The 72,089-nt window shown below is 39.6% G+C and overlaps 1 protein-coding gene and 1 long non-coding RNA gene across 5 annotated transcripts; both read left to right on the top strand.

Moving 5' to 3' along the window:
- Positions 1 to 15,474: 15,474 nt before the first annotated feature.
- On the top strand, positions 15,475 to 29,410 carry LOC107783825 (uncharacterized). Of its 4 annotated transcripts, XR_012701747.1 has the most exons (6): positions 15,475 to 15,625; positions 16,285 to 16,367; positions 16,491 to 16,578; positions 17,593 to 17,667; positions 27,005 to 27,092; positions 29,197 to 29,410. It is a non-coding gene; the product is annotated as an uncharacterized LOC107783825 (long non-coding RNA). The 4 variants fall into 4 exon arrangements; XR_012701748.1 differs by lacking the exon at positions 27,005 to 27,092 and having other exon boundaries at positions 29,197 to 29,408; XR_012701746.1 differs by lacking the exon at positions 29,197 to 29,410 and having other exon boundaries at positions 27,005 to 28,667.
- A 3,833-nt stretch (positions 29,411 to 33,243) lies between these two features.
- Positions 33,244 to 67,959, top strand: LOC107807994 (large ribosomal subunit protein uL13c-like). Its single transcript, XM_075227425.1, has 5 exons — positions 33,244 to 33,270; positions 33,427 to 33,648; positions 58,053 to 58,223; positions 58,949 to 58,994; positions 64,917 to 67,959. Exons 1-5 carry the CDS (start codon positions 33,244 to 33,246, stop codon positions 64,985 to 64,987), a joined length of 537 nt encoding a protein of 178 aa, XP_075083526.1. The 3' UTR covers positions 64,988 to 67,959.
- The last annotated feature ends 4,130 nt before the right edge of the window (positions 67,960 to 72,089 follow it).

Genomic DNA, 72,089 nt, shown 5'->3' with positions numbered 1-72,089 from the left:
ATTCCTTATTTCCATTCAGTAAATAAAAATAATTAACTAAGATGAAATATGATAAGTGCGGAATATTATAAAAGTGTATTAATTACTACCACCTGGATCTAGAGTCATAATTCATGAGCATTCTAGAATTTTCTATAAGTAATAGTCTGAAAGAAATACAACTGTCTGAATGAAAGAAACAGTAGGACAAAGAGGATAGACAGGGACTTCAAGGTCTGTGAACGCCGATAGATCTACCTTGAGTCTCCGGACAGCGGTCCAATAGCAAAAATTCTCGATCAACCCGAGCCGGTACCAAAATCTGCACAGAAAGTGCAGAGTGTAGTATCAGTACAACCGACCTCATGTACTGGTAAGTGTTGAGCCTAACCTCGACGAAGTAGTGACAAGGCTAAGGCAAGGCACCTACAAATCAACCTGTACAATTTAACAGTGTATATACAAATAACAAAAATGAGGAACTAAACAGGAAATGTCGGGAGGGAAACATGCTGAGGGGAATACGAGATAAAGAAATACAACAGAATGATAACTGGAGCAGTCAACATACCATGAATCAACAGGAATAGTGAATACAGTAAAGGAAAAATGCACGGCATCACCCTTCGTACTTTTACTCTCAATCTCACCATAAAATCAATAGAAACGACACGACATCACCCTTCGTGCATTAACTCTCATATCATGGCACGGCATCACCCTTCGTGCATTAACACTCACAATATGGCACGGCATCACCCTTCGTACATTAACACTCACAATATGGCACGACATCATCCTTCGTGCATTAGCACTCTTTCTTACCTTAATGCAATGCATAAATAACAACATGAGATAGAATAACAAGTACAAACCTTACTTCAACATTTGGTTCCATAATATCAATCTCAACTTTGAAATAAAAACTCAATTATCACCAGAAAATCCGTAAACATGATAAGAACGATAAATTGAACAACACTAGTTTAATACGTAGCAATTAGGCATAGGAAAGAGACAATATAAGAAAAACAGAGAAACATGAAAAACAGGTAAATTGGCGGTGCATAAGTACTCGTCACCTAACATATACGCCGCTCACATGAATTTCACTTAGCAAGTAATCTAAGGTTCCTAATTCCCTCAAGTCAGGGTTAGACACAACACTTACCTTGCTCCGAAGGCCACTTAATTCTCAATCACAACTTTTTCTTTGGAATTCACCTCCAAACCAATCGTATCTATTCAAAAACGACTCAATAATATCAAATATTGCTAAAGGAATCAATTATATTGCATAAATTAAATTTCCCAAATTTTCCTCCAAAAAGTCGAAAAATCGACCCCGGGCCCGCTTGGTCAAAACCCGAGGTTCGGACCAAAATCCATTTACCCATTCACCCCCGAGGCCGAATATGTAATTAATTTTGGAATCCGACCTCAAATTGAGGTCTAAATTCCCAAATTTTCGAAATCCCTAGTTTCTACCTTAACCCCTAATTCTACCATGAAAATTCTAGATTTTAGGTTGATGATTCATAAAATGTAATGGTTAATTGAAAGAAAATGGTTTAGAAGCATTTACCAATACTTTGGGGAAGAAAATGACTCTTGAATATCGCCTCTACCCATTTGGTTCTTGAAAAATGTTGAAGAAATGGCTTAAACTCGTATTTGATTCTGTTTTATGCACTGGGCGACAGTGTTCATCGCGATCGCGTGAACACTGCCGCGTTCGCGAAGAGCAGCCTTCTAAGGACTTACATGATTGCGAGAGGCTTTACGCATTCGCGATGGCTTAGCCCGCCTTACCTTCACGTTCACGTGAAATGGCTCGCGTTCGCGTAGAGCTTCCCCAAGTCCCCTGCCCAGCATAGCTAGAGCTACGCGTTCGCGTTCGACCTGTCGCGTTTGCGTAGAGCGACTGCCCCCAATGCTCTGCGTTCGTGACTATGGTCTCGTATTCGTGTAGAGTAAATCCTCTCCCAACCCAGTTTCCCCTTCACGATCGCGAACCACGGTATTGCAGACATCAGATACAACAAAAATACCAGATTTTTCTAAGTTCAAAACATCCTGTGGCCTATCCGAAACTCACCCGAGACCTCGAGGCTCTAAACCAAATATGCACACAAGTCTAAAAATATCATAAGAACTTGCTCAGGTGATCAAATCGCCAAAATGACACCTAGAACTACGAATTTAGCACAAAATCAAATGAAATTCTCAAGAACACTTTAAAATTTCTATTTTCTCAACTGGACGTCCGAATCACGTCGAATCAACTCCGTTTCTCACCAAATTTCACAGACAAGTCTTAAATATTATAATGAACATGTACCGGACTCCGAAACCAAAATACTGACCCGGTACTAACAATGCCACACATCAATCAATTCTTAAAAATAAATAATTTCCAAACTTTTAATTTTCATCAAAAATTCATAACTCAAGCTAGGGACCTCCAAATTCGATTCCGGGCATACACCCAGGTCCCATAATTTGATACGGACCCACCGAGACCATCAAAATATGGATCTGGGCTCGTTTACCAAAAATGTTGACCGAAGTCAAATAAAATCAACTTTTAAGGCATAAATTCTTATTTTCATCACTTTTTAACACAAAAGCTTTCCGGAAACATGCACGGACTGTGCACATAAATAGAGGAGGGTAAAAATGAGATTTTTAAGGCTTAATAGTGTAAATTCGAGTTCTAAAACATAAGATGGCCTTTCGGGTCATCACAAATTGATATGTGTTGAGAGCGGCATATACGAAGGTGAGGGGTGTATATGTGTTTGCTATGGGTTAAGCATGCAGGTAAAACTGACTTTTATGCTTTAATTAGATTATGAAACTCTTTGACTATTCTTATTCATGTTGGTATCCGTGTTGAGCTTGTTGTGATATTGCGTAGTAAGGCTATTGAAATGTTTATTGGTAATGAGTGATGACTATTTCCCTTATGGCAAGTTATTTTCAATCACTCTTCTTGATATTATTTGTTCTTTTCACCTTTCTTGGTATTGGTTTACATGTTTATGCATGGTGGAAAGAGTGAATTGCACGAAGGGTATTTTCGTGCTCGTGAGGAAGAGTGTTATGCACGAGGGATATTTCCGTGCTTGTGAGGATGAGAGTAAAAACACGAAGGGTGATGATGTTCCATTTGATTGATATCTCTTATTCCTTACTTTTACCATATAGATTGAGAGTTTGACTATGTTGTTTCATAGTTGCATTGTCAAGTTACTTGGACTTGAATTGTGGTGAAAGGCTTGTTTGGTGTTGTTTACGTCATTATACTCCTTAGTTACTTCTTATTATTCCTCGTATTATTTATTTTGCTACTTCACTTGTTATCTCACGTGTTACCTAATTGCTATCTTAGTTGCTACTTTTTCTTGTTCTCTTAATTGCTATAATTCTCTTTATTTTCTCGTTACTTAAGTGCACATATTTATATGTAGGTATTTTGTCTTAGCCTTGTCACTTTCTCGTCGGAGTTAGGCTTGACACTTACGGAGTTGTAACGACCCGACCGGTCGTTTTGAGAATTTGAGCCCCGATCCCCTAATATCTACTTTCCCCATATTTGTTTCTGCTTTTGGGACTTGCCGGAGCGATTGGTTATGGAATTCAGAGAGTTTTGGGACACTTAGTCCCTAGTTGTGAGTTTAAGCCTTAGAGTTTGGACCGTAGTCGGAACAATGTGAAGACGGATCCGGAATGGAATTCCGTCGACTCCCTCCGTTGAGTGATTTTGGGGTTAGGAGCACGTACATAATGTGTTTTGGAGGTCTGTAGTAGATTTAGGCTTGAATTGGCAAAAGTTAGTTTTTCGGCGATTTCGGCCGAAAGTGAAAATTTTGATATCGAGCTCAGAATGGAATTCCGAAAGTGGCTGTAGGTTCATAATGTTATTTGTGACTTGTGTGTAAAAATTGAGGTCATTCAGACTAGATTTGAATGGGAATTTGACATCGGTTTTAGATGATTTTTGTTCGAGTGAACTCGTGAGTGAATGGGTGTTTATAAATTATAATTTTTACCCGATTCCGAGACGTGGGTCCGGGGTGACTTTTGGGCGTTTTTCCTAATTTCACGCTTTAACTTCGAATTAATTAGCTAAATTAGTTACTTGTAGTTATATTTACATTATGCAATTTATTTGAATAGATTCGGGCCATTTGGAGTCGGATACTCGTGGCAAGAACGTGTTATCGAGGTGATTTGAGCGGTTCGAGGTAAGTGACTTGCCAAACCTTGTGTTGGAGACTTTCCCCTTAGGATATTTTGATATTACTTGGTGTGTGAGCGCCGTGTACGTGAGCTGACGAGTACGTACACAGGCTGTTATTGCGAAAATCCCGTTTATCCTTTTTTAATCATAAATTGTTCCTCTTATTAAATTGCACTAATATGCTTAATTGTTTAGTTTAGACTAGAAAAGCATGCTTACGTGTTTTAACTGCCTATTTGACCTTCTGTGCGCCATGCTTAGTTAAATCCCTATTTTCCTTGTCTGTGTTCAGTATAAACTGTATAACTCGATGCCATACTTGCCATTTCATCTTGCGTTGTATATTTAAATTGGGACTACGGACGTATTCCGGGAGATCCCCCCTGTCTTGCATATTTACTTTGGGACTAGAGACGTATTCCTGGAGATCCCCCAACACTGCATATTTACTTTGGGACTACGGACGTATTCCGAAAAATTTTCCTGTCTTGCATATTTACTTTGGGACTACAGACGTATTCCGGGAGATCCCCCAACACTGCATATTTACTTTGGGACTATGGACATATTTCGGGAGATCCCCCTAGCACTGCATATTTATTTTAGGACTACAGACGTATTCCGGAAGATCCCCCTGTACTGCATATTCATTCGGAACTACGGGACGGTATCCCGGGAGATTCCCTATTGTGTTTACTTTGTTTTGAGCCGAGGGCTCCCTTAACTGTTAAATTTTCAAGAATTTCTTTAACTGTATTACCATAAATTTTGCTTATATCTTTTACTATTTAATTTATTATATTTGCTCCGGTAGGGCCTTGACCTGACCTCGTCACTACTCGACCGAGGTTAGGCTTGGCACTTACTGGGTACTATTATGGTGTACTCATGCCCTTTCCTGCACATGTTTTCGTGTGCAGATCCAGGTACGAGCTATCAGCCTTGGGGTTAGTGCGTGCTGCTGATTCTAGGAGACTTCAAGGTACTTCTGCTTGCGTCCGTAGATCTTCGGAGTCCCCTTCGACTCCCTCGTCTATAGACTTTCTTTATTATCTTCAGACTTTTGTATAGAGCTACATAGATTATAGCAGCTTGTGACTTAGTGATATTTTGGGTCTTGGAAAAATTATTTTGTATATGCCGAGTGGTACTACTCTTGGCTATTCATAATATGTTGTTTATCTTTAGGATGTTATATTTTCTTTAAATTTTTTGTAATGTTAGGCTTACCTAGTCGTAAAGACTAGGTGCCATCACGACACCGTACAGAGGGTTACGTTGGGTCGTGACAAGTTGGTATCAGAGTACTAGGTTCATAGGAGTCGCGAGTCACAAGTCGGTTTATTAGAATCTCGCGGATCGGTGCGGAGACGTCCGTACTTATCTTCGGGAGGCTCTGTAACTGTTAAGAACAATCATTTTTCTTTGATTTACTTGTCGTGCGAGTTATTGACACCAGAAATTCTAAGATTCTATTCTATTCTTTCTCACAGATGGTGAGGACCCGTACTGGGAGGACTGACGATCAGGCACCCGAGCCCCCTATCAGAGCCGCCAGAGGCCGGGGTCGGGGTAGAGGACGACCACATGGTGCAGCCCGAGCACCTGCGAGAGCTGCGTCAGAGGAGCCCCCAGCAGCTCCAGCTGGAGGGCCAGCACCAGAGATCCCTATTGCTACTCCAACCCTCCATGAGACTTTAGCTCAGTTCTTGATCATGTTCAGCACTCTCGCTCAGGCTGGACTATTTCCGATAGCTCCCGCTACATCTCAGGCCGGGGGAGGGGCACAGATTCCCGCAGCCCGCACTCCTGAGCAGAGGGTCCAGGTTGATCAGGCCCTAGAGTATATTCCTATGCCCCTAGTGGCTCCGGTTCAACATGAAATGAGGGTAGCTGCTTCTGAGGCAGAGCAGCTCAGACTTGAGAGGTACAAAAAGTACCACCCATCTACTTTCAGCGGACTAGCTTCAGATGATGCTCTGGATTTTCTTGAAGAGTGTCATCGTATTCTCCACACTATGGGCATTGTGGAGACGAGTGGGGTTTCTTTCACCGCTTTCCAGCTAAGGGGAGCGGCATATCAGTGGTGGCGTGCCTATGAGCTGAGTAGTCCGGACGAGGCAGCCTCACTCACTTGGACTCAGTTTTCAGAGATGTTCTTGCGTGAGTATGTTCCTCAGAGCCTCAGGGATGCTTGGCGTGCAGAGTTTGAGCAGTTGCGTTAGGGTGCTATGACTGTGTCGGAGTATGCAGCCATTTTTCAGTGGGTTAGCTCACCATGCACCGGCTCTGGTTGCTACAGTCAGAGAGAGGGTTCGTCGCTTCATTGAGGGACTCCACCCCAGTATTCGGACCAGTATGGCCATGGAGTTGGAGATGGACATCACTTATCAGCAGGCAGTGAGCATTGCTAGGAGGATGAAGGGAATGGTTGCCCGGGACAGAGAGGAGAGAGAGGCCAAGAGGTCTCGAGAGACTGGCCATTATTCAGGAGCTCGTGTACCAGCAACGCGCTATGGTAGGGGTTTTATGAGTTACCCTATTCATTCAGCTCTTCCAGCAGCCAGCGGTGTTCCAGCTCCTCCTAGACCTCAGGAGCCTTCTTATGCACTGCCAGTATCCAGTATGCCTCTTACTCGAGGTACTATTACTGGCCAGTCCAGCAGGCCAGGTCCGAGTCAGTCTCAGTCGCCGCATCCTCCGAGAGGTTGTTTTGAATACGGTGACACTCGTTACCTGGTTAAAGATTTCCCCAGAGCCAGGAGGGGTGCACCTCCACAGACTTATCAGCCTCCATCGGGTCCTCCGGCCATTCTTCCAGCACCAGCTGCCACCCCACCTCCTCAGCCAGCTCGAGTTGGAGGTCGGAGAGGTCGAGGTCGCCCTAGAGGGGGAGGCCAGGCCAGGTACTATGCCCTTCCAGCCCGTTCAGAGGCCGTTACTTCAGATTCAGTCATCACATGTATCGTCCCTGTTTATCATAGGGATGCATCAGTATATTTGACCCAGGCTCTACGTACTCATATGTGTCTTCTTATTTTGCTCCACATTTGGGGATATCTCGGGATTCTTTGAGTTCCCCTATTTATGTATCTACTCCTGTGGGAGATTCTCTCATTGTGGACCACATATATCGATCGTGTTTGATTACTCTTAGTGGTTTTGAGACCAGAGCCGATTTGTTATTACTCAGTATGGTAGATTTTGATGTTATCTTGGGCATGGACTGGTTGTATCCTCATTATGCTATTCTTGATTGTAACGCTAAGACCGTGACGCTGGCTATGCCAGGCTTGCCGAGATTAGAGTAGAGAGGTACCTTAGAGTATACTCCCCGCAGGGTCATTTCATTTCTTAAGGCTCAACGAATGATTGAGAAGGGGTGTGATGCGTATTTGGCCTATGTGAGAGATGTCAGTATTGATACCCCTACAGTTGAGTTAGTTCCAGTAGTGAGGGACTTTCCAGATGTGTTTCCAGCTTATCTTCCAGGCATGCCGCCCGACACAGATATTGATTTCGGCATTGATTTGTTGTCGGGCACTCATCCCATATCTATTCCTCCTTACCGTATGGATCCTCCTGAGTTGAAAGAGTTGAAGGAGCAGTTGTAGGAGTTGCCTGATAATGGTTTCATCAGGCCCAGTGTATCACCTTAGGGTGCTCCGGTCTTATTTATGAATAAGAAGGATGGTTCTATGCGTATGTGTATTGATTATCGGCAGTTGAACAAAGTTATAGTGAAGAACATGTATCCTTTGCCTCACATCGATGATTTATTTGATCAGCTACAAGGTGCCAGGGTGTTTTCCAAGATTGACTTGCGTTCTGGCTATCATCAACTAAAGATTCGGGAGCCGGACATTCCGAAGACTGCTTTCAGGACCAGATATGGTCACTATGAGTTTCTTGTCATGTCATTTAGGCTGACCAATGCCCCAGCAGCCTTTATGCATTTGATACACAGTGTGTTCCCACCTTATCTTGATTCCTTTATTATTGTGTTTATTGATGACATCCTGGTATATTCCTGGTCTCGGGAAGATCATGAGTAGCACCTGAAGACCGTGCTTCAGACTTTGAGGGAGAAGAAATTGTATGCAAAATTTTCTAAGTATGAATTCTGGTTTGATTCAGTGGCATTATTGGGCCACATTGTGTCTTGTGATGGGATCAAGGTAGATCCTAAGAAGGTGGAGGCAGTGCATAGTTGGCCCAGACCGTCATTAGCTATGGAGATCCGTAATTTTCTTGGTTTGGCGGGGTATTACCATTGCTTTGTGGTTTTTGTTTTATCCATTGCAACACCTATGACCAGGCTGACCCAAAAGGGTGCTCCGTTCAGGTGGACCGAGGAGTGTGAGGAGAGCTTTCAGAAGCTCAAGACAGCCTTGACCACAACCCCAATATTAGTATTGCTTACAGGTTCGGGGTCCTACACTGTCTATTGTGATGCCTCGAGGATTGGCCTTGGAGAGGTATTGATGCAAGATGGTAGGGTGATTGCCCACGCGTCTAGATAGTTAAAGGTGTATGAGAAGAATTATCCGGTCCATGATCTCGAGTTAGCAGCTATTGTTCACGCCCTAAAGATCTGGCGTCATTATTTATACGGTGTTCCTTGGGAGATCTACACTGATCACCGGAGTTTGCAGTACTTGTCCAGGCAGAAGGATCTTAATTTGCGTCAGCGAAGGTGGTTGGAGCTACTTAAAAACTATGATATCACTATATTGTACCACCCGGGAAAGGCTAATGTAGTGGCCGATGCCTTGAGTCACCGGGCAGAGAGTTTGGGGAGTTTGGCATATCTTCCGGCAGCTGAGAGGCCTATAGCCTTGGATGTTCAGGCCTTAGCCAGCCAGTTGGTGAGATTGGATATTTCAGAACCTAACCGGGTATTAGCTTGTGTGGTTGCTCGGTCTTCTCTTTATGACTGTATCAGGGAGCGCCAGTATGATGATCCTCATCTTCTAGTTCTTCAAGATAGGGTTTGGCGAGGTGATGCCAGAGATGTGACTATTGGTGATGACGGTGTGATGAGGATGCAGGGTCGAATCTGTGTGCCTAATGTAGATGGGCTTCAGGAATTGATTCTCGAGGAGGCCCACCGCTCGCGGTACTCCATTCATCCCGGTGCCGTGAAGATGTATCAGGATTTGAGACAGCACTACTGGTGGAGGAGGATGAAGAAGGATATAATTGGGTTTGTGGCCAAGTGTCTCAACTGTCAGCAGGTTAAATATGAGCATCAGAGACCGGGTGGATTACTTAAGAAGTTAGAGATCCCAGAGTGGAAGTGGGAGCGAATCACCATGGACTTTGTGGTTGGACTTCCTCAGACTTTGAGAAAGTTCGATGCTATTTTGGTGATCGTGGATCGGTTGACCAAGTCAGCTTATTTTATTCCAGTATTGACCACTTACTCTTCAGAGAGATTGGCTGAGATTTATATCAGAGAGATTGTCCGCCTTCATGGTATTCCATTATCCATCATTTCAGACAGAGGTACACAGTTCACATCATGATTTTGGAGAGCCGTACAGCAGGAGTTGGGTACTAGGGTGGAGTTGAGCATAACCTTTCACCCTCAGACGGACGGGCAGTCCGAGCATAACCAATACTTGCCACTTGCAGAGTCTGCCTACAACAATAGTTACCAGTTCAGCATTCAGATGGAACCATATGAGGCTTTGTATGGTAGGCAGTGCCAGTCCCCAGTGGGATGGTTTGAGCCGGGCGAGGCCCGATTGTTGGGTACAGATTTGGTCCAGGATGCCTTGGATAAGGTGAAGGTGATTCAGGGGAGACTTCGCACAGCCCAGTCCAGGCAGAAGAGTTATGCAGACCGTAAGGTTCGTGATTTGAAATTTATGGTTGGTGAGCGGGTCTTGCTTCGGGTATCGCCTATGAAGGGCGTCACGAGGTTCGGGAAGAAGGGCAAACTAAGCCTGAGGTTCATTGGTCCTTTTGAGATATTGCGACGCATTGGGGAGGTTGCCTATGAGCTTGCCTTGCCTCCCAGCCTAGCAGGAGTTCATCCGGTATTCCACGTTTCTATGCTCCGAAAGTATCACGGTGATCCGACTCATGTATTGGATTTCAGCTCAGTCCAGTTGGACAAAGATCTATCTTATGTTGAGGAGCCAGTAATATCTTCTTTCCTCATATTTTATTTTGCTTTTGGGACTTGCCGGAGTGATTGGTTATGGAATTCAGAGAGTTTTGGGACACTTTGTCCCTAGTTGTGAGTTTAAGCCTTAGAGTTTGGACCGTAGTTAGAACTGTGTGAAGACGGATTCGGAATGGAATTTCGTCGACTCCGTTAGCTCCGTTGAGTGATTTTGGGGTTAGGAGCACGTCCAGAATGTGTTTTGGAGGTCTGTAGTAGATTTAGGCTTGAATTGGCAAAAGTTAGTTTTTCGGCGATTTCGGCCGATAGTGAAAATTTTGATATCGAGCTCGGAATGGAATTCCGAAAGTGGTTGTAGGTTCGTAATATCATTTGTGACATATGTGTAAAAATTGAGGTCATTCGGACTAGATTTGAATGGCAATTTGACGTCGGTTTTAGATGATTTTTGTTCGAGTGAACTCGTGAGTGAATGAGTGTTTTTAAATTGTAATTTTTACCCGATTCCGAGGCGTGGGCCCGGGGTAACTTTTGGGCGTTTTTCCTAATTTCACGCTTTAGCTTCGAATTCATTAGCTAAATTAGTTACTTGTAGTTATATTTACATTATGCAATTTATTTGAATAGATTCGGGCCATTTGGAGTCGGATACTCGTGGCAAGAACGTGTTATCGAGGTGATTTGAGCGGTTCGAGGTAAGTGTCTTGCCTAACCTTGTGTTGGGGACTTTCTCCTTAGGATATTTCGATATTACTTGGTGTGTGAGAGCTGTGTACGTGAGGTAACGAGTACATACACGGACTGTTATTGCAAAAATCCCGTTTATCCTTTTTAATCATAAATTCTTCCTCTTATTAAATTGCACTAATATGCTTAATTGTTTAGTTTAGACTAGAAAAGCATGCTTACGTGTTTTAACTGCCTATTTGACATTCTGTGCGCCATGCTTAGTTAAATCCCTATTTTTCTTATCTGTGTTCAGTATAAACTGTATAACTCGATGCCATACTTGCCATTTCATCTTGCGTTGCATATTTAAATTGGGACTACGGACGTATTTCGGGAGATCCCCCTGTCTTGCATATTTATTTTGGGACTGCGGACATATTTCGGGAGATCCCCCAGCACTGCATATTTACTTTGGGACTACGAACGTATTCCGGGAGATCCCCCTGTCTTGCATATTTACTTTGGGACTACAGACGTATTCCTGGAGATCCCCCACCACTGCATATTTACTTTAGGACTACAGACGTATTCCGGGAGATCCCCCAGCAATGCATATTTACTTTGGGACTACGGACGTATTTCAGGAGATCCCCCAGCACTGCATATTTACTTTGGGACTACAGACGTATTCCAGAAGATCCCCCTGTACTGCATATTCATTCGGAACTATGGGACGGTATCCCGGGAGATTCCCCATTGTGTTTACTTTGTTCTGAGCCGAGAGCTCCCTAAACTATTAAATTTTCGAGAATTTCTTTAACTGCGTTATCGTAAATTTTGCTTATATCTTTTACTGTTTAATTTATTATATTTGCTCCGGTAGGGCCTTGACCTGACCTCGTTACTACTCGACCGAGGTTAGGCTTGGTACTTACTGGGTACCATTGTGGTGTACTCATGCCCTTTCCTGCACATGTTTTCGTGTGCAGATCTAGGTACGAGCTATCAGCCTTGGGGTTAGTGCGTGCTGCTGATTCTAGGAGACTTCAAGGTACTTTTGCTTGCGTCCGCAGATCTTCGGAGTCCCCTTCTACTCCCTCGCCTATAGACTTTCTTTATTATCTTCAGACTTTTGTATAGAGATACATAGATTATAACAGCTTGTGACTTAGTGATATTCCGGGTCTTGGGAAAATTATTTTATATATGTCGAGTGGTACTACTCTTGGCTATTCATAATAAGCTGTTTATCTTTAAGATGTTGTGTTTTCTTTATATTTTTTGTAATGTTAGGCTTACCTAGTCGTAAAGACTAGGTGCCATCACGATACCGCACTGAGGGTTACGTTGAGTCGTGACTGGAGTACATTGGGTCGGTTTTACTCATACTACACTTCTGCACTTCTTGTATATACTTTGGCATCAGACTTAGTGGTACTCAAAGGACAAACTAGCTTGCTTGATTGTGGAGACTCGAGGTAGTGTTGCATTCTCGTCCACAGGTCTTGATGTCATCCATCTTCTAAACTTTATACTGTTTATTCGTATCAAACAATGTATTTGTCATTTCAGACATTGTATTTAGTAGTTTTGTAGAAGCTCATGTACTCGGTGACACTAGTTCTGGGAAGATTTTAGATGGTTGTTAGATTTAGTATTGTTAAGTATTGGTTTGCCTCGCAAGCGATGTTGATTGCCATCACGACCCCTTGGTTGGAAATTTGGGACGTGACAAAAAAATATAAAATATCTGCACATGAGTGTCTTTTAATTTCATAATATTAGAAGTTGTGAATTAAGGCAAAAATATTAGCACTTTTATAATTTTGTCACATTTTATGTAATCAAGGATATTTAGAAATTTGAATTTTAAATGAATTATTTTAATGAGTTTTAGTAAGTTTGTATTATATTTAATTTATTATTTGTTTGGATCTTTGTTTTTCGTTGCTTTTTTTTTGTATAGTAGTATATATCAATTAGATTTTAAGTATGTTGTATTAGTTGGTTAATTTTATTTGTCAAAGTTTCTTTTTTTAAAATAATAAAAAGGAAATAAAAGAGAAAACTAGAAGCAAAGAAAGACGCTAAAAGACAATACTGGACACTATCTTCATAGGTTTTAATCGGCACCTTATGGGGTAATTTGGAGATTAGACTGAAAAATTTCAGAATCTCGCGGGCAAAATTCCCTCCCTTCCCTCACCCTCCCTGTCACGCCCCGAAACCGTGGAGCGCGACCGGCGCTCAACCGAGTGAACCCGACCGAGCAAGCCTGTTAGATTTCTTCTAGCCAAACTCATTCATGAATAAAGAGAATATATGTTTTCCTTAATTAAACAATAAAGTGGTCGTGTCTGCAATTATCAATTTCTTACTATAAGTTTCACCATTTTTAAAGTCTCAAATAGACAAGTAATACAACTACAACATAGCATAGTTTATCTTTCCCAGTACCAATATACAACCCACACTATGACTACGGAGCCTCTATAGATAAAGAAGAGTACAATGATAATGCCGGCAGCAAGGCCCCGGCTATACCTCAACCATAATACATAAAGAACAAAAGATACATGACCCCGGGATGAAGTGGGGCTCACCAAGTCAGCTGGGAAGAAGGTGTACTGCTATTACTGATCAATGTCTCCTGCTGTGGAACCACCTGCATCCATTTAAAGATGCAGCGCCCCCGGCAAAAGGGACGTTAGTACCGTCGAATAGTACTAGTATGAAAACTAAACACCAATTTAAGAATTTAGAAATACAAGATAATTATGATGAACCAATACGGCAATAGAATAATATAGATAATTGTCTCAACCATAGCAAGCTTATTAAAAGTTATCAACAATATTTATAGGATTTAAGATGAGATCCTTTATAACCATCTTCACACAAAGCGGCCCCGCCTTACCCCAATGTATGTAGGTGAAAATGCATCAATATATGCGGGTGTGGCCTTGCCGCCTCACCTCAATGTATCCGGGTGGATGTATAACCACAGTACCAAGAACATACACAAAGTGGCTATGCCGCCTCACCCCAATGTATGCGGGTAAAAATGCATCAACGATACCAATACCTATACAAAACGGCTATGCCGCCTCACCCCAATGTATGCGGGTGGTGGTGCCACAACAATACCAAAACCATACACGAAGTGGTCGTATCGCCTCACCCCAATGTAAGCGGGTGGAGGTGCAGTCCCACAATATCATAATCCATACACAAAGCGGTCATACCGCCTCACCCCAATGTATGCGGGAGGAGGTGTATCATAATCACAATCTCTACACAAATTGACATAATAACTTTCACATAAATCATGACTAGAAATTATAACATATGGATACGTAATCCATAGTTTGGGACACATCCTCAATTTATAATGCAATATGATAAGAGTAATTGAAATACGAATTGAACATATATCTTCATCACAAAACTTATCGGAATACTCGATTTATAATCAACATCTCGGAACTTACAAGGATAATGAGAATTACAACTCTTAAAAAAGAGTTTAGCCAACATACCTCAATTGAGCTTCCTTAAACTCTAACACGTTCCGGAATTCTTAGAAACTTCAATCTATTTTAGAAATATAACAAATTGAACCACAATTAGGAAGATGATTATGGTTCTAGCTCATTTGAGCATTTTATCAAACACTAGGTGTGCATTAAGGTTTCAAGGCCCTTTTTATGGAGGATTTCATCATCCTACAACCCAATATTTACCATTTTTATCTCAACAATCTTTCTACATCCTTTGATAACACATGTATGTAAGATAACCAATCCTCTTGCCCATAAATTATCTTGCTTATTATCCATTTCTGCACAAAATTTGAAATTGAGGGTTAGGATGTAGAATCTTACATCTAGGATGAAGACCTAGTGAGTTTCCCTTCTTAATCTTCCAAAACTTGGGCAAGAATTGAAGGACAAATATTGGAGAAAACCTTCTCACTCTAGGGCACCCTCTCTCACTCTAAAATGTCAGATAATAGCTCAAAAATGATCCAAAGATTGTATTTAACGAAATAGGGTCGGATTTTAAAAACCCAAAAATGAAGCTCCGGAACAAGGTATGCGATCGCATAACCGATGTGCGGACTATAATTGGTTACAAAATATCCAAAAGAACTGTCTGTGTATGCGGTCACTATGCGGTTCGCATAACTGTTATGCCGTCGAATAATGCACCGCATAACAGTTATGCGGTCGCATAGTCGACCACATAGTTGCTTCCAACTGACCCAATTAACTGCCTCACTCTGCGGCCATTATGCGGTCCGCAGAGTGGTTCTGCGGTCGCATAATGGACCGCAGAATTGCACTGTTCCACCAAAATATTTTCTTTACTTTCCGTTGCATTGTTCAACCCAAAACACATAAGCCTAATCCGACACCATGAAATATTATAAAATTTACCGGGCTTAACACTTAAGTACTTCAAAATTACACTCCCACCCTCCCCTTTTTTCAGGATACAATTCCCTCTCCCCAACTCACAAAATCTTTCAGGCCCAAATTTCCTCTCTTCATCACCTTCTCTACTGAGAGAAAGTTGGCGCAATCAGAACAACAAAGGTTCGTACTTCGTCATATTCTTTTTATTTTCAGTTGCTCTATATATCCTTTATTTACTATTCGTTAAAGAGTTCATACTCAAAATTATTTAAGATATGCTTGCGGATTTATGTATTATTACTAGTATTGTGTTATATTTTGGTTCAATTTTGTGTGGGTTCCTTCGCTTGAGGTCTAATTGTAATTTTACCCTTTTAAGAATTGTTGTGGGGGAATCCTGTGCGCGTTTAAATGGAGGCTCTCTAGTGAGAGACTGTATATTTGTATTAGGTGGTATTTGGGAGATCTTTGGTCTTTTACGGTTGATTGAAGTTTTCCCTATTTTGGCTATTGGATGGATTATATATTTAGAATTTTGAAGTACGGGGAACAACGCAATGCATTCTTTCTTTGTCCAACGACTTTGAGCACTACTAAGTTTTGGGTTTGATTTTTGAATTGTTTGTAAGTTGGTCGAGCTTGGGGATTGATGGTCTAATGGTCTAGGAATTGATTTTTTGTTTTCCTTCTTGTTATAATTAAGTAGAATTTTGATTCCCAGCCTCTTCATAATGTAGTACTCTAATTAATGTTTAATCAAGGCTGCTTTACGGGATACTAGTGTAATTTTCTGATATTAGTTAGCATTGTTTACTATTCACGAACTGCCATAATCACAGACCAACATGAGGAATTTGGTAGATGGTCTAGACTATCGGCTCTCGCCTTTGTTGACAAACTAATGTAAAATGAGAAGAATGAGGTACAATCTTCTAAGTTTGGTTTTCTGTTGTATATTTGCAACTATTGCATCCTTGTATATAAAAAATGATTAGAAGATGATTGCATACTCAGTACAATTACATTAACTTTTGCATATGCTCAGGTGATTGTTGTAGAAAATTACTCCAATGGATCAAAGGATAATCTAAAGCAACGGATTGATCATCCAAGATTTGAGCTAATTCGTGAAGGTAAAGCACTCCTTGTGTTTGCTTCTACAAATGTGTCTGGATTTCTTTTTATTCATGAGTACTTTTGATCAAATAAATAAAGCATCTAAATAATTCCAACATGTTTGTTTAACCGTGATTATCAGTGAAAATCTAGAGATTAAACTTTAGTTAGTAGTTCCGACTTTGAGTTAAGACTTATCTGAAGCATCTAGAAATGATTATAAAGAAAATTTCAATGATTAGTCAGAACTATCTTTGTTATACTCCTTCCTGTTTCCCTTTTCATGATGCATGTGTTATTTGGGTGCAAACAAGCATGGTGAATAAAATTTCTTTCGCTGGTGAATATGTGGGCAAAGGTTTCAGGATTGTTGTAAGTTATGCTTCTCAACTCATTTCTTGGCCAGGTGTTCGTTTTAGAGAAAGCTTATTTTTTGTATAACAAACTTCACGACTTATAGAAAGCGCGAATAATTGGAAGAACATTTGCAGCATTGAACACTACTTTAAGTGAAACAGAAAATGGTAGCCTCGGGAACAAGTAACACATTTGGCTCATTGACATCTTTCTACATACGTGGCTAAAGGTGGATGCAAACTTGATGTACTAGTCTAAACTCACAACACACATAAATATGTGGTGGTTTTCTATTAAATTGATTGCATTTGGATTTTTCTTATCCCTAAGACTACTGGTTACTGAAATATACAACAATTTTAAGAAATAAGAAAGGTCCCTGACACTCTTATGTGATCGTTGGTTCTGCTATCTATTTTGTCAACTCCAATTATATGAAGGGCATGTTCTAATTATTTAATTAGCATAATGATATTGCTTTCTTATAATTTTGAAGGATACTGAGATGGTTAACTGATGAAAAGAAAACTACTAAAAGAAACTAATCAAATAAGAATTCCAAATTCGATTGTTGAGATGTCACTAAGTTATCTCCTACATTTTCAATCCTTTCACTTCTTTTCCCTTGGTTACTGTATGTTATTAAGAGTAATTTATTTCGTATTCTCTTGCAGTGTTACTGATACAGATACTAATGGAATTCATGTCGGTGAAATTTGATTAAGTCCCTTAACAAATTAGACGTTGAAGTAAGTTGGTAGCATATAAATTCTATTTTTTCTGTTCAAGTTTGGAACTTTTTTGTTGCTTCTTTTGTTTGAAGTTAGCTCCAAAAGATTTTGACACTGGCTTGGTTTGTTTAACTAATTATTAGTGTAATGACCCGACCGTTCGTTTTGAGTATTACAACCTTACTTCCCCCTTTATTGCTCAAATTGTACTTTACAGTTGTTGTGTGAATTGCCGGGGTAAATGGTTCGGGTCCGTGAGGTTTTGGAATGAATTGGAACACTTAGTTCCAAGGTTTAAAGCTTAAGTTAAAATAGTGACCGGATGTCTACTTATATGTAAACGATCCCAGAATGGAGTTTTGATGATTTCAATAGCTCCGTATGGTGATTTTGGACTTAGGAGCGTATCCGGAAAATTATTTAGAGGTCCGTAGTGGAATTTGGCTTGAATTGCCGAAAGTTGAATTTTTGGGAAGTTTGACCGGGGGGTTGACTTTTTGATATCGGGGTCGGAATCCGATTCTGGAAATTGGAATAGGTACGTAATGTGAAATGTGACTTGTATGCAAAATTTGAGGTCAATCAGACGTGATTTGATGTGTTTCGGCGCAAGTTATAAAATTTGAAGTTTCAAGGTTCAATGATTTCGAATGGAGGTGTAATTCGTCGTTTTGACATTGTTAGGTGTTATTTGAGGCCTCGAGTAGGTCCGTGTTATGTTATGCGACTTATTTATACAATTGGTTGAGGTCCCGGGGGCCTCGGGTGAGTTTCGGACGTTTAACGGATCAAATTTGGACTTAAGGAAATGCTGGAACAGCTGCCCACTGGTGTGATCGCACCTGCGAAGCCGCATGTGCGTGAAATAAGCCGCAGAAGCGGCCAAGAGTGGGACTGGGTAGTGCTCGCAGGTGCGAGAAATTTGCCGCATCTGCGAGGCCGCATGTGCGAAGGTGTTGGCGCAGATGCGGACTGGGGTTGGCCTGGGGCGAACGCAGGTGCGAAGGGTTTGCGCATCTGTGAGCCCGCAAATGCGAGAAGGGTGCCGTAGATGCGGGGTTTTGAAAGTTTGGCATTGTCCGCAGGCGTGCAATTTGTTCCGCAAATGCGGATGCACAGGTGCGAGCCCAGGCACCGCAGGTGCGGAAATGCCTGGGCAGTATTTAAAACGAGGGTTCCAAGATTTTTTCTCATTTTGGATATTTTGGAGCTCAGTTTGGTCGATTTTGGAGAGGAAATTTTCCACACAAATTGGGGTAAGTGTTCTTAACTCCCTTGTGATTATATTCCATGAATTAATCTTCATTTTTGGTGTAAGATTATTGAATCTTCAAGAGAAATAGAAGAAAATTTCTATAATGTCACAAAATAAAATTTTCAAGTTTGAATACCGATTTGGAGTCGGATTTGAGTGAAATTAGTATGGTTGAACTTGTAATTGGATGTGTTATCATATTTTGTGAGTTTCGTCGGATTTCGAGATGTGGGCCCCACTGGTGATTTTTGGGGCGTAATTTCGGATTTTGTGGAAAATATTAGCATTTTGATATGGAATTAATTCCTATAAATTATGTGGATTAAATCAAATTAATTGTTTCTAAATTCGAGCCGTTTGGAAGTTGATACGCGCATAATGGAATTTCTGGAGTATTGCGTAGCTTGCTCGACTTTGGATTCGGCTTGTTCGAGGTAAGTAACTCTTCTAATCTTGGAGTTGAGGGAATGAACCCTGAATATATGTATTTTTGTAAATTTTTGGGAGGTGACGCACATGCTAGGTGACGGGCATGCGGGCGTGCACTATAGAAATTGCGATGTAATTATTTATGTGTAATTTTATAGTTAAATAATCTTGACATTTTCCATGCGGTTTTATGTGTTAAAGAAATTGAGCTGAAAAGCATATTAAAAATCATGTTGAGGCTATGTACCAGTATTATTGGGACCCACATAGGTCATATTGCTGTGAATTATTGTGTTAAATTAAAATTCGTACTCAGTCATATTCATTTCATTGCATATCATATCTCAGTCTCTGTTGTTATTTATTGATACATCATATCATTATTTTTGGGCTATTTTTCATGACATTATGAGCCCGAAAGACTGGAGAGATTGATGACTGAGTGAGGTCGAGGGCCTGATATTTGAGGATATTTATGGGATCAGGTTGCACACCGCAACATGTTGCATATTTATGGGATCGGGCTGCACGCCGCATCATGTTTGATATCGGCCGAGGGCCCGATTATGAGGATGAGTGTGGATCGGGGCTGCCCGCCTGCATCATACTTTATTATTATAGCACGTGAGTTGTCCGTGCAGCACGTGAGTTGTCCGTGCAGATTATAGCGCTTGGGTTGTAGGAGCCCCTCCGGAATCTGTACACACCCCCAGTGAGTGCAGGTACCTACTGAGTGCGAGTGCCGAGTGCTGAGTGACTAGAAGGCATGAGTGATTGTGAGGTATGCCCGAGTGGCAAGAGTGATTGCGAGGTATGCCCGAGTGGCACGAGTGACTGTGAGGTTTGCCCGAGGGGCTGTTTATGATTTTATCACTGAGTTGCATCGCATTGGCATGCACACATGACATACAGGCATATAGAGGTATTTCCTCATGCTGTACTGCATCACATCATTCATGATTTTTCACATATTTTGGCAGATGGCATAGTGATGCATTTGTTTTACACGGGTTATCCGGAAGGAAAATGAAATATCTTATTTATTATTGAAAAGATTTTGGGGATAAATTTATTGCTTTCAAACTACTCATATTTTTGGCAACTCCGGCAAACGATTTGGGTTTTCACTAATGTATTTGAAAGAAAGAACTATAATTTTTGAAATCATGATTTGGCTGAGCATTTTATCTCTGAGTTACTTCTGGTATTATTTGCTTTATGTTGTTGTGGACTATTGGTTGTGGACCCGACCTTGGTAGAAGCTCGTCACTACTTTCAACCTACGGCTAGGTTTGTTACTTACTCAGTACATGGGGTCGGTTGTACTGATGCTACACTTCTGCACATTGCGTGCAGATGTTGGCTGTTGTTGTTGCTGTGCTCGATGGTTGCGGGACTTGAAGATGTACATGCGTTCCTGTTGTAGCCGCCCCTTGTTCAGGGTAGCCTTAGAGTGAGTGTTATAGTTGTGGTATTTTTGAAAGTGCTTAAGAAGAATACAATTGCTTATGGGCCGTATGGCGTTGTGGTTCTATGATAAGGTTTGTAGGGTGAGTTGTGGTTAAAGATCGTGGTATTTTAGCAAGAAGTATCAATTTGAAGATAAATTCGGAAGGGACTCGGAGAAAATAGGACATCTGGGTAGTAGGTTGGATCAGTATGATAATGGATATGATCGGTTCTTTGGGTGCTTATGACGTGAGGGTTTTCTATAATTGCTTTGTGGCAATACACCTGGACTTGGCGAACTGCGTGGCTTGGTTGGGTTAGAGAAATTTAGTTTTAAGGGCTTGATTATGTGCAAATGAATTCCAAAGTATTCTTGATGGTTTCTATCGGTGTGGAGAACGTGTTGTGAATTGTGATTTCCTCCTGGAAAGAAGCAAGAGAAAGGTTTCTAACTAAAATAGTATGTAAATTATTGGTGACTCAAAGTTGATAATAAAATTCTTATGCTTTTCACATGATGGCAAGATAGATGTTATGTGTTGTACGAAAGCTAGATTTTTCATGTACAAGGTGGCAGTACAGTCTTGAAGAGAAGGTAACGAATGTTGGACAACTTGGACAGTTTCAAATAACTAGATGAATACTATTACTACTTGGTGTTATATGAAAAAGGGGCAGACTTCAGAAGGCGCATTGTATTTTGACTTACAGATGTATAAATTAGTATTGTGGTACTCACATTGTTGATAGACTGCTAATATTCAAATTTTATCAAGTGGCACGGAAGAACTTTTAAAGTATTTCTCGTGGGATGATCGTGTATGAGAGAGGTGTTAGGCATTCGGGCGGTGGAAATGGAATCAAATATGGTGATTCGCGTGTTCTATAGATTTGGAGATTGGGAGTTCCCAGGAGCAGATTGTTTCATGGCTGTGGACTGTAAAGTTGTGGCCGGAGCTAGCCAGATGATAGAATGTGTTATGATTCAGTTATTTTCGATTTTCGGAAGAAGTTTTATCTATTTGTGGGTAACCCGAGTTGATTTGGCGGTCCGTTAGTAGGCCTAATTAAGATGTGTATTCTACACCGAGCCGGAATGGTTGGCTCCATACTGCTATTGTTGAGGGATGTGTCATTCGGTTGATGTTGAGCTTATTCGTGTCCTGAGATGATCTGTGAGTTACTCCTTTATGCTACGAGGAGTTGTGATTCATTGGTTATGTGCACAGATGGTGCAGTTCTATTTGAGCTTTATAGCGGAATTTGAGTGTGATGAGTATTTGGGTATTACATGATCGATAGCGTAATGGTTATGTCCTTTCAGGTTTTGTGTGGTATTTTTGTCATTTGCCTCTCTGTCGTTATTTATTTGGAGCAGGGTGGCTCGGAGTATATAACATGAACCTCGTGTTAGAATCGGGTGATGGTTCTACTGTGTATGATTAATTTTCAGCGTTTCTTTGTGGAGGTACTTGTTAAGCTGGCGGGGGAGTTCTCTCATTTGGGTCATTTTTCCATGACAGGGTACATTTGAATTGTTGCGTATTAGTGCACGGATGGCACAAGTTGTGGCTCTGAGTTATATTGGTGAGGCATGTCTATGGAACAGTTGAGTTTAGTAATATAAGGTCATTGGACATAGAATGGGTACTATCAGGTTTGATTTCGGTATATTCGGGAGTATAATATTGAAAGTCGGCTCAGAAAGGGATTATGGTTCTGGTTGGGGCGAGAGGGCTCCATGACTTGTTGATCTGGTAAGTGGTCATGAAATTTCGCGTGTTTCTTTTATTATCAACAGTGTACGAAAGTTTTGGGATGAGGTTTGGTTCGATATGAGTTTAATACTAGTATGCAGTTGGTTTTGGAGTAGTCACTGCGATCAGGAATGGTGCTACGAGCATGTGAGTTGTGTAATATGTTGGTTGATTATATCCGTGGTTATAGTTATAGCTCGATACAACTTGTTTGGACTTATACGGTGTGTAAATGTAAGATTTGTGCCTTGAAAGAAATTTTAAAGGTTGAAAATTAAACTCCAAGGTTTATGGGCTAAGGTTAAATTAATAATTTTTAGTTGCATTGTGTAGTCAAGCCTTATCTGGGATAGGGTGACGCGGGTTCACCCCCGGGTACGTGTGTGGTAAGATGGAACGGTGATTTGATGGCTTGAAAATAACTCTTGGCACATTCGAGGACGAACATATGTTTAAGTGGGGGAGAATGTAATGACCCGACCAGTCGTTTTGAGTATTACAACCTTGCTTCCCCCTTTACTGCTCAAATTGTACTTTACAGTTGTTGTGTGAATTGCCGGGGTAAATGATTCGGGTCCGGTGAGGTTTTGGAATGAATTAGAACACTTAGTTCCAATGTTTAAAGCTTAAGTTAAAATAGTGACCGAATGTCGACTTATGTGTAAATGACCCCGTAATGGAGTTTTGATGATTCCAATAGCTCTGTATGGTGATTTTGAACTTAGGAGCATGTCCGAAAAATTATTTGGAGGTCCGTAGTGGAATTTGGCTTGAATTGCCGAAAGTTGAATTTTTAGGAAGTTTGACCCGGGGGGGGGGGTTGACTTTTTGATATCGGGGTCGGAATACGATTATGGAAATTGGAATAGGTTCGTAATGTGAAATGTGACTTGTGTGCAAAATTTGAGGTCAATCGGACGTGATTTGATGTGTTTCGGCGCAAGTTATAGAATTTGAAGTTTCAAGGTTCAATGATTTCGAATTGAGGTGTAATTCATCGTTTCGACTTTGTTAGGTGTGATTTGAGGACTCGAGTAGGTCCGTGTTATGTTATGGGACTTGTTGATACAATTGGTTGAGGTCCCGGGTGTCACGACCCAACTGGAGGGTCATGACTAGCACCCGGGCCATACTTGCCGAGCACCAACATACATTTTATCTAACCTTCCTTATTATCTTTAAGGGCCGACAAGATCAATATAAATAGTAGACATGGATCATGAACATCCAACAATGAAAGATAATGTCATGAACATACATAACATGGGACGACAAGACTGTCAAGAAACTATATATAAGGTACGAGCTACCATGCTGCCATGAAAGACTATACAACAAAAATCAGCCGACAAGGCATTCCAAACCATACATAAGTCGACACCTGTCTATGAGCCTCTAAAAGAACATAAGTGCTACAACATTGCCGGAACAGGGCTCCGACATACCCATAATGTCTATAACAAAAATGCATACCAAGACCACGGCAAGTCTGGAGAAGGGATCTCGCCAATAACCGCTGAACCGGATAACCTACTGTGATGGGGGAGCTGCGTCTACCCGTCTATCAGGACCTGCCGCACGACATGCAGCGTCCACAAATAAAAAGGACGTCAGTACGAATAAAGTACCGAGTATCTAAGGCAGGAAAGCATAGGTAAGAACAGTAATGTAAACAGGGATAGAGAATATACAACCTGTGACATCTGGGTACCTCTGAGGGCTACTGACATGAAATACATGATACATACATATATATTCATAAACTTTTAAAACATACATCTTTATGGGCATCACCATCATCATATCGTACCCGGCCGTAATAGGCTCGGTAAAACGTACCCGGCCATCATAGGGCTCGGTAGAATCGTACCCGGCCATGTGGAGCTCGGTAAAACCCAGCTGATCAGTGGTTGCACAATAGGTGCCGTACCCGGCCGACTATAGCGCGGCTCGGTAGAGTAAAATAGATACATATATATGATGCATGCTGGACTCATTGGAATCACATTTTTAACCTTTCGGAGTGACATAAGATCGGTATCCTTCGTACACATTATTAGGATTAACTCTTCATCAAGAATCTTATAAGAATCAGGAACTACCAACAACATTGATAATATAAGAATAAGAGAAGTAACATCAATATCAATCATTTCATAAGAAGGGCAGCAATGTAAGTACTGCTAGCTTCTAAGAGTAGAGTATCTTTGGGAGCTCGTTCATTACATTATGTACAATTGGAGTCGTGCAAAAAAATGAAGGGGATAGCCTCACATACCTTGTATATACTGCCCAACCTTAAGCTATGCAAATGTCACGACTCCTTAGTCTACAATAAGAGAAATGACACTATCATTATCGTTTAAGCGTCGTAACTATTATGTATCGACCGCAACCTATTTTACGATGAAACGGACAGCACCTTCCCTATTTATATGACTTCCCACAAGTCAATACAATCACCAAACAGCCCAAACAACATCATTAATAATCATATTGAGCCTCCAAAACAGTCCACCAACTAACAACATTACTACCAAGCCTTTCGATATATATATTTCACAAGTTCTAGCATCAACGACTTAGCCACAACTTGGATAATCTTAAATATATATAGAGTAAGAGGTTCCTTACCTTTAAACAGAAAGAACAACTCCAATTTGACCTTAATTTTCCACGAAATATCCCTTCAATTCTGCCACAAGAACAAGGAAGCGAAACTAGCAATTAATTCGGGTTTTTCGGCACTAGAATTACTTTAGAAGACTTGAAATCACCTAGGGTTGATATTAAAAACTTGAAGGTGTATTTACAGAACATAAAACACTTAAAACAACCTCCCACACGAGCTGGAACAACACAAAAAATCAGCAACAACAAGAAGAACAAGAAACTTACTAGCGCCACGGGATTTCCGACATTTGATTTGTGTTGTTTGCCCTTTGTTTGGGTCTTGGATCATGAGAGAACCTTGAGAGACTGTTTTTAGGGTTATAAGGTCTGAATATACTGAAAAATAATGACTTAAAATGGGGTTGAGGTATCTTATATATGTCCATATGTCTTAAACCGCCTTTGTGGGCCCCATAGAGAGCAGCTTGGCGCACTCTCGCGAAAACGCGAATATCTCTCTATTCCGAGATCGTATCGACGAACGGTTTAATGCGTTGGAAACTAGACTCATAGATCTTCAATTTGATAGGTAGATCACCCCATAATTCCAAGCACATTGGGAGAAAAATGCAGTAACATTTGACCTAAAGTTTAAGTAAAATTATAAACCTAAGTTGCGACAACTTTTATCGACTTTTGTTTCATAACTCGCTTGACTTCAAGACTTATGATACGGATATTATATGATTCAAATACATTAAAACAAGACCTCTTGGGACAGATAATCACCTCTAGTGTTACTCGAAAATACAGGTTACAACATCCTTGATTCGTTTAACTTCTAATACTTGTTAACCACTCTTATACACCCTTGTATCGTTTAAGATCAATAGGATTAACTTCTTATCATCTCAAAGATAATCTCTTCTTGGATTTACATCGACTAACTTACGGCATGATCTATGGTATGCGAATTTGGGTTGTAACAGCTTAGTTGTATATCAAGGAAATAGTCAGGCTACATGGTACTCCAGTTTCTATCATTTAACTACTGCCTACTAGTGTGATCGCACCTGCAAAGCTTTTGATCGCATGTGCGAAGCCGCATGCGCGTGAAATAAGCCGCAGAAGCGGCCAAGAGTGGGTCTGGGCAGTGCTCGCAGGTGCGAGAAATTTGCCGCATCTGCAAGGCCGCAGGTGCGAAGGTGTTGGCACAGATGCAGACTGGGGTTGGCCTGGGGCGAACGCAGGTGCGAAGGGTTTGCGCATCTGTGAGCCCGCAGATGCGAGAAGGGCGCCGCATATGCGGGGTTTTGAAAGGTTGGCATTGTCCGCAGGCGCGCAATTTGTTCCGCAAATGCGGATGTGCAGGTGCGAGCCCAGGCACCGCAGGTGCGGAAATGCCTGGGCAGTGTTTAAAACGAGGGTTCCGAGATTGTTTCTCATTTTGGACATTTTGGAGCTCGGTTTGGGCGATTTTGGAGAGGAAATTTTCCACACAACTTGGGGTAAGTGTTATTAACTCCCTTGTGATTATATTCTATGAACTAATCTTCATTTTTGGCATAAGTTTATTGAATCTTCAAGAGAAATAGAAGGAAATTTCTATAATGTCACAAAATGAATTTTTCAAGTTTGAATACCAATTTGGAGTCGGATTTGAGTGAAATTAGTATGGTTGAACTTGTAATTGGATGGGTTATCGTATTTTGTGAGTTTCGTCGGATTTCGAGACGTGGGCCCACTGGTGATTTTTGGGGCGTAATTTCGGATTTAGTGGAAAATATTACCATTTTGATATGGAATTAATTCCTATAAATTGTGTGGACTGAATCAAATTAATTGTTACTAGATTCGAGCCGTTTGGAAGTTGATACGCGCAGAATGGAATTTCTGGAGCATTGCTTAGCTTGCTCGACTTTGGATTCGGCTTGTTCGAGGTAAGTAATTCTTCTAATCTTGGAGTTGAGGGTATGAACCCTGAATATATGTATTTTTATGAATTGTTGGGCAGTGACGCACATGCTAGGTGACGGGTCTGTGGGCGTGCACTATAGAAATTGTGACGTAATTATTTATGTGTAATTTTATAGTTAAATAATCTTGACATTTTCCATGCGGTTTTATGTGTTAAAGAAATTGATCTGAAAAGCATATTAAAAATCATGTTGAGGCTATGTACTAGTATTATTGGGACCCACAGAGGTCATATTGCTGTGAATTAGTGTGTTAAATTGAAATTCATACTCACTCATATTCATTTCATTGCATATCATATCTCAATCTCTGTTGTTATTTATTGATACATCATATCATCATTTTTGGTCTATTTTTCATGACATACTGGACAGATTGATGACTGAGTGAGGCTGAGGGCCTGATTTGTGAGTATATTTATAGGATCGGGCTGCACGCCGCAGCATGTTGCATATTTATCGGATCGGGCTGCACGCCGCAACATGTTTGATATCGGCCGAGGGCCTGATTGTGAGGATGAGTGTGCATCGGGGCTGCCCGCATGCAACATACTTTATTATTATAGCACGTGAGTTGTCCGTGCAAATTATAGCGCTTGGGTTGTAGGAGCCTCTCCGAAGTCTGTACACACCCCTAGTGAGTGCAGGTACCTACTGAGTGCGAGTGCCGAGTGCCGAGTGCTGAGTGACTGGGAGGCATGAGTGATTTTGAGGTATGCCCGAGTGGCACGAGTGACTGTGAGGTTTGCCCGAGGGACTGTATATGATTTTATCACTGAGTTGCATCGCATTGGCATGCACACATGACATATAGGCATAGAGAGGTGTTTCCTCATGCTGTACTGCATCACATCATTCATGATTTTTCACATATTTTGACAGATGGGCATAGTGATGCATTTGTTTTACACGGATTATCCGAAGGAAAATAAAACATCTTATTTATTATTGAAAAGATTTTTGGGATAAATTTATTGCTTTCAAACTACTCATATTTTTGGCAACTCCGTCAAACGACATGGGTTTTCACTAATGTATTTGAAAGAAAGAACTATTATTTTTGAAATCATGATTTGGCTAAGCATTTTATCTCTGAGTTACTTCTGGTATTATTTACTTTATGTTGTTGTGGACTATTGGTTGTGGACCCGACCTTGGTAGAAGCTCGTCACTACTTTCAACCTACGGCTAGGTTTGTTACTTACTCAGTACATGGGGTCGGTTGTACTGATACTACACTTCTGCACATTGTGTACAAATGTTGGCTGTTGTTGCTGTGCTCGATGGTTGCGGGACTTGAAGATGTACTTGCGTTTCTGTTGTAGCTGTCCCTTGTTCAGGGTAGCCTTAGATTTATAAAAGTTATGTTTATGTATTATTCAAACAGACTATGTATTTATTTCATTTCCGTTTTGTATACTCTATTCTTAGAAGCTTATGATTTGTACTACCAGTTCTTGGGGATTGTACAAGATTAAGACCTTATTCACTTAAATTGCTTTAATAATTATTATTGAAATTGGATAGTTGGTAATTGGCTTACCTAACGGGTTGGGTTAGGTGCCATCACGACTAGTTGGATTTTGGGTCGTGACAATTAGTTAATGGCTCCTATTTTATCCGTTTATTTCTTCTACTTGAGTTTTCCGGTGCTGTTAGCGTTCAACTTTTCATCTTCCTTTAATCATTCGGTTGGATTATAACTTATACTTTATTTATTGAATTCTAATGTTAGAAAAACTATATAGGTTGACTTATACTTTAATAGTTACATAAGTGGTTTTTTTATTTCATGAATATGGCCAGAATTTATGTTGCCAAGTAGAGTAGTTCGTTGAGGTAAGATTTGTGATGATATACGAGGAATTAACTTTGTACTTTAGCTCTTATTCATGTGATAATGTCCAGCAATTTCTGTTCAATGCCTTGATTAGATCAAGTGACAGATTAATTTGTTAAAAAAATTAGAGCTTTCATCTATTTATGTAACTGGATTTGTGCTTTTGGTTTGTCAAAATGCTAGTCAATTATAAGTTTTTCATCAAAAAATTTTGTTTCATTATTTCAGCTTAGTGATGTGGAGAGCGAGCTTACTTCCCCTCATAGATGTAAGAGTAGCATCAAGCTATAACAATGCAAATCACCAAGTACATTGCACTTTGTATATTTATTTATTGAGGATGAGGATCTACTCTTTATTGTATAATGTTCAAGTTATCATACATTTATTTGTATAATTTTAGTTTGATGTGAATTTAAAATTGTGATGTTTGTTAGTATTGATATTTTTAATGGAATTTGATTTCTGTTGTGAGAGTTATTTAGTAAAATTATTTATTGAATCCTCGAATATAAACTATCAGATAGATATTGTGGTAGTTACAAATTGCCACTATTAATTTTTTTTTTATTAGATTGAGATCAAGTTGTGAGGGTTATAAATTCCCACAAATTATTTTTTTAAAATATTGAAATCATATTATGGAGGTTACAAATTGCCGCTAATTAGTTTTATAAACCGCCACAAATTGAAAATTTATTTTGTGGCGGTCGACATGGAGGTTGTACAAAACTGCCGCAAAAAAGCTTGTGGCGAACGTAACTATGACGTTTTTTGAAACCGCCACAATTTATTTTTTGGGGGTCGAAAACCGTTGCTGATCAACAAAATAATCCCCACAAAATGAGTCTTTTTTTGTAGATGGTGTCACGTATTTTCTAGACAAACAATTAGTTCTTCGGGAGTTTTTGATATATTTTGTACTATCAAATATAGCTCAAACACTTCTGGTATCACGAGAGAAAATCATAATCAAATAAATAATATAAAGACAATTCTAAATTTATAAATGTCAGAAATCAAGAATTTCAATATTTTTACTACCAACTTTGTGACAAATATCTCCTTCAGGGAGAAACGCCATTAACATTTGAATATTTTATATCAAAGCAGCAACCATATAGTCATTACATCCTTTAAGAAAATATACATGAGTTGTTATTTTATTCGGGGTAGTTAATAACAACTAATCATAATATATCAATGTGGTTGTAGTAGAAAGTATTCTATAAGAATGCTTTTGCCTTAGAATGATACTTAATAAAATTATCCAAGATGTTTTACGTACAACAAGTACGTGTGGCAATGATCTTTATGCTATAAAAATAATATTTATATCCTCTATTATTCTATCTCTTCAGAAGGTGAGTTGTGGTATTTCTTCATTCATTCCAGGGAATGAAAATGTGCTTCAAAAATAACTTTGAATAGCTCATTATTTTGTTTAAGCATAGAAAGATATTGCTTCAAAATATTTTCCTACTTCAGGAGGAAATTTCAATTGTGTTACTTTTTTAGAAGCAAATATAAAATATAAAATATTGAGTATATATTCTCTCAATCATAATAACTCTTCTGGAGGCGAATTGTAATATATTTACAACAAGAGAACGTTCATATTTATGGCTTTATTAATATTATCACATTCACTTCAGGGAATAGATTAATATTTATCAAAAATTCTCATCATTGAGGAAATCGAACATAATTACCGAACGCGCACTAATCACATCAAATTGTGATGCTTCAACCTTTTTTTAAAATATTTACTACTTCAGGAGCAAATCGAGGCGTGCATGTAATATTGAGAATATTTCTCTAGCTTATCTTTAATTGTAATCATAGAAAGCCTAAATTATCACTTCTTGTGATCATAGGCATATACCACTTTTGGTGGTTAACAAAACTTAGTTACAATGAGATATACGAAATATAACCGCTTCTCGTGGTTGTATATTTCTTGCAAACTCTGCTGGAGTTTAAGTGGATCTAACAATGTTATCCACTTTGTATTCCTTTATTAAGATAATAAGGATGAAAATAAATACCAAAATATGTATTGTATACGTAACATATAACCAAGCAAGCGATAATAAAAATATAAAAATATAAGCAAAATGGTCAAATTAAATTACACAAATTTGGCCACTCCAGATGTAAGTGATATCTACATCACTACTGCCAAGAAGAAAAACTCACATCCTCAAGGATATAATCTGCCTTATGATGCTAGGAATGAACAAGATCTAACCACGGACGTAAGAGCGTCGCCTTACATCGGAGATGAACACGAAATAAAAATTAAATTCAAAGTAAGTGCTCAAAATGTGAGAGTCTCGTGCTGATAATGTGTTATAAAATAAAGACTGTAAAGTAAAGAAACCGAAGACAAGTATAGAGAGAAACTGATATATTATTCAACTTCAAACTGATGTACATAATGAACTGAAAACTCCTCTATTTATAGAAGAAAGGAAGCAGCTGCGAGGCTTTTCTTGAGCTGCTTGTAAGCTGCCTGTATGAGCTGCTTGCAACTTGTCTGTTTAATAAAAAACTGTTACAAATTATTTCATTGAGCTGCTTGTAGATAAATTTCAATAGAGTACCAAACGGATAATTTTTTTCAGAAAAATTATCTATAGTGGAGTAATAAATGGACATCCATATTATAATTATTTTCATAACATTAACTACAGTTTTGATCCGTCAACGTAAGACCTAAAAGACATTTTAAATCCACCCTCCGAACCAAACCCCCCATGCCCACTTTTCGTCAGTAGTAGCTCATTGTCTTCTTTTACGACTTGTTTGGATGATACAACCTATTGTATCGTATTGTATTGTTATCCCAAAATAATATTTATTTTGATTGTTTATTTAAAATTAATTGTATCGTATTATTAAATTCATTATTCCTGAACAACCAAAAACCCCATTTTTTGAAACAACCGATTTGGTGTGGTGGGATTGTTTCGTATTTTCTTTTCCAATTATTCCCTTACTTATTACTCAATAATTCCATTTTATCCGTTATCTTTTTTTTTTATTTTAACTTCAAATCTCAAACTTATTGACCTACTTTATCTACGTCCATCTTTTCCAGAGTTGGTTCATATCGTTCTTTTCATCCAAATCTCTGTTCGTTTCTTTATCTCTTTCCATCGTATTAGATATTACTTTATGCTAATGATAGTTAACTTTTTTCTTTAAGTTTCTGAGCTACATAATTGGTGATAAATTAGTAGAAAGAGGTTTCTTAAATTATTTTTGTACATAATTCTTGATAAATGTTTATTTAAAACAGTTGAGGGTATTTTAATAAACTTATCACTTACAGTTACAGTACGATACGGTCAAACAATATAACAAAAATATTATTTAACAACAACAAACAATACAATCTATCCAAACGTTGTATCCATAAAAAAACTACAGTACAATACATTATAAAACAATGGGTAACAATGATCCAAACATAGTGTTAGTAGGGGCGGCCCAATGGTAAAGCAAGTCCCACATACGTGGGGGCCCCAAAATTTCTAATATTAAATAGTTGTATGTGATAATTTTTCTTTTAAAAATATTTAGTTTATCAAAGAAAAAACATATTTTTTCATGAAAAATAATAATTTGGGACCGCTAGAGATATTGGGGTGAAAATAGCACGGGCTAGCCAGTTTTCAGACTAATAATAGAAAAATAGCCAACGTTTGCAAAGTCATTGAAAAATAGTCACTATTTTGCTGCAACACGAAAAGTTCCAGCATAAACTTTACATTCTTACCTCATTTATACACCATCATCATTATCACTTGGCCTACATTAATTTCACCACTTTATTACTCTCTATTCAAACTATATTTTACTTCAATCTTTTATATTCCTTTTGGCCTCTCTACACTCACAAGTTTATTGTCTCGTAAATCATTCTCTCAAATAAGATAGCAGAAAGCAATTGCCAACGCTTTTTTTTTAAGCTTTCCCCATGTTACATCTTTTGTTCTTAATTATATATTATTATTTATTTATTAGAATATATATATATATATATATATATATATATATATATATATATATATATATATATATATATCAACAAAACAATATGAATTCGCATATTTAAAACACCAAAAAAGGGAAGAGTTAAAACTTTAATACTTTCCAAAAAAGGATTTATTGATAAACTTTTAGCGAACTATAAAAATTTTAAATCAGAAAATATAGAAGAATTTATGATAGATGAACAAATCACTAACAAAATTGAGCTAGACGATAATGAAATCCAAGAAGAAGAAGAAGTTGGTGAGAAATCTATCATAAATCTTTCAGAAAATCAGAAAATTCTAAAAGAATGAAAATTCTAAGGAGTACGCATAAATGATTTTTTTTATCTAAGGAATCTCCTTGAGTTGCTGAAGCAAGACTAAGAATGCATTTACATGTAATTGCATAATTAAGGTATTGCAAATAATTTATTCTTTTTGCTGCCTCGAGGATATTTGGAATGAAACATGGTATCCCAAGGTTGCAGACCATGTGAACACAGACAAATCTTGGTATATTGTGGATGCCACTAACAAAATTCTTGGAGGATTGGCATCAACTATAGCAATATATATCGGAGGGAAGAATCTCGCAACATACACTCCCAATGTGGACAAGGGTGCATTTGTAATAGTGGTGTGTTTTTGTGTTAAAACCATGTTACTTTCTCTGCATTGTGATTAGGAAGACGAGAATCTGAAGCTACCTTTTTTTTTCTCCTTTTAAATTTCTTGTAAGCTAAACTTAAGATTTCCAAACAGGTCAATCACTATATCAGTGATTTTCATATGCCTGATGTTTAGCTTAAAGTATATTTATATATTTTTTTATGTATATCGCCTCATGTTTTACTTTTATTTAGTGAATTTAAGATGTAATGTGTTGATTTATATTAATTCGAGGTGTTTTTATGTGTAGGAATGATCCGGGAGTAATTGAGGGCGAAAGGTGCGAAATTAGAGGCAAAATAGACGAAAAAAGGGAAAGGGGCATTTCCAGCGCCACAGGCAGTGCCCCACGCTACATGTGGCACCCCAGACAGAATGTGAAATTTACCAGCGCCAGGGACGGCGCCTAGCGCTGGGCTGGACGCTAGTGACGGGATTTCTATCCAACTTTGCCCGGGACAAGGTTGTTTCGGCCCTAAACCTACCCAACACGTATAAAAACAAGACTAAGCTTATTTTTAGAGGGAGACACCACTTTGAAGGGAAAAGACACACGAGTAACATTCGGGAGCGAAGAGATCTCAGTTTTCTTCATCTTTTCTTAGTATTTTCAATTATCCAACATTTATCAAGTTGTTTGCTATTATCATGGGTGGCTAAAACCCATAGTTCTGGGGTTGTGATTTAGCCATGAATATTGTTGTTTAATGTTGACTTAACCTTGATTACAATTCACAAATATATGGTTGTTTCTTCAATTATGTGATTAATTGCTTAATTGTCTGGCCAACAGTTAGGTTCTATTTACTATCTATGCTATGCTTGGGAAAGCCATATTTAGATTAGAGAAGAATTGAAGAGAGCATGATCTTAACTCTTAGGGGGGCGGATTTGGGATTTGTGGTTAGGATAGGAATATACCTAGTCACCGTGCTTAATTAAATATCGTAATCTTAATGCGTTCTTAATAGATTGATTCCATAAGAATATAGGCATTAATCTATTTTGAATAGGCGAGTAGTATTTCGGGAGAAGGCTATGAGAGCAATTATCGATTAATTAGCAACCAAGATTGAATTGTATGAAAGGGAGAGTTAACTAGAACACAATAAAATTGGTGAATCGATCACAACCCTGGAATATTTGTCTCTACTGAATAAACCACAATTATTTTACTACTTGATAATTTAGTTACTACTTAGAATTATAGTTTAGTATAATCATATTCTTGAACTCGAATTTGGCTTGACTGAATAACAATCTTGGTGAATTTAGTGGGTAGTTGATATAAGTCTTTGTGGGTTCGACACTCGACTTATCATTTTATTACTTGTACGACCACGTATATTTGCGTGTGCGTTTGGGAGCGACAAGTTTTTGGCGCCGTTGCCGGGGACTTGAATATTGACTATTTTCTAGTTTTTGCTTTCATTGTTTATTTCATCGAGTTTAATATCACTTGATTGTTGCTCTGATCTCAGGAACTTTAATTGAATGCGCAGGGTCAGAAGCCAGGACAGACTTCAAGGCTTTGACCCCCGAACCTGAGAGAACATTTCATAAAAGGTTGAGGGAAGCAAAGGATACAAATAATCTTTAGGCACTTGTTCAATTTCCTGTGAACATGGCAGAGGAGCAACATATGGTTGTTCAGGAGGTGACAATGCCCAGCATTGCTAATGTCACTTCCAGCATTGTGAAGCCTAAGATCACTAGGCACTTTGAGCTAAAATAGAGCACGATCCAGCTATTTCATGCGAATGGGCAGTTTATGGGTCTTCCACACGAGGATCCACAACAACATATCTTGAATTTCTTGGAGATTAGTGATACTTATATCACTAACGGAGTCACTCCAGACTTCGTGAGGCTCACACTTTTCCCATTCTCTCTGTTGGGGGAAGCAAAGCGATGGTTGAAGGCAGAACTGGCTAATTCTATTAAATCATGGAATGATCTAGCAAGAAAATTTTTGGCAAGGTTCTTCCCTTCAGGCAAAACTGCAAAGATCAGAAGTGAGATAGTCGCCTTCAAACAAAAATCGGGGGAGTCTTTATACTCAGCTTGGGAGAGGTTCAAGGGGCTACTTAGAGACTGTCCTCATCACAATCAGATAAACGAAGTGTTAGCTCACACTTTCATAGAAGGGCTACATCCTGAAACGAAAATTGTGGTAGATGCTAAAGCTGGAGGTCAAGTGTTGGAGAAAAGCTTTGACGAGATATATGCATTATTGAACAAATTCTCCAAAAGCAATCCGGATTGGCAAGGAGAAACGAGCAGACACACGGTGCAAAAATCTGCAGGGGTTCTTGAGTTAGATGTCATCTCGGCATTATCAGCGCAGATTTCTACACTAAACAACCAAGTCAATCAGATGACCTTGGTTATTAACAAGCAACAAGCTCAACTAGTGCAACATGTTCAATTATTTTGTGAAGTAGGTGGAGAGGGTCATACGAGCGATTAATGCCCAGTTAATCCAGAGTCTGTCTGCTTTGTGGGTAATGCAAATAGGGGCCAGACAAATCAGTATGGGACACTTACAATCCCAACTGGAGGAACCACCTAAACCTTTCTTGGGGCGGAAATCAAGGTGCTCAAAATCAATACCGACCATAAGCACCTCAACAATAATATAGGCCACCTCAGGCTGAACAACATGCAAACCTAACAAGTCACATTGAGAAAATGATGAAGAAATTGATGGCTGACCAGCAGTCCCAAGCCGAAATAATGAGAAATTTGGAGCGCCAAATGGGACAACTTGCCAGTGCCCAAAATACTCGACCAGTTGGAGCTCTTCCAAGTGACACTGAAGCTAATCCTAAGGCATCCATTAATGCCGCGTCATTGAGGAATGTGAGACAATTAGAAGAAGTAGAGTCGAAAAAGAGAAAACATGTGACTTTTAATGAGAGACCAGCCACTATAGAATCAAAATCAGAAAATCAAAGGAATCAGAGAAGCCAACTGAAGAGGCGGTGGCTGAGCAACCCCCACCATTAGTTACGAGGCCACCACCTCCGTTCCCTCAAAGATTGTAGAAAGTAAAGGATAATGCCGCGTATAAAAAGTTTCTTGATATTTTAAAGCAGGTGCAAATAAATATTCCATTGGTAGACATCTTGCAAGAAGTGCCCAAATATGCAAAATACATCAAGGACATAGTGGCAAATAAAAGGAGGCTGACTGAATTCGAGACTGTGGCGCTCACTGAGGAATGTAGCTCGAGAATCCAAAGCAAGCTACCTCAGAAATTGAAGGATCCAGGTAGTTTCACTATCCAAATCTCGATTGGTAAGCATGCAGTCGGGCGAGCTTTGTGTGATCTTGGAGCGAGCATCAATCTTATGCCGCTCTCTGTGTTCAGACAGTTGGGTTTGGGTGATCCGCGCCCAACAACGGTAATCTTACAGTTGGCTGATCGATCCCCTGCTCATCCGGAAGGAGTAATTGAAGATGTGTTAGTTCAAGTGGGTTCTTTCATATTTCCTACTGATTTCATTATCTTGGACTACGAGCCTGATCAGGAAGTCCCGTTTATTTTGGGGCGTCCATTCTTAGCCACGGGCCGAGATATTATTGATGTATGCGAAGGAAAGATGACGATGAGAGTAGGTGATCAAGTGGAGGTATTTAATGTGTACAAAGCACTCAGATTGCCAACCCACTATGAAGAGCTATCCATGATTTCTGCAGTGGAAAGCAATGCTACATCATTGGTGCCTTATATGAGCCCCATAGATCCTCTTGAACAAGCTTTGATTGGGAATGAAGAATACACGGAAGATAATATAATGGGCAAAATTGAGCGAGTACTTGACACGTCATGCTACTATGTCCATGGTTTTAGGAAGTTTGAGGAGTTGGGCAGGCATGTTACTCTGACCTTTCCTAAGCCATCTATTGAGGAAGCTCCAAAGCTAGAATTAAAGCCTCTTCCAGCACATCTGCGCTATGCTTATTTGGGGAACTCAAAAACATTGCCAGTAGTTATCTCGTCCAGCCTGACTAATGTACAAGAAGAAAAATTACTCAGAGTACTTCGCAAACATAAAAAGGCTATAGGGTGGACAATTGCTGACATCAAAGGAATCAGTCCATCATTTTGCATGCATAAACGTTTTCTGGAAGATGGACACCCCCCAGTGTTGAGCAGCAAAGGAGATTGAATCCTATCATGAAAGAAGTCATAAAGAAGGAAGTAATTAAGTGACTCGATGTAGGTATCATCTTTCCTATCTCTGACAGCAACTGGGTAAGCCCAGTGCAATGTGTACCTAAAAAGGGAGGGATGACTGTGGTTGAGAATGAAAAAAATGAGCTATACCTACTCGCACTGTGACGGGGTGGAGAGTTTGCATTGATTACAGAAAGCTCAACAAAGCAACCCTCAAGGACCACTTCCCACTTCCATTCATTGACCAAATGTTGGACAGATTAGTAGGGCATGCATATTATTGCTTTCTTGATGGTTATTCGGGATACAATTAGATTATCATATGCCCAGAGGATCAGGAGAAGACCACTTTTACTTGTCCTTATGGTACTTTCGCCTTCAAGCGAATGTCGTTTGGTCTTCGTAATGCACCAACCACTTTCTAGAGATGCATAATGGCTATTTTACTGATATGGTGGAAAATTTGTAGAAGTTTTTATGGATGATTTTTCAGTCTTTGGGTCTTCTTATGATGATTGTTTGAAGAATTTGAGTAAGGTGTTGGCCCATTGTGAACAAACAAAATCTGGTATTGAATTGGGAAAAGTGTCATTTTATGGTGCAGGAAGGCATCGTATTGGGTCACAGAGTGTCTAGGAGCGGCATTGAAGTTGATAGAGTGAAGGTGGAGGTGATTGAAAAATTACCTCCACCCATTTCTGTGAAGGGTGTCTGGAGTTTCTTGGGACACGTGGGATTCCATTGGCGCTTTATTAAAGAGTTTTCTAAAATTGCTACTCCTTTGTGCATGTTGCTTGAAAAAGATGTAACTTTCAATTTTGATGACGCCTGCCTGAAAGCATTTGAAGAGCTCAAAAAGAAGTTGATGGATGCCCCCATTATTGCGGCAACTGATTAGTCCTTACCATTTGAGCTTATGTGTGATGCAAGTGACCATGCTATTGGGGCAGTGATAGGCCATAGGAAGGACAAAATGTTTTATTCCATCTACTATGCGAGTAAGACTCTTGATGATGCGCAACTAAATTACACCACCACTGAAAATGAGTTGTTAGCTGTGGTGTGGGCCTTTGAGAAATTTCGGGCATACTTGGTGGGAACAAAAGTTATAGTCCATACCGATCATGCATTAATCAGGTATCTATTTACAAAAAAAGAATCTAAGGCTAGATTGAAGCGCTGGGTTTTATTGTTGCAGGAATTTAATGTGGAAATACGAGATCGAAACGGCACAGAGAACCAAGTAGCTGACCATCTATCAAGGCTGGAAAATCATGATCATGTGGAGGAGGGTGGCCAAATTAAAGAAGTATTTCCTGATAAGCAACTTTTTGCTATCACCCAAGACCCTCCCCCATAGTACGTAGACTATGTGAATTATCTGGTGAGCGGGGTACTTCATCCTAAAATTGAATCTGAAGCTAGAAAGAGGTTTCTACATGATGTGAACTTCTACTATTGGGATGAGCCATATTTGTACAAGCAGTGTGCTGATCAAATGATGAGGAGATACATACCAAAAAAAGGAGGTCGAACTAGTGTTGTATGATTGTCACACATCACCCTATGAAGGCCAGTGTGACCAGTGTCAGAGAACAGGAACAATCACAAAGAGGCATGAGATGCCTTTGAATAACATCCTGGAGGTCTAGATTTTTGATGTATGGGGGATAGATTTTATGGGACCATTCCCATTGTCCATAGGAAACAAATACATTTTGCTAGTAATTGACTATGTGTCAAAATGGGTAGAGGTGATCGCATTGCCAACAAATGATGCCATGGTTGTAGTTGCGTTTCTGAAAAAGAACATATTTTCAAGGTTTGGGACTCCACGTGCTTTGATAAGTGATGAAGGGACACACTTTTACAATCGATTGTTGAATAACCTTCTAGCTAAATATGGAGTCCGCCATAGAGTTGCGACGACTTATCATCCTCAAACAAGTGGACAAGCTGAAGTGTCGAACAGAGAAGGATTGGGGCGTCGCCTTATAAGCTTGTTTATGGGAAGGCATGTCACTTGCCTGCTGAACTTGAATACAAAGAGTATTGGGCCATTAAGAAGTTGAATATGGACCTTGAAGTCGCGGGAGAGAAAAGACTCTTGCAGTTGAATGAATTAGATGAGTTCAGGTTCCACTCTTATGAAAATGCTAAGCTTTAGAAAGATAAAACAAAACGATGGCATGCCAAGTATATCAAGCCGTGTCACTTCGAGCCAGGCCAACATGTATTATTGTTCAATTCTAGGCTAAGGCTATTTCCTGGAAAGTTAAAATCGAGATGATCAGGCCATTTTGAGGTGGTGAGAGTCACTCCTTATGGTGCAATTGAGCTGCGAGCTTTAAATGGTGAAAGAAAGTTTTTGGTGAATGGACACAGAGTCAAGCATTATTGGGGAGGAATAATTGACTTTGAGAAGGCCACGGTTATACTCACTGATGAGTAATCGAGACTCTGCGTCGTGCCGCGACGTTAAATCAGGCGCTTGTTGGGAGGCAACCCAATTTTTATTGCTTTGATAACTTAGCTTTCTAATTATTTTAGTTAGAGTAGACTAAAGTTTGCATTTTCTTTGTAGGCATAGAAATTATAGATAGAATGGTGTGGGATATATAAATTGGATATATAAAAAGGCTCGGGGGATCGGGAAGTTATATATATAAAAAAATAGAAAAAATCGCCGAAACAACGCCCAGGTTAGCGCCTCACGCTGCGTGGGGCGCTAAAGTCAGAATGTTCCAAATCCCCAGCGCCAGGCATAGTGCGGAGTGCTGGGCTGGGGGGCGGCCAAGTAATATTTTTCTTTTCTTTTTCAATTTTAATTATTAACTTAATTCCCATACCCACTAACCCAACCCATCTACCCATATACTCTCACATTAAACCCATCTTATAACCCATACCCACCCATAACAAATTAAAAACATAACTAAAACACTCCCCACCCAAAAACTAAAATGCATCTCTCTCTCTCTAGCTTCTGCTTCTGCCGAGCTTTTTCATCCCTCACTCCAAAATTTCTCAAGTTCTTCTCTTGCTCTCCTCCTAAACTCTCCTTCTCCTCCTCCTCCTCCTCCTCCTCCTCCTTCTTCTTCTTCTTCTTCTTCTTCTTCTTCTTCTTCTTCTTCTTCTTCTTCTTCTTCTTCTTCTTCTTCTTCTTCTTTTTGTATTCTAATAGGTCAATAACCATGAATTTCCCATCTTCCCAATTGCCCTAATCCCCAAATTTTCCCCTATGTAGTTTCTTAAGAATTTTTTAAAGTGGGTAGCCCCTTGTATACGGAGTAGTAAACTAGAATTTCCTCTACTGCATTGAAATTTGGGAGGGCCACCATGTTCTTCCATTGTTCAACTAGAATGCACACACTTCATGCCCGCAAGGTATTTGTTAAAATGTTTGAATGAGTATTTTGTGCACCGGTGAAGTTTGAGTAACCAAGTGTATTTGTATATGATATTGGGCTAAGTGTGGGGTGTGTGGGGATGATTTTACATGCTTGGGAGTTTGGTTTCAATGCACACGTATTGCCCACACCATGTATCCTATATGATGTATGTTGTAGAACGTTGTAGAGTAAGCTAAATTAGTGTAGTTGTAATAGTTGTGGACATTAAAATACCATATGCCACTTGCTTGCATTAAGGTGAATTCACTTAGCCATGATCACTCACTTGTTTTTGTGGCATCATTAGTTCCTTTTATCTATTGTGTGGCATGGGGAAGTCTTGAGTACCCATGGCTTTGGAGTGCAACACTTGTGCATTTTAGATAAAAAATTGTGAAGTCTTGTACATTGAGCTTTCAGTTTTAAGTATGGGGTCATTTTTGACGTGCGCGACAACCTTAGGCTGATTTGTTGATTCGTTCGCACATTCAGGCTTATATGTGTTGTAGGTTGCTATGGCAAGCAAGGGCAAGGGAACTGAAAAGTCCTCTACCACTACCCCTGCGCCCAGAAAATGGAAGCAAGGAGAAGGATCCTCGAGGCAAGATAAAGGAAAACAAGTAGCCGAGGGATCACAGCAAGCACCATTACGACCTCGACCTCGCTTGATTTTAAGTACTGATGAGGCTATTGCATGGCATATGGATTTCTTACCCTCTGGGCTGTACGTTTTAGAAATGGGGTTTAATGTACAAATGTTAGAGAGAAACTTCCCAGATGTACTTGGCCGGTTGCGTGCACTGAACATGGACAAACTCATAGAATGCCCCGGGCATGCAAATTTGAGCATGGTTCGGGAACTGTACGCCAACTGGGATACAAACTTGTTGAGGTCACATGTACGTGGGAAGGACGTGCCACTGTTTAGGCGGTCCTTATGTACATTTTTAGGGGTTGAGAATGCTGACCCGAGGAGGCTCCAGAAATTTGTCAGAAGCCCAAACTACACAAAGATACGTCACACTCTTTGTGACGTTGATTCAAATGCCAAGTGGACAAGAAAGCAAGGCGATATTCACCTTCATATGGTTCGCTATGATTTCAACAAGACTGCCAAAGTGTGACAGAATTTTGTGCAAGCCAGACTCATGCCCGTGGAGCACAACTGCGACTGCATTCGAGCTCGAGTGTGTGTCATATTCTTTTTAATGACTGGCAGACCCATTAATGTGGGTGAGATCATGCTCGATGAGATGGCCTGCATGTGATTTGGGCGGCAGATTAGGAGGTTCTTCTTCGGCAACTTGCTCATGCAATATATGCTTTCCCGAGGGGTGCCGGAGTACCCAGGGTATGATGAGGTGGTTGAGGCGCCTATAGGACTGATGGACATCACATCCTTGTTGGAGACGTCGTCTAAGCTCACTCAGGCAGCACGGAATGAACGAGACGAGAACTTCAACAAGTACCTCTATAACTCTTTAAATTTACTCATGAGCAGGACTGGTATTTCAGACGAGGAGCGTATGCATTTACGCTATGACTTGTCGAGCTCGTCCAAGGATATGTTGGGGATTGCACCTGGTAGCCCAGTTCCTCCGACACAAACACTATCAAGGGCTCAGACACAGAGGACGAGATGGGTGATGATGTTACGGGGCCCCTGGCTTTGGTGCCTCTAGGACCTGATGATGATGTGCCCGGAGCTGCGGATGGAGGGCATGCTGAGGAGGAGGACTCCGACTGATAGGGAGTTTTCTTTTCACCCTACTATGTTTTATATTTTTATATGCATTAGGGACTTTGCATAATATAAGTGTGGGGTGGGAGGAATACTTCTTGTGATGTACTTGTATAAATTGCATCACTTTGTTTCTTTTACTAATTTTACTTAGTCTAGTTTTAGCCTAGTTTGTTTTAAAAAAAAAAAAATTAGAAAAAACTCAAACTTTTCCTGACGATGGATCTTTTGGACAATTTTCTTGAGAGATAGAGTCCGATTAAAAACGCCAAAAATATTTTTTTTAGGATAGTTAGGTAGTATCCCTTGGTTTTTCTTTGGGCGCCGGTTCTTTTCCAAGGGTGTAGCTCGAACCGGGTACTTTTTTCTTTTGAGTAGGTTAGGAAGAAACTGAGTTGCTCTGAGCTACTTAGTGACATGTTGGTGCTGGAACATTAGCCCATGACATACATTCTATCTTCCCGTATATTTGGTTTGAATTGTGACGCCTAAATAAAGTAAATAGCCTATTTTGTGACGCTTTTTCTCAGTTGTTTGACTTGTATGCCGCATTATGCATTATTGCTTAAATTTTCTTAATTATGTGTGCTTGCGTGACTTGAGAGTTGAACAGAACCATCTTGATTGAGTCATGTGCAATGTGTGTGTGAGGAGTTGTGATCTTCTATGCTATTCTGTATAGTCTAGAACTTGCCCCGTGTGTTAATCGAAGTGAAATTGTTAAGTTGTGCTAATCTAGGAGATGATGTAGGCATTTCTTGCTTGATCATAGATGTGCTTGTCACATAAAAAATAAAAAAAATTCCGTTGTTAGCCCCCTTGAGCTTATAGACCTTTCTTTAGGCACCCACGTTACAAGTCGTACCCCTATTTTGCTCTTAATTTAAGATTGTTGAACCTTTACCTCCTAAGGCACCTAGTCTCTAAAAGAAGTAAAGTGAGAGATTTGGGGAGTAGCTTGCGAGTGGAACCATGGAAGGGCTCTTTGGTGCACTAAAGTTGACATCAAAAGTCACTAGCCGATGAACTTTAATGTATGAAGTGTGTGAAGAAAAAGAAAAATTGCAAGAAAAGAAAAAATAAAATGATAGTCAAAGTATGTAGATAAATATACACCTCCAAATCTTATTAATTTGTGCTAGTGGGAGTATAAAGGTGCTTAATGAAAGTAAGGGCTATGTTGTGTATGGGTTGTGGCAAGTGAATTGATTGAGAAGAATATGGGCTCAAATTGTCAGTGTAGTGTATTAAAGTGCTTAGGAGGGTTAGTCACTATTTCTAAATGTATCATTCCCGTCCCTTAGCCTACATTACAACCTTAAAGTCTTAATTGATCCTAGATTTGGCTAGCTTAGATAAGTAGAGATGTACACTACGGGCAAGCTTATGGTACGACTACGGGATGCATATGAATTCTTAGTGAGAGTGAGCGAATTTTGTTCAATTGTATGATGTCTTTAGTTTATATTCAAAAGTATATTTGAATGTGTAGACTAGTCTATATTCATTCTTTTGTTGTCGGTGAGGGCACATGATCTCATGAATGATTGGTAATATTGTAAACTTTCTTGTTGAGCGAGTACGCGAGTTGAGGGTGCTTAGTGGTAACAAGTCGATTTTTGAGGTTGGGTGGTTACAAATAGGTTGTTGTAACGACTCGGCCAGTCATTTTAAAAGTTGTAGCCCCATTCCCTTATTTACTGCTCATTCTGTACTTTAAAACTGTTATGTAACTTGCCAGGTAGTCGGTTCGGGTCTGAAAAGATTTTAGAATGAATTCGAACACTTAGTTCCAAAGTTTAAAACTTAAGTTGAAAAGGTAGGTTGGATGTCAACCTATGTGTAAACGACCCCGATTTTTTTTTTGATGATTCCAGTAGCTATGTATGGTGATTTGGACTTAGGAGCGTGTCCGGAATTTTATTTGGAAGCCCATAGTTAAATTAGACTTGAAATGACTAAAATAGGAATTTAAGTTTGGAAGTTTAACCGGGGAGTTGACTTTTTGATATCAGGGTCGGAATCCAGTTCTGAAAATTTTCATAGCCCCGTTATGTCATTTATGACTTGTGTGCAAAAATTGAGATCAATCAGACTTAATTTAATAGGTTACGTTTGTAGGAATTGAAAGTTTCAAAGTTTATTAGGCTTGAATCTATGTGTGATTCGTATTTTTAGTGTTGTTGGATGTGATTTGAAGACTCAAATAAGTTCATATGATGTATTAGGACTTGTTGGTATATTTGGTTGAGTCCCGAGGGCCTCGGGTGACTTTCGGATGGTTAACGGATCAAAAGTTAGACTTAAATAGCTGCTGCAAAAAGCTGCTGCAAATCTTCTTCTGCCAGAAATCGAGCCGAGGATCGAAGGCTAGGCTCGAGGGCCATGATCGAAGGCAAGGCTCGAGGGCCATGATCGAAGGCAGGCTCAAGGGCAATGATTGAAGGCAGGCTCGAGGTGCAGGATCAAGGCCCAAGATCAAGGCCCAGGATCGAGGGCTATGACCGAGGCCAGTGATCGAAGGCCCAGGATCGAGGGCTATGACCGAGGCTAGAGATCGAAGGCCCAGGATTGAGGGCTATGACTGAAGCCAGGATCGAGTACCATAAAGATCAAAGCCATGATCAATGCCCAGGATCGATGGCTGCCTCAACAGTTTTATAAGACTGAGGATTTCGTCCCATTTGCCATTTTTGACGAATTTGAGCTTGAGCAGAAGCGATTTTTGACAGATTTTCAAAGGAAAACATTTGGGTAAGTGATTCTAACTCAGATTTGGTCAATATACATGAATATATCATTATTTCACCATTTAATTAGTGTATTGAGATGAAAATTTGGATCGAGGGCTATGACCGAGGCCGTTGATCGAAGGCCCAGGATCGAGGGCTATGACTGAGGCCCGGATCGAGGGCCATAAATATCGAAGCCATGATCGATGGCTGACTCGGCAGTTTTATAAGACTGAAGATTTTATCCCATTTGCCATTTTTGACGAATTTGAGCTTGAGTAGAAGCGATTTTTGACAGATTTTTAAGGGAAAACATTTGGATAAGTGATTCTAATTTGGATTTGGTAAATATACACGAACATATCATTGTTTTCACTATTTAATTAGTGTATTGAAATGGAAATTTGGGAAAATTTTAGAAATCTCATAGAAATAAATTTTTGAGATTTCGGTGTCGATTCGGAGTCGGATTTGAGTGAAACTGGTATGGTTGGACTCGCAATTGAATAGCTTTTCGGATTTTGTAAGTTTCGCCGAATTCCGAGATGTGGGCCCCACAAGCGATTTTTGAGCTAATTTCAGATTTTATTGAAAAATATAGTTTTTTCTTATGAAATTGATTCCTATAATTTTTATTGACTGTATCGAATTATTTTGGCTAGATTCGAGCCATTCAGAGTTGGATAATCGAGGAAAAGGCCTACTAGTGGATTAAATTGGAGCAAGTCGAGGTAAGTGACTTGTCTAACCTTGTGCGGGGGAAATTTTCCCTAGGATTTGTATTGATGTGATAATTGTAATATGATGAAAGTCGTGTACAGGAGATGACGAGTGTGTACACGGGCTAAATATGATGGATTATATTTTTAAATTGTGTAGATCATTGTTACATATTAACTAAATTATTTTATCTTGTTATATTCTTCATCATTGATCTGATTTATATACTTTAAAATTGGTTGAACCTCTCCTGCTAATTGTTTTTACCTGTTTAGTTGAAACTTGGTTTCTTTTATTCTGTGCATTATTTGAAGGTGGAATTTCTTTAATTTAAATATTATTAATATGAAGTATCTGATATTTTAAATTTGGAACTGAGGCAACGTATTAAATTTTTTTAAATATTATTTTGCTGAGTTATTTATTCCCAAATATTTTGTGAGATTTTGTACTCATTATGATTGAACTGTGAGCTCCCTGTTGCGAAAAGTATTGTTGATGTTGTTTATTTTGGCAAATTGAAATATTTGGCACTTGATGTGCAAATTGTGATATATTGTGATATTAATACGCATGCGGTGATATAAGGTCTGGGTGTTGAAACGCATGCGGTGAGATAAGGGTGCCTTGATACGCGTGGCTAGTAGGGGAACTACTAGAAGTCATGCGGTATGATAAGGGTGGTTAAAACGCGGGATGCTATTTCGGGAAAAATGTTTTCTTTAAATAAATTATGAAGGCTCCCGCGGTGATATAAGGAAATGAGATATTGTGAATTTATTTATGATTTGGGACTACGAGGCGGTACCTCGGGAGTGCCCTTGTTGATATTGATTTATGGCCGCAGTTGCCTTTAATTATTGTTGTGATTTTTCTAAAGTTGAAAAGAATTCTGTTTTGTTTCCACGAGGTATTATTTGCCATTATTTTGCGTAGTTAATTAGTGACATACTACTTACTTGATTCATTTTCCATTGTCATTTCATTTTTATTATATTGTTAAACATTTCACCTTGTCTTTTATTATTCCAGTAGGGCCTGACCTGACCTCGTCACTACTCTACCGAGGTTAGGCTTGACACTTACTGAGTACCGCTGTGGTATACTCATACTATGCTTCTGCACATCTTTTTGTGCAGATCCAGGTACATCCTACCAGTCCAGACATCAGTGAGCTACCTGTGTACAGAGACTTCGAGGTATATCTGCCAGCGTCCGCAGACTTCGGAGTCCCCTTCTATCATTATTATGTTGCTTCCTTATTTTACTTAGACCCTGATATATATAGATACATTGAGGATAAATTCTTAGAAGCTTGTGACTTATTTCTACCAGGTTTTGGGAGTTGTAATTATGTGAATTTGAAGATTATTTATTTCATATTTCTATTGTTATTCCACATTGATAGGCTTACCTCGTCTTAGAGACTAGGTGCCATCACGATATCCTACGGAGGGAATTTGGGGTCGTGACAAGTTGGTATCAGAGCTCTAGGTTCATAGGTATTATGAGTCACAAACAGGTTTAGTAGAGTCTTGCGGATCGGTATGGAGACGTCTGTACTTATCTTCGGGAGGCTATGGAACTGTTAGGAAAATATTCGCTTCTTTGATTCCTTATCGTGCGCACTGTTGACTTCAAAGTTTTAAGCCATTGTCTTTCTATTCTCTCACAGATGGTGAGGACACGCACAACTGGATCCGATGATCAGACACCCGTGCCCCCTGTTGGAGCCGCAAGAGCCCGGGGTCAGGGCAGAGGCCGAGCCAGAGGCCGAGGAAGACCACGTGGTGTAGCCAGAGCACCTGCACGAGCTGCTGCAGTAGAGCCACCAATAGATTCAGTTGGAGAACAAGCACCTGAGATGCTTGTTACTACTCCTGCACTTCAGGAGACCCTTGCCCGGGTTTTGAGCATGTTTGGCACTCTAGCTCAAGCAAGGTTGATTCCACTTGCTCCTAGCACATCTTAGGCCGGGGAAGGAGCACAGACTCCCGCCGCCCATACCCCAGAGCCACGTGCCCAAGTTGACCATGTTCGGCCCGAGGTTAGGGCAACAATTTCAGAGGGGAGCAGCTCAGGCTCGAGAGTTACAAAAAGTACCATCCTCCCACTTTCAGCGGTTTAGCTTCAGAGGATGCTCAGGGTTTTCTGGAGGAATGTCATCGTATCCTCCGTACTATGGGTATTATGGATTCCAGTGGGGTTTCTTTCACAGCATTTCAGCTTAGGGGAGCAGCCTACCAGTGGTGGCAGACATATGAGTTGGATAGTCCAGCTGAGGCAACTTCACTTACTTGGACTCAATTTTAAGATATGTTCTTAAAAGAGTATGTTCCTCAAAGTCTTAGAGATGCATGGTGCGCAGCGTTTGAGCAGCTACGCCAGGGTTCTATGACCGTGTCAGAATATGTGGTCTGATTCAGTGATTTGGCTAAGCATGCACCAGCCTTAGTTGCTACTATTCGAGAGCGGGTTTGCAGATTTATTGAGGGTCTCCAACCTAGTATCAAATTCAGTATGGCCCGAGAGCTAGATATGGACATCACATACCAACAGGTGGTGTCAATTGCTAGGACATTGGAAGGCATGCGGATCCGGGATAGGGAAGAGAGGGAAGCTAAGAGACCCCGAGATTCTGGCACATATAATAATTCTCGTGCCCCAGCTGCAGCCCGTCATGGTAGAGGTTATGTGAGCCATCCTATTCATTCAGCACTTCCAGCTTCCAGTGGAATTCCGGCTACTTCCAGACCTCAGATTCTATATTATGCACCACCAGTGTCTTTTGTACCTCCTGTACGGGGTGCCTTCAGCGGGCAGTCTAGTCGAACAGGTCCGAGCCAGTCGCAGCAGCCACATCCTCCGAGGGCTTGTTTTGAGTGTGGTGAAACTCGTCATATCTTGAGGGATTGCCTCAGACTTAGGAGGGGTGCACCTTCACAGGTTTCTCAGGCCCCACCTATTCCACAGGGCCCTCAGGCTTCTCAGGCCATGATTACTGCACCAGTTGCTACTCCACCTGCACAGCCAGCTAAAGGTGGAGGTCGGATAGGTAGAGGTCACCCTAGAGGGGGACGCCAGACCAGATATTATGCCCTTCCTGCTAAGACAGAGGCCGTTGCATCCGATTCTGTTATCACAGGTATTATTCTGGTCTATCATAGAGATGCATCAGTCTTATTTGATCCATGCTCCACTTATTCTTATGTGTCATCTTATTTTTCCCCGTATTTGGGCATATCCCGTGATTCCTTGAGTTCTTTTGTTTATGTATCTACACCCGTGGGTGAATCTATTATTGTTGACCACGTGTATCGGTCGTGTTTAATTGTTATTAGTGGTTTTGAGACCAGAGCTGATTTATTATTGCTCAGTATGGTGGATTTCGATATTATTTTGGGCATGGACTGGTTATTGCCCTATCACGCTATTCTTGATTATTACGCCAAGACGGTGACATTGGCTATGCCAGGTATACCGTGGCTAGAGTGGAGAGGTACCTCAGATCATGTTCCTAGCAGGGTTGTTTCATTTATTAAAGCTCAACGAATGGTTGAGAAGGGATGTGATGCGTATCTGGCCTATGTGAGAGATGCTAGTATTGATACTCCTACAACGTAGTCAGTTCCTATAGTAAGGGATTTTCCTGATGTATTTCCAGCGGATCTTCTGGGTATGCCACCTGACAGGGATATTGACTTTGGCATTGATTTGATACCGGGCACTCAGCTCATTTCTATTCCACCATATCATATGGCCCCAACATAGTTGAAAGAATTAAAAGAACAGTTACAGGAGTTGCTTGATAATGGATTCATTCGGCCCAGTGTATCGCCTTGGGGTGCTCCTGTCTTATTTGTGAAGAAGAAGGATGGTTATATGCAGATGTGTATTGATTACTGCCAGCTGAACAAGGTTACAGTGAAGAACATGTATCCATTGACACGTATTAATGACCTATTTGATCAGCTTCAGGGTGCCAAGGTATTCTCTAAAATTGACTTGTGTTCAAGCTATCATCAGTTGAAGATTCGGGAACCAGATATCCCGAAGACTGCTTTTAGGACTCGGTATGGTCATTATGAGTTCTTTGTAATGTCATTTGGGCTAACCAATGCCCCGACAATATTTATGCACTTAATGAATAATGTATTTCAGCCCTACCTTGACTCCTTCATCATTGTATTTATTGATGATATTCTGGTGTATTCCCGGAGTTAGGAGGATCATGAGCAGCACTTGAGAACTGTGCTTCAGACTTTGAGAGAGAAGAAGTTATATGCAAAATATTCAAAGTGTGAATTCTAGCTTAATTTAGTGGGATTTTTGTGCCATATAGTTTCGTGCGAGGGGATCAAGGTAGATCCAAAGAAGATTGAGGCGGTGCAGAGTTGGTCCAGACAGTCCTCAGCTACAAAGATCCGGAGTTTCCTTGATTTGGCATTGTATTATCACCGATTTGTAGAGGGTTTCCCTTCTATTGCTTCATCTATGACCAAATTGACCCAGAAGGGTGCTCCGTTCAAGTGGACTGAGGAATGTGAGGAGGCTTCCAAAAGCTCAAGACACCTTTGACTACAACTCCAATATTGGTATTACCTACAGGTTTAGGGTCTTATACTGTATATTGTGATGCGTCACGTATTGGTCTCGGCGCAATATTGATGCAAGACGGTAGGGTGATTGCCTATGCGTCCATACAATTAAAGGTACATGAGAAGAATTATCCTGTCCACGATCTTGAGTTAGCATCTATTGTTCATGCCTTGAAGATTTGGCGGCATTATTTGTACGGTGTCCATTTTGAGGTCTACACCGATCACCGGAGTCTAAAACATCTATTTAAATAGAAGGATCCTAATTTGCGACAGCGGAGATGGTTGGAGTTGCTTAAGGATTATGATATCACCATTCTCTATCATCCCGAGAAGGCCAATGTAGTGGCCGATGCCTTGAGTCATAAGGCGGAGAGTTTGGGCAGCTTAGCATATTTACCGGTACTAGAGAGGCCTTTAGCCTTGGATGTTCAGGCCTTGGCCAACTAGTTTATTAGATTGGATGTTTCCGAGCCGAGCCGAGTTTTGGCTAGTATAGTTTCTTAGTCTTCTCTTTATGATCGTATCAGGGAGCATCAGTATGATGACCCCCATTTACTTGTCCTTAAGGATACAGTTCAGCACGGTGATGCAAATCACTATTGGAGATGACAATGTATTACAGATGCAGGGCAGGCTATGTGTGCCTAATGTAGATGGTTTGCATGAGTTGATTCTCCAAGAGGCTCACAGTTCGCGGTACTCCATTCATCCGGGTGCTACAAAGATGTATCAAGACCTGAGATAACACTATTGGTGGAGGCGGATGAAGAATGACATAGTGGAGTATGCAGCCCGCTGTCTCAATTGTCAGGAAGTAAAATATAAGCATCATCGGCCAGGTGGATTGCTTCAGAAATTAGAAATTCCGGAGTGGAAATGGGAGCAGATCACTATGGATTTCATTGTTGGGCTTCCACGGACTCAGCGGAAGTTTGATGCAGTTTGGGTGATTGTGGATAGGCTGATCAAGTAAGCTCATTTTGTTCCTATGATGACTACCTATTCTTTCGAGCAGTTGGCTCAAGTCTATATTCGCGAGGTTGTAAAACTTCATGGCGTACCGGTATCTATCATCTCTGACCGTGGTACGCAGTTTACCTCACGGTTTTGGAGGGTTGTACAACGAGAGTTGGGTACTCGTGTGAAGTTGAGTACAACATTTCACCCTCAGATAGACGGGTAGTCCGAACGCACTATTCAGATATTGGAGGATATGCTTCGTACGTGTGTGATAGATTTTGGGGGTCTTGGGATCAGTTCTTACCACTTGCGGAGTTTGCTTACAACAACAGTTACCAGTCGAGCATTCAAATGGCTCCGTATGAGGCCTTATATGGTAGGCGGTGCCGGTCTCCAGTGGGTTGGTTCGAACCGGGCGAGGCTAGGCTATTGGGTATAGACTTGGTTTAGGATGCCTTGAAAAAGGTTAAATTGATTCAGGATCGACTTCGTACAACCCAATCTAGACAGAAGAGTTATGCGAATCGGAAGGTTCGTGATGTTGCATTCATGGTTGGTGAGCGGGTCTTGCTCCGGGTTTCGCCTATGAAGGGTGTGATGAGGTTTGGGAAGAAGGGCAAGTTGAGACCTAGGTATATAAGGCCTTTTGAGATTCTTGAGAGAGTTGGAGAGGTGTCTTACAGACTTGCACTACCACCTAGTCACTCTACAGTTCATCTGGTATTCCATGTTTTTATGCTCCGGAAGTATCACGGCGATCCGTCTCATATGTTAGATTTCAGTTCGGTTCAGTTGGACAAGAATCTATCTTATGTTGAGGAACCAGTGGCCATTTTGAACATGCAGGTTCGAAAGTTGAGGTCAAAGAACATTGCTTCCGTGAAGGTTCAGTGGTGGGGTCATCCGGTCGAGGAGGCGACTTGGGAGACCTAGCAGGATATGCGCAGCTATTATCCTCATCTTTTCACCACTCCAGGTATAATTCTAAACCCGCTCGAGGAAGAACGTTTGTTTAAGAGGGGGAGGATGTAACGACCCGGTCAGTCATTTTAAAAGTTGTAGCCCCATTCCCCTATTTACTGCTCATTCTGTACTTTAAAACTGCTATGTAACTTGCCAGGGTAGTTGGTTCGGGTCCGGAAAGATTTTAGAATGAATTGGAACACTTAGTTCCAAAGTTTAAAACTTAAGATGAAAAGGTAGGCTGAATGCCGACCTATGTGTAAACGACCCCAAAATAAATTTTGATGATTCCAATAGCTCTGTATAGTGATTTTGGACGAAGGAGCGTGCCCAGAATTTTATTTGAAAGTCTGTAGTTAAATTAGGCTTGAAATGGCTAAAACAGGAATTTAAGTTTGAAAGTTTGACCGGGGAGTTGACTTTTTGATATCGGGGTCGGAATCCAGTTCTGAAAATTTTTATAACTTCCTTATGTCATTTATGACTTGCGTGCGAAAATTGAGGTCAATCAGACTTGATTTGATAGGTTCCGGCGTCGTTTGTAGGAATTGAAAGTTTCAAAGTTCATTAGGCTTGAATCTATGTGTGATTCATATTTTTAGTGTTGTTGGATGTGATTTGAAGACTCGACTAAGTTCGTATAATATATTAGGACTTGTTGGTATATTTGGTTGAGGTCTCGAGGGCCTCGTGTGACTTTCGGATGGTTAACGGATCAAAAGTTAGACTTAAATAGCTGCTGCAAAAAGCTGCTGCAAATCTTCTTCTGCCAGAAATCGAGCCGAGGATCGAAGGCCAGGCTCGAGGGCCAATCGAAGGCAGGCTCGAGGGCCATGATCGAAGGCAGGCTTGATGGCCATGATCGAAGGCAAGGCTCGAGGGCCATGATCGAAGGCAGGCTCGAGGGCAATGATTGAAGGCAGGCTCGAGGCGCAGGATCGAGGCCCAAGATCAAGGCCCAAGATCGAGGGCTATGACCGAGGCCAGTGATCGAAGGCCTAGGATCGAGGGCTATGACCGAGGCTAGTGATCGAAGGCCCAGGATTGAGGGCTATGACTGAAGCCAGGATCGAGTACCATAAAGATCAAAGCCATGATCAATGCCCAGGATCGATGGCTGCCTCAACAGTTTTATAAGACTGAGGATTTCGTCCCATTTGCCATTTTTGACGAATTTGAGCTTGAGCAGAAGCGATTTTTGACAGATTTTCAAAGGAAAATATTTGGGTAAGTGATTCTAACTCAGATTTGGTCAATATACATGAACATATCATTGTTTCACCATTTAATTAGTGTATTGAGATGGAAATTTGGAAAATTTTTACAAATCTCATAGAAACAAATTTTTAAGATTTCGGTATCGATTCAGAGTCGGATTTGAGTGAAACTGGTATGGTTGGACTCGTAATCTAATGGGTTGTCGAATTTTGTGAGTTTCGCCGGATTCCAAGACGTAGGCCCCACAAGCGATTTTTGAGCTAATTTCAGATTTTATTGAAAAATATAGTATTTTCTTATGAAATTGATTCCTATAATTTTTATTGACTGTATCGAATTATTTTGGCTAGTTTTGAGCCATTCAGAGTTGGATAATCGAGGAAAAGGCATACTAGTGGATTAAACTGGAGCAAGTCGAGGTAAGTGACTTGTCTAACCTTGTGTGGGGGAAAGTTTCCCTAGTATTGGTATTGATGTGATAATTGTAATGTGATGAAAGTTATGTACACGAGGTGACGAGTGTGTACAAGGGCTAAATGTGAAGGATTATATTTTTAAATTGTATATATCACTGTTACATATTAATTAAATTATTTTATCTTGTTATATTCTTCATCATTGATCTGATTTATATACTTTAAATTTGCTTGAAGCTCTCCTGCTAATTGTTTTTACCTGTTTAGCTGAAACTTGGTTTCTTTTATTCTATGCATTATTTGAAGGTGAAATTTTTTTAATTTAAATATTATTAATATGAAGTATCTGATATTTTAAATTTGGAACTGAGGCAACGTATTAATTTTTTTTAAATATTATTTTGCTGAGTTATTTATTCCCGAATATTTTGTGAGATTTTGTACTCATTATGATTGAACCGTGAGCTCCCTATTGCGAAAAGTATTGTTGATGTTATTTATTTTGGCAAATTAAATTATTTGGCACTTGAGGTGCAAATTGTGATATATTGTGATATTAATATGCATGCGGTGGTATAAGGTCTGGGTGTTGAAACGCATGCGGTGAGATAAGGGTGGATTGATACGCGTGGCTAGTAGGGGAACTACTAGAAGTCATGCGGTGTGATAAGGGTGGTTAAAACGCAGGATGCTATTTTAGAAAAAATATTTTTCTTTAAAATTAAATGTGAGGGCTCCCGCGGTGATATAAGAAAATGAGATATTGTGAATTTATTTATGATTTGGGACTACGAGGAGGTACCTCGAGAGTGCCCTTGTTGATATTGATTTATGGCCGCAGTTGCCTTTGATTATTGTTCTGATTTTTTTAAAGTTGAAAAGAATTCTGTTTTGTTTCCACGAGGTATTATTTGCCATTATTTTGCGTAGTTAATTGGTGACATACTACTTACTTGATTCATTTCTATTGTTATTTTATTTTTATTATATTGTTAAACATTTCACTTTGTCTTTTATTATTCCAGTAGGGCCTGACCTGACCTCGTCACTACTCTACCGAGGTTAGGCTTGTCACTTACTGGCTACCACTGTGGTGTACTCATACTACGCTTCTGCACATCTTTTTGTACAGATCCAGGTACTCCTTGCCAGCCCCAACATCAGTGAGTTACCTGTACACGGAGACTTCGAGGTATATCTGCCAGCGTCCGTAGACTCCGGAGTCCCCTTCTATCATTATTATGTTGCTTCCTTATTTTTCTTAGACCCTGATATATATAGATACATTGAGGATAAATTCTTAGAAGCTTGTGACTTATTTCTACCGGGTTTTGAAAGTTGTAATTATGTGAATTTGAAGATTATTTATTTCAGATTTCTATTGTTATTCCGCATTGATAGGCTTACCTAGTCTTAGAGACTAGGTGCCATCACGATATCCTACAGAGGGAATTTGAGGTCGTGACAGTTGTTGGAATTGATTGAATTGAAATGTTATACTTGGGCATGATTAAAACGGGAAGAATGTGATATTTTGTATGTTCAGGCTTAATTGCCTGTATTGATCATAGTCAAGGGTTGAGTGTATGGTTAAAAGTTGAAGTGCTCCTTTATAGTTAAGATTTCTACGTAGTTGGGGGTATATTTGATAGTCCCATTGCTCGAGGATGAGCAGGAGTCTAAGTGTGGGGTGTTGATGTTTAGCTTAAAGTATATATATTTTTATGTATATCGCCTCATGGTTTACTCTTGTTTCGTGGATTTAGGATGTAAAATGTGTTTATTTATATTAATTCGAGGTGTTTTTATGTGTAGGAATGATCCGGGAGCAATTGGGGGCGAAAGGTGCGAGATTAGAGCCAAAACTGATGAAAAAAGGGAAAAGGGCATTTCCAGTGCCACAGGCAGCGCCCCACGCTACATGTGTGCCCCAGACAGAACGTGAAATTTACCAGTGCCAGAGACGGCGCCTAGTGCTGGGCTGGACGCTGGTGACGGGATTTCTGTCCAACTTTGCCTGGGACAAGGTTATTTCGGCCCTAAACCTACCCAACACGTATAAAAACAAGACTAAACTTATTTTTAGAGGGAGACACCACTTTGAAGGGAGAAGACACACGAGAAACATTCGGGAGAGAAGGGATCTCAGTTTTCTTCATCTTTTCTTAGTATTTTCAATTATCCGACACTTATGAAATTGTTTGCTATTATCATGAGTGGCTAAAACCCATAGTTCTGGGGTTGTGATTTAGCCATAAATATTGTTGTTTAACGTTGACTTAACCTTGATTACAATTCACTAATATATAGTTGTTTCTTCAATTCTGTGATTAATTGCTTAATTATCAGGCCAGCAGTTAGGTTCTATTTACTATCTATGCTATGCTTGGGAAAGCCATGTTTAGATTAGAGAAGAATTGAAGAGAGCATGATCTTAACTCTTGGGGGGAGGGGGAGGCAGATTTGTGGTTAGGATAGGAATATACCTAGTCACCGTGCTTAATTAAATATCGTAATCTTAATGCGTTCTTAATAGATTGATTTCATAGGAATATAGGCATTAATCTATTTGGAATAGGCGAGTAGTACTTCGGGAGAAGGCTATGAGAGCAATTATCGATTAATTAGCAACCATGAGTGAATTGTATGAAAGGGATAGTTAACTAGAACACAATAGAATTGGTGAATCGATCACAACCCTGAAATATTTGTCTCTACTGAATACACCACAATTATTTTGCTACTTGATAATTTAGTTACTACTTAGAATTATAGTTTAGTATAATCACATTCTTGAACTCGAATTTGGCTTGACTGAATAACAATCTTGGTGAATTTAGTGGGTAGTTGATACAAGTCTATGTGGGTTCGATACTCGACTTATCATTTTATTACATGTACGACCACGTATACTTGTGTGTGCGTTTGGGAGTGACAATACCCCACCAAATTATTTTAACATAAGCATGTATATCCCCTTCTCGTAATTGAGGTGTAGTAGTTGTTGTAAGTATGCAGCTTCACTTATAAAGTTTTTAAGAATGTAATGTGGTTTCTATTTAAAGGTCCACTGCTTCTCCCGATCATTTCTCTATTCTGCCTATCTGAATCGTGTTGATAAGTAATATGGATTTTCATTATGCATATTTTACATTCAACGTTGAGATATCTTTGTACATAAAAACCTTGGTGATGCTAATTTCCGCACCATTCCTTCTATTATCCTTTGCTGGGATAAAATTTGAGTGAGGGCATTTTTGTGATCTCTTTCTTAAAGTCACCTAAGCACTAAATGTTAGTTTCTGCCTTTTCGTGCATGATAAATGCATTTTCATCATTGAGCTGATAATTTCACTCTGAACGGTCCCTTCAAATGTGAAGTATCTGCTATTACACAGTTGGTTTGATATATGAGGAATTTTCTTTTGTAATTGGACATCAAAAAGGTTAATGCTGAGAAGGTTGCTGTATCTGGAAAGAAGAGGACCCAAAAACTTTACAGGAGGCACTCAGGGAGACCTGGTGGGATGAAAGTAGAGACTTTTGATCAACTTCAACAGAGAATTCCAGAAAGAATTATTGAGCATGCTGTCCGTGGCATGCTCCCAAAAGGGAGGGTAAGTTTTCATTACTGTTTGTCCATTCATACAGTGTGACCTGTATTGAGATTCCCTTGTTAAACCAAGGAAATATTAGGCAGTATGCATATCATGTTGAACTAGGATTATTGGATCCAGTACTAAAGTCCATCTCCTCTAGCATTTTATCAACCAATAATTTAGGCCCATAAAAGAGTAATGAGCCTATAAACACAGGCTAGCTGGTAGTACAGAATGAGTAAATAGATGTCTTACCCTTGCCAATTCTGCATATCTCTGGTTTTCTTGTATGTCGAGGAAGACAGGAATCTTGCAAACTTGTGTTCTTATGCATCAAGAAAGTGAATGAGTTTCTTTATTGGATCTTCGTATCAGTAGTGATCCCCTCTTGCCCTCCTTGTATTACCCTTAACATCCCTAGGCCCATGAGATAACAAACAGCAACCATTTGTTCGAGGGGTAGGAAAAGAAGGGAAGAAAAGGTCCTTGTATGGTTTAACAGGAGAGATGAGGAACAAAAATGATGAAGAGGAATGTTCTTTTGGGCTTACTAATTTTTCTCTTGCTTTTGGGAGGATAAGGGAACTGAACTTTCCACCTTCATTTTTTGACGAACTCCAAACAAGAGAAAACAGAAACACTCTTTCTCATTTTCCTCTCCCTCTTTCCAACGAAGGATAAACGTGTTCTTTTCTTTTTCCTGTATATCACTTCTAAATTGTTGCACTTTTCTTCTTGTGCAGCTTGGTAAACAATTATTTAACCATCTTAAGGTTTATGAGGGTCCAGACCATCTGATGAATTTGGAGCAACTCACCCGAATCTATTGCGGAATCGGCGAAAACTAGAGAGAGAAAATGAAAACAATAGAGAGAAGGAAGAGCGTATAGAGAAGCAACTGGAAAAATGTTCATTGACCCCAAAATAATCTGTACATTGTCTTTATATACAAGGATAAAATTGTAAAAGACAAAGAAAGTAAAATTGAGCCAAATACCCGATACAAATAAATAAGGCTATTTCAGCTTTGTTTTGTTTGTACTCTAATACCCCCCTCAAGTTGGAGGGAGATTTCCGACACCCAACTTGCTTAAAATATCTTTATAATGACCACCAGAAAGAGGTTTTGTTAGCATGTTAGCAGCTTAATGGGGACAAAGGACAAAGAAATGAGGCCCTCTTGCAGCTTCTCACGAACGAAACGACAGTCCAAGTCAATATGTTTGGTACGCTCGTGGAAGACGGGGTTCTTTGCGATGTAAATGGCGGACTGACTATCACAATAAACTGGAATAGAAGAGAGATCAGTAATGCCAAAGTAAACGAGTGAGCCAAGCTAACTCTGCAACCACACGTCTCATTGATCTATACTCTGCTTCGGCACTAGATAGGGAGAAAGTAGGTTACTTTTTAGACCTCCAACTCAGCAAACTCGACCCCAACATGACAATAAAGCCACTTACAGATCTGCGTGAATCAGGGCATGCAGCCCAGTCGGAATCGCAGAAGGCCTGCAATTCAAAAGAGGGTGAATTTGACATAAACAAACCTTGGCCAAGATTCCCTTTGATATACCGCAACACATGGACTGCCGCTGTATAGTGAGAGGATCTGGGAGCATGTATAAACTGGCTTAGTAGCTGTACAGCAAAAGAAATGTCAGGACGAGTGTTAGTGAGAAAATTGAGCTTTACCACAAGTCGGCGATACATCAGAGGATCAGTCAATAGGGCACCATCAGTAGTATTCAGCTTTATGGCAGCAGGAAGGGGAGCAGAAGCAGGAGATAGATCATCACAACCAAAATCATTTAGCATATCAAGGGCAAATTTTCTCTGGGTAATTATCACACTATTGGGCTCACGAATAACTTGCAAGCCTAAAAAGTAATGTAAATGACCCAAATCTTTGATACGAAACTGAGAATCTAAAAAACGCTTCAAGGAGGTGATTTCTGAAGATTCATCACCAGTGACGAGAACCAATCATCCACATAAACGGCTACTATAACAGTGGAATGAGGAGAAGTTTTCAGAAATAGTGAGTAATTATTTTTGGAAGCCACATATCCCCTAGAACATAAAACATCACTTAGCTTAGAGTACCATTGCCGAGAAGCCTGTTTGAGGCCATACAACGATTTTTGTAATTTACACACCAAATTAGGAGCAGAAACAGTCATGCCTTGAGGTATCTTCATGTAAACTTCTTCCTCAAGGTCACCATGCAAAAAAGCATTATTAACATCTAATTGGAAGATATCCCAGGCCTTTTTAACTGCAACGACAATAACACTTCTGATAGTGGTCATTTTAACAACAGGAGAAAAAGTATCAGTGTAATCAACTCTTTCTTGTTGTGTATTACCTCTAACAACTAGTCTAGCTTTAAATCATTCAATAGTTCCATCTGCTCGATGTTTGATTTTATAGACCCATTTGTTACCAATAGGTTTCTTTTCAGGAGGCAAAGGGATAATAGACCAGGTCTGATTTGCCTCTAATGCTTCAAACTCCTTATTCATAGCTTACTGCCAGGCAGGATTCAGCATAGCCTGCTGAAAAGTTACAGGTTCCTGTATAGTGCTAACACTCTTCACTAAATGCTGATTATTAGGAGATAGACTACTAAGACACAAGTGACTTGGAAAAGAAAAGCAGTTTGTGAGAGTAAAGAAAGGGGAAGTATGAGCACAGTAACAAACGAAATCCTGCAAATACAGAGAAGTAACATGAGGACGAGAAGATTTTCTAATAGGAGTAACAGAAGGAACAAAAGAGGGAGAAGAAGTAGATTTAGAGGAAGTATGAGGTGAAGAGGGCGAAGAAACAGATGTAAAAGAAGGAGAAGAAGTAGATATAGAAGGAGTAGTAGTAGTGTCAGAAGTTTCTATAGGAAGCAAGGTTGCATCGCCAATTGGTATGGTAGATCCACTAGTTAAGTCTTCAATATTAACATGCACTAGACTAGGAGGAAAAATAGAATTATCTGAAACTGGGAAGAAATCAAAAATGGAAGAACCTTTAGATTTGTCAGGGAAGACAGATTCATGGAAAACAACATCTCTAGATGTATTAATCTTTTTGGTTTCAAGGTTAAGGACTTTATAACTCTTTTTACCAAAGGGATATCCAAGGAAAACATTGGCAGCAGCTCTGGGTTTAAATTTGTCTCTAAGAGGCTTGGGTGTGGTAATATAGCAAAGGCAACAAAAAGCTCTTAAGTGTGTATATGATGGAGGAGATTTAAAAAGAACTTCATGAGGAGATTTCCCAGACAAAACAGAGCTAGGAAATCTATTAATCAAATAGGTGGCTGAAAGAACACAATTACCCCAATAAAATACGGGGAGACCAGATTGAAATAGAAGAGCTCTTGCCGTCTCTAGAAGGTGCTTGTGCTTCCTTTCCATAACTCCATTTTGTTGGAAAATATATGGATAAGATGTCTGATGAATAATACCTTGGGAAGCAAGAAAAGAAGATGTTTCAACGCTAGAACCTAGTTCCAGTACATTATCAGACCTAACAATTTTGACTTTGGCTTGAAATTGAGTCTCCACCATAGAAATAAATACTTTCAATATGAAAAAAGGCATTGCTTTTGCAGCTTAATAGGTGTGTCCAAGTAACCCTGCTATAATCATCAACCACTGTAAGAAAGTATCTATGACCAGAATAAGTAGATGTATGGTAAGGACCCCAGAAATCAATGTGAATGAGTTAAAATACTTGGGTGGATGAGGGAAAAGATAGTCTTTGTTGTCTAGCCATTGGACAAACATGACAAATAAAAGATTGTTTATTAGAAGAAAGCAAAGAAATACCAGAAAGTTTCAGCATTTTAGAGAAAGGTATGTGACCAAGTCTGGAATGCCAAAGTGCTATAGTTTTATTCATGGAGCAATCTGTATTACAAGCAGTAATATTCATGCTATTCATTGTGCTTACAGAAGAAGTAGACTTGCTCACTTTATTCACACTACTTGCAGAATTTAACCAAGTGAAACTAGACAAACAATCGAGGAGTTTTGTAGAAGGAGAGAGTGAATTATCCACAAAGTACAAACCATCAATCATGTTACAAAGAGCCAGTTGCCTCTTCAGAGAAGGGCCCTGCATTATACAATAAGTTTTAGTGAATAGGACATCACAATCTAATTGACAAATGAGTTTGTGAACAGAAAGTAGATTGTATTTAAAACTAGGAACAAAGTGAACGTTTGATAGAGTAATAACAGAAGACAAAGCTAAAGATCCCACAGAAGTCACTTTAGCTTTGTATTCATTTGGAAGAGTAATAAGATAAGGAACAAGAAGGTCACGAATATTTTTAAGCAAAGATTTGTTATAAGTCATGTGGTCACTTGCACCCGAATCTATAATCCAATACTCAGCATGAAATTTAAAGTGAAAACACACACGAGAACTAGAGCCAAAATTTGAACATGCCAACTTACCTGTAAAGTGTGCAGATCTGTTAAGGGCATCCGACTGTTTCTCAGATTCAGATGAGTGTTATGGAGGAGTGAAACCAGCTCTTGCAACTGTTGATAGTGTTGTTGAGTGAAGAAAGGATTGGAGGGTTGTACTTGACCATTTCCTTCAGTAGATGAATTAGGATGATAAGTAGAATGCACAATGGCCGCCACTCTTTTATTTTAGGTGAACTTGAAATCAGGCGGAAATCCGTGAAGTTTGTAGCATTTTTCAATTGTGTGGCCTGACTTTTTATAGTATTTGCAAGAGACTTTCTTGTCATCATATTTAGGAGTGAATCTTTGACCAAATCTCTATGTGCTTGATGAAGAAGCAGACATAGAAGCTGATTCTGGAAATAAAGTGAGAAGGAATGTGGATTTCACTCTGCTTCTCATCTTGAAGCAACAGAGAATAGGCTTGCTCTATGTTTGGAATTGGCTTCATCATAGTTATATTTCTTCTCGCACCACTATAAATTTCATTTAACCCCATTAACAATTGCATCAGTTTCTGAATTTCTTTATCCTTTTATGTCTGGAGTTTTCCTCCACAGTTACAATTACAAGTACAACCCGGGGAGCTAAGGGAATCTAACTCGTCCCAAAGTTTCTTAACTCTTGTATAATATGTTTGAATATTAGAAGACCCTTGAGAAACGGAGCTCAAGTCTTTATTAACTTGATACCAGCGTGCCCCGTTGGACTGACCATATCGTTTATTCAACTCATTCTATATTTTGTCAGCATATTTAACATAAATCACACTATCAGAAATTTCTGAATTCAGAGAATTCAACAACCAACTAGTAACCATGTTGTTACAACGCTCCCAATATTTAAGAAGAGGAGAGTCATTTGAAGGTTTTACACAGGTTCCATCGATAAAACCTAATTTGTTCTTAGCTCCTAATGCAATTACAACATCACAACTTCAACTCCTAAAATCAGTGCCAGAGAATTGTTTACTTACCGGAGATGAACCAGGATTGTCAGAAGGATGAAGGTAATATTCATGTGATGGGAATCCTCCACAGTTACAATTACAAGCACAACCCGGGGAGCTAAGGGAATCTAACTCGTCCCAAAGTTTCTTAACTCTTGTATAATATGTTTGAATATCAGAAGACCCTTGAGAAACGGAGCTCAAGTCCTTATTAACTTGATACCAGCGTGCCCCGTTGGACTGACCATATCGTTCATTCAACTCATTCCATATTTTGTCAGCATATTTAACATAAATCACACTATCGAAAATTTCTGGATTCAGAGAATTCAACAACCAACTAGTAAGTAGTAACCATGTTGTTACAACGCTCCCAATATTTAAGAAGAGGAGAGTCATTCGAAGGTTTTGCACAGGTTCCATCGATAAAACCTAATTTGTTCTTAGCTCCTAATGCAATTACAATAGCACAACTTCAACTCCCAAAACTAATGCCAGAGAATTGTTTACTTACCGGAGATGAACCAGGATTGTCAGAAGGATGAAGGTAATATTCATGTGATGGATTAGAGTTAGGATTTACGATATTGTCGTTAGTCATGACGCAGTTCAACAGCAACACCAAGAGAACACGCGCTGCTATCAGAAAATAAAAGATGAAATTGGAAGGAAATACCAGTGGTGACTGTAAGAGAGCCACAAAGCAGCAATATAACTGATAACTAAACCTTCAGATGCACCATAAAATGCCAAAGGAAGAACACCAATTCTACAACGAACTCTCCCGATCTTCAAGTTGTTAAGAAGAATTCGACTCTGCGTGTTTCGACAAAATTGAAATGATTTTTTGACTGAATAATACTTTCACACGAGAAAATTCAGGAACTTCTGAAATAATTGAGACGAGAATCGAAACAAATCCAAAAATACAAAATTAGTTTTTTTTTCCGACTATGAAGAACGAGCAGAATCACATGATTGAAAAGAGAAATAACGAAAAACAAGCAGTGTGTAAGTGTCACCGCTCTGATACCATGATGCATTTGGAGCAACTCATCAAAATCTATGGCGGAATCGGCGAAAACTAGAGAGAGAAAATAACAATAATAGAGAGAAGGAAGAGCATATAGAGAAGCAACTGGAAAAATGCTCACTGACCCCAAAATAATCTTTGCATTGTCTTTATATACAAGGACAAAATTGTAAAAGACAAAGAAAGTAAAATTGGGCCAAATACCCGATATAAATAAATAAGGCCATTTCAGCTTTGTTTTGTTTGTACTCTAACACCATCCTCACGACGCACAGAAACCAACCGAGATACCTATAAGAGACGAGAGGATACAGAAGCAGCGGTAGTTACCAATTTCCATGAAAAGTTATTGAGAGATTGTTATGTACTCGAATTCACAACACAAAGTAAACGAGGGAAATGATAGGTTTAATTCATAAACTCAAAGAGTCAATCATTACAATAACAGAAATTAGAACTAAGAAGGAGATTCAGAGAAGAAGGATAGAGAGAGCCGAGGGAGAACAGAAAGAGAGAGTCCCGAGGAAGAAGCCAGAAGAAGGAGACGAGAGGCGAACAAAATTCTCAATAATGCCCATAATCCCAAAAATCATCGACCACTACTCTTTTAATAGAATAGTTCTTGGGCTCACTACTCAACACGGATCCCAAATTAGCCTGACCCCGTTGCTTGTTCTCAGCCCAATAGATCTTCTAAGCCCAATAGCTATCTGTGTGTGGATATTTTTATTAGGCTGGGGTTGATTCATTAAAATACCCCCGTCCTCAATAAGAACCTTGTCCTCAAGGTTCGAAATAAGAAATCCTTCAATGAAAGACAGAGGTAAACTAGGTGTAGCTAGATAAACATTCACAGGTATAAGGCCTAGTTGGAAAGTCCACTTGCATATCAAAAAGTAACCAACAACCCCATGTGTGCCGGCAACACAAGTGCGGGAAATGATATTTACTGAAGCGGTATCAATAACTAACAAGAACCTTGGTGTGCATATTTCTGTGGCGAGCTCATCTCTATCACATATAGAAAGGAGAACAAGAACTCCCTCTATAACAAGGGCAAGTTGTGCCTCTAGCACCCGTAGCAAAGCAATAAATGCTTGGCAGTTTTGCTTGGCAGCCTTTTTTCTCCAGTATTTCAACCCATAGATCCATTGTGATTAGTTGTTCATTTGTTCTCCTACTCAAAGTGCTGAAATGCCCCGCCATAAACTCAACGACGCCATTAACTTTAGGGTGAAGCTCCCAAACAAGCAGTGGAGTCAATATTGCTATTCCCTTTTATTTTTCTCCGTAACTCACCTAGTGTACCATTAACTCTAATGCTACATGTAGAATGTGATTCAATAAGGGAATATAAACCAAAACATGACAAGCCATATTCTAACTTGGTAAATTCAGCAATAGTTTCTTTCTGATCTTGAAGATCAAGGTTGTCAACAGAGAGAGGTGCATTGCATATAAACAGAGTAGTTATGGAAGTCAAGGTTCCTTCAAGGACACCATCTCTATCTTCAAGAATTAGTACATCAAAAGGGCCTCCTCCCGGATCGAAGACTACAAGCATTTCAAAAGTAACTGGGGCTCTTTAGACTTACCCCCGTTTGCCCAGCTATGATACCTTGAAGGACTTGTGCAATTCCTTCTTTGTGAATTTTGCCAGCAACATCGAGAACAACACCAAGATATGGAGCAATGGCTAATGCATCAGCATTGAAGTCAGTGGTTGGCCTAGTAAAATAGCAAGTGCAATAATGATGATGCAACCATTGCCATCCAGGATCCTACACCTGAGTCATAGAGTTAGCATATGCAAAGAAGAAAAACATGAGAGTAGATCCCATCAATAGTAGTGGCTCCATATTCACTATATAACCCGTTCGAGACTTGGACTTAAATCTTATTCCTGGATCCCCCGCACAAATATCCAATGCGGTCGCACGAATAGTGACAATAAGGAGATTTACTCCAGGATTAAATGAAAATTGATTCAAAAGACATTGATCAATAAAAGTGTTATCAGTACCACAAGCTGATTTCCCAGGGATTTTCTTGAAATCGACCACAACTATGGTCGAATAATCTTTACAAGCGTTGTCGAATTTCATTGAGAAAGCAATATGTGGTACCCTCACCACCATTAGAATACCTTCATCTTTTCCCTGCTCAACATCAGGTATCGTTTCATTTGAAGGAATTTCACCTGGTGAAATCCCATCCTCATTCTCTATAAAATATTTATCAAGAGATAGATTCACAATAGTCTCAGGCTCGATGAAACAGTCAGCAAGATATAGGTCATCCGAGGTCTCAAATTCAATGTGTTGCTCACTAGTGCCACGATCAAGAGAAGTTGCAGTAACATACCTCTCTGACATATCTCGATGAGTACTTTTATCAAACAGTTGGACTTCGCTACTTGCGGGACATGTAGCTTCTAAATCAGGCATGCCGATTGGAGCATCTGATTGTGCGTCGACAAATACATTGGGGCAACAACTATGTAACATTGCGTCGAACACCTTAGGTTTCTGAATATCATCCAAATCAGCTACAAAGTGAGAGACATAAGCATTTGTATTTGTGCTTTGGCACGCTGTTGAAACAGAAGAATATTCCTCTACTGTTCTGGTGAAAATTCCAGGAGACATTTCATCGAACACATGCTTGGCCTCTGAGTTACCAACTTTGAATGCAGATTCTAACTCATAGAAGTTGGAATTATGGCGCAAATCAGCCAAAAGATATACCCGAGCCTCAGACGAATCCAGAGTAGAGTGACTAATGTAGCAATGATAAGCCAGGGATGAATCGGCCAGCCTCCTCTTTGAATCTATGGCAGGTCGTTTCCGAAATCGCAAAAATATTTTCTCCTTGAAATGGTTCCAATCATAGAATTATTTGTTGCGAAAGAGCCAATCGAACCAAGCGAGAGCATCACCTTCAAGGTAAAAATATGGAAGAGGTAACCAGTCTTCCTCGGAAAAACCAAGAAATTTGAAGTAACGCTCTGCCTGATAAACCCATCCCTCTGGGTTGCCATTGTTGAATTTATCCAGTATCACCGCTGTCATTGGAGTCCGAATCGATAAAAGCACCAATGTTATGTACCTGAATTCACAACACAAAGTAAACGAGGGAAATGATAGGTTTAATTCATAAACTCAAAGAATCAATCATTACAATAACATAAATTAGAACTAAGAAGGAGATTCGGAGAAGAAGGATAGAGAGAGCCGAGGGAGAACAGAAAGAGAGAGTCTCGAGGAAGAAGCCAGAAGAAGGAGACGAGAGGCGAACATAATTCTCAACAATGCCCATAATCCCAAAAATCATCACCACTACTCTTTTAATAGAATAGTTCTTGGGCTCACTACTCAACCCGGATCTCAAATTAGCCTGACCCCGTTGCTTGTTCTCAGCCCAATAGCTCTTCTAAGCCCAATAGCTATCTGTGTGTGGATATCTTTATTGGGCTGGGTTGATTCATAACAGAGATCACCCCAGCAGTTTCTCATTTCCCCTTTCCAGCTGTTTTTATTTAACAGGCATAACTTCTCTGTTTAACATAGTACACCATTCCTGCACCTGTAACACGCCATTCACTTTTAATTCTACTCTGGAGGCTTTCCAGTACAAATTTGTTTACCTCCAGAGCTCTTGTCTGTGTAGGTTTGTTAAGCAAATGAGCATTCGTCTTTTAGGTTTGGGTTCTAAATTCTACACTGCCTTTTTCTTTTCTTTTTTTTAAAAATAAATAAATTGTAGTCCCCATGTATCCTTTACTTTGCTTGGCATTTCATGTTAGTAGTGCTATGTTGGATTATGTCATGACATTACTAAATCTCAGCTCATGAAAAACATACTAAAATATACTCTCCGGGGGTTAGCGACCTTGTTGTCAGGTTCAATAATCTATGTGCTCCGGAGGGAACAAAGATATATTCAAAGAAAAGAACACCAACAAACACTAGGTGATCTTTTTATCTAGCTAAGCTTTGGTGGAAGAGTTATCAGGTATTTGTGCTAGTGGGACGTAGCATGTACCTTGTGCATTGGTGGAGGTGCATGCAACATGGCTCAGGCACAGTAGCCCGTTTAATCGAGCAAAGATGCGTATGGTAGTTGGTTTCAACACCACCTTAGACATATTAGGATGGATATCTTTTCTTTATAAGTTGAGTGAGCAATGTTAATATCAAGCAAATAGACAGGCCTTTTGTGCTCGTTAGGACACTCTTCACACATGAAGAACAATACCACATGTTTGAATAACTTCAGAGTTCAACTGAAGGAGACTATCTTGTACTTCATTAGTAAGCTGAAGATAGAACGTGTACTTGAATACACCAATAGTATCAGGTTGAGCTTTAGAAGGATAACATCAGCTAACCTCTCAGCATAGTTGAAGCTCATTTACTGTTGTTATTACACATGGCCAAACATGGTTAAATTTTCTTCTTTTTGCTAATTAATATTTTTCAACATTTGGGTTTAGATTTTCAACATATAAAGGGACAACCTTAACACCTTTTTCTTCCCGATCTGTCCTTTTTTTTTTCTCCTGCTGAAGGCCCGAGCTATCCTCTTGACACAAGAATGTAGCAGGTGGCTTTTCCAGGTTAAGGAATTTGAGAATGGAATGGACACTCAAGAGTGTGGTCTAATGGTCAATGAAGTCGGTTACGTTGAGAAAAAATGAGGTCTCAAGTTTAGATTCCAGCAGAAGCAAAAGTACTAGTAGGTGATTTCTTCAAATGTCCAAGCCTTAGTGGATAAAGTTATCTGATACATGTACTAGTGCGAGATAGCAGTACCCCATGAAATTAAGAAAAGTGCGCACAAGTTGGTCCGGACACCGCAATTATAAAAAAGAAGAAAAATGGAATGGAACGATCATTTCCCTCTTCTGTCTTAAGCGTAAGGAGAATTTGGGACTGCTGCTTGAAGCATGTGTGCAGTGGCTTCCGTTGGTTATTGCTTAGAGGAAATGTGTTCTAAAACATTTTGACAACCATACATGTGGAAAAAATAGAAAACATTTCCCAATACACCCTTAATCTTAGAAATTTTCAAGCAGGTACATGGAATAATTCATTTTGACAAGTCTCCAAAGAATAATATCTTCCGATCTAAGTTAGATACTTTATATTACATTGACTCATTTTCAAACATGAACGTGCATTGATGCCATAGAATTGCAAGCCAATAAGAGTAAATTAATATTGGGGAACTTTCAGAAGAAATGACTATTACGTAGCTATAATTTAGCTAATTAAATTTCGTAGCTACTAATTGCTTGCCATGTGATGTATGTCGCTGTATTCAATATGTATACACTGTATTCAATTCGAATGTATTCGTTCTTATATATTTTACATTGTATTCAATTTTACTGTATTGAATTCAGTTGTATTCAAACAACAAAATCAAGAAATATGGTGTATACCGCTCTATTCAATTCGGCTGTATATACTGTATTCAATTCGGCTATATTCATTCTTAACTATTTTATATTGTATTCAATTTCACTGTATTCAATTCGACTATATTTAAACAACAAAAAATCACAAAACAGTTATATTCGGTTGTATTCAATTTATTGTATTCATTCGTAGCTATTTTTACATTGTATTTAATTTACTGTATTTAATTTGACGGTATTCAAACAACAAAAATTCAAAAAATACATCGATCTGCCGCAAAAAATAACCTTCGGAATACATAAATACAAGCAAAAATACAAAAAAATAAAATATATTTTATTGAAAAATACAGAATACAGTCAAATTTGAGTGTATTTGTGCATAATACAATATATTTATATCATTGTATGTGACTCAATAGCAAAGAAGATAAGAAAGTTCGTCGGAGATGGCGTCTTCCGGCCAAGCAAAACACTATATATATATTATATTAAAACTACAAAATAGAGACGAACAAAAATCCGGCCAGATATGAGAATACACTATCACATTGTATCTACCAAAATCCGGTCAGATGAATAATCTTAGATGTGAGATACAAAGAAGGAGAAGAAGCCATGGACTCCGGCATCTCTGTTAGATCCGGATCTGGTGACGCCTCTGATCTTCCTCCTTCATTATTTTCGCTGCCGGTAATGGACCCATTGCGACTTCGTGATTTTCAGATCTGGATCTGATAGTGGAGATGAGAGAAGGGAAGAGAGAGAGAGAGAGAGAGAGATAGAGAGAGGGAGAGATGGCTGGATCTGATGGTATAGAAGAGAGAAGGGAGGAAAGAGAGAGAGACAGAGAGAAAGACGGTTGTTTGTTTGGGCTCTGGTGGAGCTCCACCGGAGAAGATGACCGGCTGGACGACGGCCTTGCCGAGGGCAAAGAGAGAGGGAGAAAGGAGAGAGAGTTGAGAGAGATCGTTAAGGGAAAAATTAAAAGATCAATTGTATATGTTTGTACTATGCTACAAAATAAAAAAACGGCTATAAATAATAGTAATATTTTTAAAATATTTTGGTTTATAATAAATAGGGTGCATTATTTAACTATCGCATGTAAAATTTCCATTAATATTCTCTAGGGCTATCAAATTTAATCCAAGCCCAAATGACTCGCACAACCCGTCCATGGTTGGACTGGTTATTGACCTGCCCATTTATTGAACCCAACCAATTTTGACCCAACCAATCTCAACCCATCTAAAGTTGAATTAATTTTAGTCCAAATTGATCCATGAGTAACTTTCTAAAATATCTTAGAAATAACTTTTTTTATGCTATATATGATTATAACAAAAGAAAATAAATTCATTTAATAATTATACAATCCATAAGAAAACAACACATACTAATTAAGCTTGGTAAGAGTCGGGCGGATTAGGCTATGACCCAAATGTTAGCCCATCTTGACCCAACCCAAATCAGCCTAAGTAATTTTTGGGTGGATCATTGACCCGTCCATTTATTGACTCGGCCTATTTTGACTCGCCTAAAATCGACCCAACCCACACTTTTGACACCCCAAAATTATTTCCTATCAGGAGTTATCTCTGACACAATTACCTGATGCAAGCTTTCTGTACGGAGAAGCAGTGGTGGCGCAAGTGGTGAGCATTATTGATGTTCGGCCAAAAGCATCTATTTTTATATATGAATCGCCTGACATTTTGCTCTATTCTTGTTGGTTCTAATGTGTAGTTGCAATGAGTTGAGCTAACTTTTAGTGTTTATATGTGTAAGAATGAATTTGGAGTAAATTGAATTGAATGCACATGAGTTGGAGCTATGCGCTACCTGTGGCGCTAGAATCAAGAAGCTCAAAATTTTCAGCGTCCAGGCTAGCGCGATCGTTTTCGGTGCTAGACGCCCCAAACTTGTATAAAAAGGGTCCTAAACCTAACTTGGAGGAGATCGAACATATTTTGGGAGGTGAACACGCCACTTTGGAGGGGAGA

This window comes from Nicotiana tabacum, chromosome 2 (genome assembly GCF_000715075.1).
Source record: "Nicotiana tabacum cultivar K326 chromosome 2, ASM71507v2, whole genome shotgun sequence".
Classification (NCBI taxonomy): Eukaryota; Viridiplantae; Streptophyta; class Magnoliopsida; order Solanales; family Solanaceae; genus Nicotiana; species Nicotiana tabacum.
The sequence above is the reverse complement of the archived record's forward strand: the minus strand, read 5'-3'. Positions and strand labels throughout refer to the sequence as shown.

What these genes read in the sequence shown, in the direction of transcription:
- LOC107807994 (XM_075227425.1), top strand. Translation starts at nt 33,244, where the DNA reads ATGAAATCCAAGAAGAAGAAGAAGTTG. An exon ending in CCAAGAAGAAGAAGAAGTTG is followed by an intron (nt 33,271 to 33,426) that starts GTGAGAAATCTA and finishes TGCATAATTAAG; the next exon opens with GTATTGCAAATAATTTATTC. An exon ending in TAAGGTTTATGAGGGTCCAG is followed by an intron (nt 58,995 to 64,916) that starts ACCATCTGATGA and finishes TTGTACTCTAAC; the next exon opens with ACCATCCTCACGACGCACAG.